The sequence below is a fragment of the Lactuca virosa genome, chromosome 8 (genome assembly GCF_052849685.1).
Source record: "Lactuca virosa cultivar CGN04683 chromosome 8, Lactuca_virosa_CGN04683_v6, whole genome shotgun sequence".
In the NCBI taxonomy this organism is placed as follows: Eukaryota; Viridiplantae; Streptophyta; class Magnoliopsida; order Asterales; family Asteraceae; genus Lactuca; species Lactuca virosa.
In genome coordinates this window covers 222,531,286-222,603,374 of record NC_136433.1, presented here as the reverse complement: position 1 = coordinate 222,603,374, position 72,089 = coordinate 222,531,286, and positions in this window count along the sequence as shown.

Here is a 72,089-nt window from a genome sequence, read left to right as displayed (position 1 = left end):
CTCATCGAGTTGGAGGCTCGACTCGACGAGTAGAGCTGCCAGGGTGAAACCCTAATTTTCAGGGTTTGCGCCCTATTTAAACACCTTAACTGGCCTCAACAACGGCCTCCATCACCTCCAAACCTCATTCACGAAACCCTAGCCCATATTGAGTGTTCTTGAGCCATTGTTGTGTATTTTTGGTGATTTTGAAGCTTGAGAAGGAAGAGGAAGCTTGGGGTGCTAGAAGAAGCAAGTAGATACATAGATTGTGCTACATTTCCAGCTCATTTGAGGTATAAAGTCTATACCTTGTTCATTCATTCATTAGATCTCTTCATGGGTTAGTTAGGTCATTATGGAACATAATATGGAACCATTCATGGGTGCAAGCTTGTTTTGGAGCTATGACTTCGAATCCAGAGCCTTAGAGGAACTCCATGGCATAAAGGTGCCAACTTTATGGCCATGGGAGTCCCATACATCTAATAAACCACTTTTTAGGGCTTTTTGGACTAAATAGCCCATGCATGCATGTAAAGTTTGATCCTAGGAGGCCAGATCTATGTTTTGGATGCATTAAGCCCGACCAAAATCGACTGGATAGACTTGGCCTTTGGGGGACTCGATGATTACCTCATATTACTCGGCGAGTCGGGTCGTGGTTCCCCAACCTTTTCTGTTATTGAGCAATCTTATCGAGTCTAGAAGAGGACTCAGCAATTTAGATGTGTTTAGGGACTTGAAGATCAAAGAACTCGACGAGTTCAAGGATGAACTCGGCGAGTTGATAGCGAATGTCCCGACTGAGACAAAGATGAAATCGACGAGTTCAAGGATGAACTCGGCGATTCATGAGCAAAAGGGCCCGATTCTGTATGAATGAGAACTCGATGAGTTCTTGAAAGACTCGACGAGTAGGATTGAAGTTCCAGGGTTTTGTAGATTTTGGAACTCGGCGAGTTGGTGGACCAACTCGACGAGTTGAGTCAACCAGATGTTGACTTTGACCTAAAGTTGACCTTGACTTTGACTTTGACCTGAGTTGACCCTTGAAAGGGTTATAAGTATGGAAGGATAATTAAGGAAGGTTGTTATGTGTCGGAGTTTGAGATGATTCGATCCCAGCACCGAGGACTGTTCAACTACTATGCGACATTGAGGTGAGTTACCTTCCAGTAGCAGTGGGTCTACGGCCACAATGGCGGCCCAATAGTAAGAGTTATGCGACATTGTTTTTGTGATAATTATCTAGGTTTGCTACCACCTAATATGTTTTATGTGCTAGCATGATATGATGTTATGTGATAGTGGTAGTAGGGGCGATAGTCCCCGGTTACTAGTCGATATGACCGAAGGGGTAATTTAGTACCCAGCTATGCTAGACAGGTTATGTTATATGGTTAAATGTGGTAGTAGTAGGGATGAAATAGTCCCTGGTTACCGGTCGACAGGACCGAAGGTGTAGGCCAACACCCTGATATGCTAGGCAAGGTACCGGTCGAGAGGACCGAAAAGGTAAGCCAGCACCCTGATATGCTAGGCAAAGTACATGTCGACATGACCGAAGGGGTAGGCCAGCACCCTGATATGATAGGCAAGTTACCGATCGATAGGGCCGAAGGGGTAGATAGTACCCAAATATGTTAGATAGTATGTGTTATGTATGGTATGTGGTATGATGGGGGAACTCACTAAGCTTTTTACTTACAATTTTCAGTTTTGTTTCAGGTACCTCTTCATCGAAAGGGAAGGTGCTGACACGGTAGCAGCGCATCACACACATATGATTTCCGCATTATGATATTCTTGAGATTGTACTCTGACATTGTTACTGTTTTATGATATGGTTTGAGACATATGATCTATGGTTTTTATGAAATGAATTAACTGGATGATGTTTTCTTAAAAAAAAATTTATAAAGTCCTATATCAAAAATGAAATTTTTGGTCTTGAAAATTAGGATGTTACAAGTTGGAGGACCCAACTTGACGAGTTGAGGATGGATGAAAAAACCCTAAGTTTTAGGGTTCGCACCTTATTTAAAGGACCTTAAGTCCTCTCCCCAGCCTCCCTTACCACCTTATCATCTAGAGTGAAACCCTAAATGAGCTAACCTTCCATTTTAAGTGTGTGAGGCTAAAATGTTTGTGTTTGGTGCATTCTTGAAGAGGCTTGAAGATTTAGAGTCTTGGAACGAGAATGAGCTTGTAGATCTAGCATCTATTTCGTTTTAGCATCCACTTGGAGGTAAAAATTCTTTACCTTGGCCTTTCAATTCTTAGATCTCTCCTTATGTGAGGATATGAACATTTTGGTACAAAATGGAGTCATTATCGGGGTTAAGCTTGTCATGAGGACATGGTCTCAGATCTGGACTCCTCTAGGCCTCATGAACATAAAGTCATCGACTTTATCAAGCCCTATCCCTTCTTCATGCCCTAAACCTCTTCCTAAGCTTAGTTTTGGGTGTTTTAGCCTCATGAGACCTTGCATGCACGTAAAGTTGGCAAATTTACGTGGTAACTACACCCTAGGAAGCTAGACCTACAGTTTGGAGCCATGGTTTCGCTTAAAAGTGTCTGAATGAGAAAAGGACTGAAGGAACTCGACGAGTTTCATAGCCAACTCGACGAGTTGGATAAGGATTTGCCCGCTTTCTGGATTCTGAGTGAACTCGGTGAGTAGGTGAGATAACTCGACGAGTGGTTAGGGTTTTACCCGATCTTCTGGACACTGTATGGACTCGACGAGTTGCTAGAAGCACTCAACGAGTTGGGTCAACATGGACTGTTGATCTTAACTGTTGACCGCTGACTTTGATTTTGACCAAGGGTTGACCATGTTTGACTTACGAGGGTACTTTGGTAATTTGGGATCTTGATAGAATTAGTCATAAGGTGGTTACAGGCGGTTGAGTTCGTAGCTGTGATTCGGGAGTTGGGTATTGTCACCACAGCACTATTGTGAGGTGAGTTATTGTCACAACTCGAAATTTTAGACCTAGCAAAGCCGAAACCCTAACCTAGTACAAGTGAAACCACAATACAACCCTTGTTGCCTTGTGTTCTCTATATCCTTTAGGGCTTGTTTATAAGCTAGTAACCAAGCTTGGATTGAAACCTAGGTTAATATATGTTAGCATAATACATTATAAATCAAAGGATTAAGGGATTTATCATGAATATTCACCATTAAATGGTGAATTCGGGCAAGAAAACAAAAGCAATTGAGAATTCGGTTTCTAGTCAACATCTAAGGGAGAATTCAGCTTTAGGAATCTAAAACCTTTTGTGTTTTTGTCCATTACTTTCATCAAATGGAGAATTCGGTCTTTCCGTGACCGAATTCACTTAGATCTTGGACCATTAGGACCGAACACACTAGTTACCAAGCCCTTTAAACCGAATTCCCAAGCCTATTTATTTGTGTTCAACCGAAATCAACTCCATTTCTCACATTTCCACCGAATTCATTCCTCATTTTGCTCTCAAAACTCATAAGGTGCTGCCCATTTTCCTTTGAATCCCTTCCCTTTTCACCAAGAACACACCAAGAACAATCTTCAAGTCTTCAAGCCTTGACCGAAAGCGCCCAGAATTCATTTCAGTTAATTCCTACGGCAATTGTAAGTATTTCTAAATTACTTTAGTGTTGTCTAACACTTTAAATTAATATATTATTAATTTAAGTACAATATCGTGTATAAATATTATTAGGATACGACTTCAGTTACGTATTCTAACCCGAGGATCATTCTCAATCACTTCGAGTCCGATTAAGCACACGCACTAGAAGTGAGTTCATACCCTTACGTTTTTAATATTTTTCATTGTTTTAGGGGGGAATACAAGTAAATAAACACAAGGAAATCATGTGTTAACATTCAAATGATGTCAAACAGTTTTAAAACATGTCAAGCTATTTCAACTGATTAAACTATTTTAAAAGAATGTTTCAAACCACTTAAATTGTTTTATACTCTTATTTCTCCAAAACACATGTTTATATATATATATATATATATATATATATATATATATATATATATATATATATATATATATATATATAATTAAGATCCAACAGGCTTAGGACTGGTGTTTTCACCTTAACTCCTGTTCCTTGTCTGATTGTGGCCTAGGGTTGGAATCACTTGGCCGACTGCCTGATTGATCTCAATTATATATGTTTTATATTTATTGATATATATATATATATATATATATATATATATATATATATATATATATATTATAGACCATGAAACGTATTTAAATAAAGCTTTAAAACCTTTTGTAACATGTCGAACAAAAGGTATTTTCCTCAAATTATTTCATTATGTTATACAAACTGTTAAACTGCTAGGATTTTTCATTACTTACAGAACATGCATATAAACTTTAATTGGTATAGTTTAGGGAACTTACATACTACAGTTTTCAACTACGAAAAGGATAATATATACAATATATTATAATAAAAAAGGCTTTTCTTTACATGTAACCGTAAATATAGCTTTGTGAGAGTTACCTTCAAGTACTTATCTAAGTGCCAATGAAAGCCCTGATTTTATAACCAGAGTCTCCTTGAGGGAGAGCGTGATTTTTTGTATAGATCTATACGGGACTGACAATCCTGCGCCCTGACTGTTAGCTACAGTTGGAACGGAAGTTCTGGGGTGACAAATGTCATAACAGTTCGGACTCCTGAAGAACGTCGTATCAGGCCATCCTGGTCTTTAGCATGGTTATAATAGCTCACAATTTGGTATTAACAATACGATTAGTGTATGAATACATAAACAACTTTACATAGTTTTATACAATAACAAAACTACCATCCAATACTCTACAGTATAGCTGGTGGATCCAGGAACATACATACGAACTAGTAAAATAAACATAACATTTTAAAAGGGGCCTATAATGCTAAATCTATGATTCTTTGGTTTATACATCACGGTTATTGTCACAACCCGCTAAAGCGGAAACACGAGGCTTGGCAGTATAAAGGGTTTCATAGCAAAAGTTAAAAGACAACACCAACCATAGTATTAAAAATCATTACAAATTTACAATGAGTTTAAGCAACCTTTTAAAAGAAATTACAATGTAAACTGAAATACAACACATGCGAATGCTCCTAAAAGTGAAGTGTCCCTAAGTGCCACTTACTCGATGATTCCTGAAAAAGCAAGTAAAACGAGCGTCAACTATAAAAATAGTTGGTGAGTACTTACATGTTACAAATAATATTGGTTTCATGAATCGTAATCAAAGTTTTAATAGAAGTTTCCATAAATAAAAGTACATTGCTAAAATGAGTACATAAGTTTCGTTGCAAACTTAAGTATACAAGTTTCATTGATAAAATAAGTATACAAGTTTCATCGTTAAAATGAGTATACAAGTTTCGTTGCTCAAATGAGAATATAAGTTTCGTTGCTCAAATGCGATGTAAGATTCGTATGTGCATCAAGTTTCCATTCATGAGTTCACAACCCAAGCCTAATGACCGAAGGTGCCCTATTGACTACTATGTGTATCGCAAACATAGAGAATAAAATGGTAAAATGCACTCAAGCGAATCGCGCGAGTGAGGAGTTGTCTACCTCCCCATAGCGCTATCCTTAATAACCATAGGCTCAAAAGAGTTAATGAGTTGTGTCTAGAGATTCTAGGGACTTAACCGCGATACAGTCCTCATGAATTAAAGTAACATACACATACATACGAAATATAGCAACCAAATTTCATACTAGTCAAAATAAATGCAACGAACATAAATAGTTTCGAACATGCTTTTCCACCCCAAAACATTTAAAAAACCGAAAATAGTGGAGTGGTGAATACTCACAATGCATTGAGATGATACAAATGGTGCCTTGAACTACGCTCCACTCGTACCACTATCGTTTTCCTACAACGATGTTACATACTAATGAGTCTCTAATTGAAATCTAACACTAGTATACTTACTACTACAATACAATTATGCCAATATTGTGTCAAAATTTAATATGGATAAGTTACAAACATTTTTCTGCGAAAATTAAATTTCAATGAATCAATTGTTATATAACAATTTAAGTGGAAAAAATCCTATTATTGAAATGTTAATATTTAACATTTTTAGAGGTGTTCCAATGATTAAATATTGAAAAACTAAATCAGTTTAGTTCTAAAAATTTCCCAAACTTTTTGTTTTAGTTTCAACTGAAGTCAAGGATGTTAAGATAATTGTTCTTGTATTTTTGATATGTCTAGCTATTTTTCACCATTTTAATTTCTTGAATAACCATAAAATTACGAAAAATATTAATAGTTAATAAAAATTACCAAACTTCAGATTTTGATTCTAACTGCATTAAAAGTCTTCCAGATAAATTTTCATGGATTATAGATATGTATTACCATTTTTCTTATATTTAATTATCTAAATAAATAAAAATTCATGAAAAATAGCAATCAGTTAAAGACAATTCCCCTAACTCTTTATAATACTGCCATTACACATACTTAAGCTGGGAAAAATATAAAAATAGATTTCTTAACTGTTTAACCCAATTTTATGATTTTTGTGCATTTATTCTAATGAAAATGAAGATAAATAGAAAGCAGTTTCCAAATTTACCCAAACTTTTTTTAATAATGTTCTTAAACATTATTAAGCTGGGAAAAATATAAAAATGGATGTATAAACTGTTTAACCCAATTTTATGATTTTTTTTGCATTTATTTGAATAAAAATGGGAATTTGTAGAAAACAGTTTTCAAAATTATCCAAACTTTTGGTAATACTATTATTAAACATTATTATACTGGGAAAAATATAAAAATGGATTTCTAAACTGTTTAACCCAATTTTATGATTTTTGTGGATTTAAGTGTATTAAATCTTGAGAAATTAGAAGAAAAATAGCATACCGAAGAGAAAAATCATCAACATTTTTATGTAGAATCCTAATATTTTATACGAGTTTCTGGTAAATTTTAATGAATTTTGGATGAGTAGAACTATTTTTTTCCATTATTAGTCCATTATAAATACAAAAATCGGGGAAAAATAGGTATGCATAATGAAAAATTCTAAAAATATTTTTATGAGTATTCCACATGCAGTAAGGTCTGTAAAAAATATTATATAGCCTTTTCACATTCCCTAAAATGGTTTTATGATTTATTTGAATTAAAAAAAATTCAAAACCATACAAAACAGAAACTAAAATCGATTAAACTCACTGAGATGTCATCATTTTCTTTGGGGATCATCCACGAATTTACCTAGGATTTTTAGACATAAGAAAGTATTTTATATGAATTATTTCCCTATTTTCTTGCAATAATTATAATAATTCGAGAAAAATAAATTATTTTCTGAAAGTTTGTAGAACATCTCATTTTGTTGGTGGAATACGAGGAAAAATCAGATTTGATCATAAAATTTGTTTTAGATATTTATTTGGGAATAAATCCTTTATAAACCTATTTGAAAGCTTTTTAACAACATACTTTGATCATCAAGCCTCTAAGCTTGAAGATCATGTTGGGTTTTGAGAATAACATCAATCCTATGGTGTTCATGCAACCCTAATTGCTTGGATCTAGTTTTTCTAATTGAACATGCAATAAACTTCCAAGACTTGATAAACCCTAGTTCTAGCATACACTAATCAAACTAATATATGAATAAGGGTTTAGATCTTTACCTTGATTGTTATGTAGCAATAACAATCTCAAATCCTCTTGCAATTGGCTTCAGCAAGCTTAGTGCCTAAGTGTTGCACCTCTAATGGAGTCACAAACACCATAAGCAATAAGGATGAAGAAGGAGAAGAGGAGAGGCACCCAAAAACATCTAAAAACCCTAGAGGAAGTCTTAGCCACGTTTTTGGGAGCCCTAGGGGGTCTTTATATACTTGTGTGGCCTGCTAGGGTTTCAAAAGAAACCCTAATTCTCTGCTTAGGCCTTAAGCAACTCATGGAGTTCCCTTAGAAAGCCCTTGGACGAAAATCATATGGGCTTTCATAGATTTCGTCCAATGCCCTTTCCATTAGGAATCCAATAGCCCAATTGCAACTATCATATAATTACAATTCCAGTCCCCTAAGTTTAAGTAATCTCTTTTAGCCACAAAATTAATTCTTAATTAATTCTTGACTAATATTAATTAAACAATATGATTTCTCCTTTAATATATTATTCTCATAATATATTAATAAATCATAATTAATCCTCTCTCTCCATAATTCATCCTACAAGTTGTTATGGTGAAGGCAACCCAAAAGGACCATGCTCATAATCGGGTCAAGTACATACCAAAATAGTTATGGACTTAGACACTAATCCAACAGTCTCCAACTTGGATAAGTCTAATAACTATTTTTCATGACTTCAGAACCTGATCAGCAATCGTAGCTTTCAAAAGCCGCTGTCAACTCTGATCTTATCAGATAGCATGTCCTTTAGATAAGGGATCATATATTCCTCCATTCTAGATATCGTATAGACTGAGACATGGATTTAAATCATTCTGTCTGTCTATAAGTTGTTTCCCGACTTCCGATTTATGACGACTGACAACAGACTACCATTTAACACATCAACTTAGTCCCGGCTTGGCCAAGCGCTTAGGGTGTCATCACTAAATCATCGAGGGGCCCACGGATATCGCTTTTATCCCACTTTGGGTAAAAGGAATGGATAAACCTCGACTAAAATGCTTGCTTGCACTCACTAATTGAATCACACACAACAATAAGTTTTATAACACCAAGTTACTGGTGCGTTTACTTATTATCAATGTGCAACCGATCAGCAAGTAACAACTCACACGTCTTGGTTTCAAGAATATATAATATTATCGTCTCACTAATCACCCATGATAAATCCATGAAGTGATTCAAGTGATCGTGAGTTTAATCCAATACTCTAATCTTATTAAAGCACTCATGAACTCTGCAGCAAACTTGTGCTATGCCTAAACACTTTAGACAATCTACATACAGATTCATGACAGTCTTGCTTAATACCTACTTCCAACGTATGATCGACTGTGGAGGTTCGAATTACCTAGTTATTATGGAAGTCAAAACATGCAAAATGAAACACAATAATAATACTTAATCCTATATGGCCTCAAAGCTTTTGAGTATAAATAAAACACCTCTTATTTAGTCACCATATTGATTACTCATTATTCATTGTTTAATGTTTCGGATAATCAATTTATTAATTGAATTACAACAACAGCTGTCCCATGCACTAGGTATGCACACTATGTTTCCTATGGTCCATACTTTGTGAAATAGATCGATTGAAAACTTTTCCAACGAAACTCATTTCACAATTCCCAATCCTTCCCATTAGTGTAAGAATATCAAATTCTTGCCACTTTTAGAATATGTTAGATTCTAACATTTTATGCAACGATCCTTCCGTAATATCACAGCACAAAGTCACCAAGACTCGGCCAATGAAATTACAAAGTACTCTATTAGATATTGTTACAAGACAATTCTCTAGACATGAATTCTCACATTCAAAGTACATTACTTTGAACATCTTTCTTGCATAAAAGTTTCTAATCTAGATATAGATTCTTAATATCCAACTCCCATTTATGGAAGCATTTCCATATTTGCCATATGACAACTCATTTTAAATATAATCTTATATACTCAAAATAATGTCAACATGGTCCTTCCTTTACTATACTTCCAACTGCTCATAAGCGACAAACCCTTAGTGAACCTCAGATCCTCCTTTGACAGTTGTTCAATTATTTAGTCAAGACCGGTTCTAGTCCCTTTTTCCCTCTTAATGCCCTAGGCATTTGGAAAATTTTAGAATGGTCAAATACTATAGCATATGCAATCGATCCTATACCCGAAGCGTATGGGACACGATGCATAATGTCTCACATAAAGACATGATACTTTATCAGTCTTCTGCCATAATATTTTATGTTCCATGTTCTCACAATTCGAACTATGAAGAGGGATGCCGTAATCATAATCGAATTTTGAGAATGCACTATGTATCCTTGACTAAATTTTATCAAAATTTCTCGATCTAAGCTTTTATATTTTGAAACGAGGTATTATATTCTCTCCCTTAATTATAGCAAAGCAACTTTTCAACCCCTGCATCTTTGCAAAGTGAAACTTTGTTTTCTATAATTGATATTGCTAACTTGCAATACTTAAAATAATCATGCTCCCACTAACATGATGATTATTACCATACAAGCATAACACTTATGTTCCCACTAGCTTTGACATGTATTCAGAAAACAGTTGAACTTCTAGAAAAACAATGCTTATTGAATTTGTTAAGTTCATATTTCTAATACCTGATGCTTTGATAAGCCTTTATCTAAGCTTCTCAAACTCATACACCTTTCCTTAAATAGCTCACATGTATGTCTAAACTAATTCATGAACTTACAACAATAAGTCTTGAATGTTCAGACCAATTGCCAAATCTCACAATTCGAACTATGAAAAGGGATGTCGTAATCATAATCGAATTTGAGAATACAATTTTTTCACAATTGCTATCTTCTTAAAATCTCTCTTAGTGAAAGCATTTCCTCACAATCAATTTCATGAAAGAGAGAAACCTTATGACACTTAGATTTAATGGTGTATGTGTTCCTGTCCAAACAATATGGACTGAACTTGTTTATTCTTGATTTCTTGCCTCATGATAGCACGAATGCCCACCATTGCTTCCAGGTTGTTAAGCAGCTCACCCTTACCTATCAATGTACTTTCCATTGATCAGGAAGCTTTACCTTTATGCAGTCAGATGAGTACTCATAGAACTCATATGCACAATTGACTTAAAACTGAAATGGCATAGAAACAAAAATACGTCAACACGATAGGTTGCAAACCTCAAGTCGTGTGCTAATAATTAATTTTAGGTTTACTCTTGATTAGCTCTTGAAACTATTCAAGACCATTAAGACTCTCATTGACCTCTTGACATATAATATTCTCTTGTCAAGAAACTTTCCTTGACAAAACAAATATTCAAGAGTTAGTGCGAAATCCTATCAAGATTAGCACTTCTCTTAATTGTTTCTGGTTGGTCTTTGTCTTCTTCAAGACATCACAACTTACCAATTTCAAATGTGCAGGAATAAGAAACTTTTCCTATTCCACATTCGATAAGTGTTACAAACCTACTTCAGATGTGGTAGCTCATGTAGACTTTGACAACTCTCTATAGTCCTAACAACAAAAGCATTGTCGTGTCTAAAACCCTGAGTTACTAGACTATGCTTTTAAAACATTACTCCTAATTTCATAACATTTAGGCAGTATAACAGCTATAGGTTGAGGTAAAACTAGGTTTTATCTTGACATAAAACCAACAATAATAACATACAGGTTTTATCTTGACATAAAACCAACAATAATAACATATAGGTTTTATCTTGACATAAAACCAATAATATCATATAATATACTTAACAAACAATATATATAGCTTCCGAGTATAACTCTAGGTCTATCACACACCATAGTATAAATAGAACCCCAGAGTATAACTTACAAGTTATATCACACACACACACACACACACATATATATATATATATATATATATATATATATATATATATATATATAAAATATTCCCGAGTATAATTCTGGGTATATATTAGTATACTTTTAATATATTCACATGCTAACAAGTTTAATATAGTTGTATGATTTATAAATATCATATATACTTTAGGTATATACGAGACAAAACAACTATATCCCGGTTAATATAACTATATATGTTGATACGAACATAATATTATATAAACATAACATTAACTTTTATTAAATATTTAGCATGCATTTTCCCTCGAAAATATTAGAAAGTGGGGATGTGAAACTCACCTTAATATCGTAAGTTGATCGAATCTAACTGAAAACGTTCAGCGGTTCGCGATCGACGGGCTCGGGAAGCGAAACGGCTTCAGCAAACGAGAAAGAAAGAAAGTAGAAATGGTGTAATGAGCCTTGGGGTCGAAATGGCTATTTATAGGCTGATTTTTTGGCCCTTACGAAGTGAGAATGATAGGCTCACGTCGTGAACTATGGCAAGAGTCATCCCGTAGCTTTAACACGTGTTTTCTAGCCCCGATTAGTGTCCCTGACACGTTTCACATCGTGAACTTCATGTTAATGTCGTGAGGATTGAACACCTCACTCCCATAGACTTCACACGTGTTTTATGGCCTCAATTCATGTCCCGTACTACTTTCATGTCGTGAATCTAAGGTTCACGTCGTGAATCCAGACAACTAGGGTTTTCTGCCACGTGTCATGCTCTAAGACAGCTGTAACTTCGGAAGGTCATAACTTTTGCATACGAACTCCGTTTTCGACGTTCTTTATATCCACGCGTAGGTATTTCCGAGTACTACAAATTTATTTTAGAATCCAATAGTTAATTCTAAGTATATTTTAAATTCCTCTTGTTAAAAGGTTATAGTGATAGAATTTATCATAACTTCTTCATGCAAAGTCAGATTTAGACGTGCTATATATTTTTGGAATCGTGTAGACTTGTAGTGTTGAATGAAAACATCATTGAAGATTCAAGTAAATTGATTATAATATGTGTTTATTATATTTATGGGAACTATCTTTGACCTAATTTTGACGGGTGTTACAGATACCAATTGTTGAGGAGGAAAACTTTGAGTATCACACATGAAAAAACGTTAGAGCAAGTACAATGTGTTGCGGAATAAGTTTTACTCAAGGATCTTTAGAGATCAACAATAATAATAAGTTAGATGTTAAGATTGTTAGGATGTTAGGTGCGGAAAATGTAAGGAAATATAATGACAACAAGTATTATATCAAGTAAACACGTAAGCAGATTCTTAACAAGGATTGCAATCAATCCAAGTTAGTAAGTGTGATCGAACCCAGTATTGAAGTCACGAATGACTTGATCCAATGGAGATGATGAACAGTTGAGTAAGGATATTTGGAGATGAGAGAATAAGAGAGTGAGTAGAGATATGAGATAAGAGATGCGTGTGTTTCATTAGAAAATGAGAGCTCTACTTATAGAGTCTCAGGGATTACACTTTAATCTGTTTCTACAGTGATCATACAAGACTCACTAGATAATACTAAGTAAAGAGAAAAAGACAACAAATTAAAAATAAACTAAGAAAGATAACACCAGCACTCCGGTAGCTACTTTGACTGCGGTAGAAAGATGGTTGCGGATAGGAGGGTAGGCTTCGGATCAGATGAGTTCAAGAGGGTCACTTCCATGTATCAACTCTAAGGAGTACAAGAAACAACCTACGATGCAAGGATAACTCACCAAAAGAGTGTTAGAAGCAAGTTAGGAGGCTGAAGGGATGTTCACGGCCAGAAGGGATGATCACGGCCCAAGAACACATGAGTGTTCACGGCCTAACATGAATGGTTCACGGCCCTGATGAAGGTTCACGGCCCTATGAGTGGTTTACGGCCCAAGAACATGAAGAACACTTGAAGTGTTGGATTAGTGTCTAAGTCCACAACTAAAATTGGTATATACTTGACCCGACCCGACATGGTCCATTTGGGTTGCATGACATCGGAACAAATTAGATAGACCTTTTGTGAGAAGAGGATATTTGTGACATATTAATATATTATAAGTTCTAATATATTAATATGAAATCATATTATTTAATTAGTATTGATCAAGAATTAATTTGGAATTAATATAGTGATCAAAAGAGACTAATTAAATATATAGGGATTGATTGTGTAAATCATTCACTCTTATATATGTGGGCTTTTGATCCATGATTCCTTATGTTGGGTTTAACCCATGTGGTGACCCATGGATACTCCATGGAGGTTAAAACCCATGGAGAATAAGGAATGAGTAAAGTCATGAGTTACATGGTGTAACCCTAATGTGCACACTATATAAAGACCCCATTGGTTGGTGAAATTGGCACTAGTGCATAATAAGGAGGGCAAGCCGATTTCATAGAGTAACAAGACTAGTATCTTCTTCTCATGGTTATTCCAAGTTGTTTTGATGTTGTGTGAACCATTTGAGGTGTCACACTTGAGGCACTAGACTCTTAAGCTCCATGGAATCAAGCTACAACAAAGAGGTATGTCATCCTACTAGATGTTATATTACTTATACTTCATAATATGCTAGTTAGGATAAATACCTTGGAAAATTGACATTTGCATGTATAATAGAGAAAACATAGATCCAAGGTATTTAGGGTTGTATGTACACCTTAGGAGTGTTAGAATGCTCAAAAACCAACAGTGGTATCAGAGCCTAGGGTTGTTTTCAATTATACTTGGTGCTACTTGTTTTATAAGGCTGAAAATCGAAGTTTTTTGCTGTCTGGACAGGTGACTCGACGAGTCCAGGGAGGGACTCGACGATTCCATGCCTAAAAACTTCATAAATTCATCCAACTCGTCGAGTTGGTTCATGCACTCAACGAGTTGGACCCCCAGACAGCATATCTTCGAGTTTTAAGGCTGGAATTAGACTAGAATCATTACCCTAAGTTGTTTTTGAACTTATAAAGTTGTTTTTATGAGTTAATTTAGATTAATGAAAAAATTATGTGTTAGTTGTTTTCAATCCAAATTGATCTAAAAGTTGTTCATGAAATGTGTTTTTGTAACTTGTCCTCAAGTTATATGAAAAGTCACATTTATGAATCTTAAAACTCATAAAATTGTCATAGGTTACAAAAAATGAAGAGTCTTTTTCCTCATAAATAGTTTTATGGACTCCATAACTTGTCCTCAAGTTATGGATGTCCAAGAGTCTCTTCATTAAAGTCTTTAAAACTTTAATTAAACTCATAAGTTATTAAAATCCAAGATTTTTGAAAAGTTTCAATACTTGCCCTCAAGTTTTGGAATTTGTAAAGTTACCCCTCACGAATGCTTTAATTCCAAACCAAACCCTAGAATTTTAAAAGTTTAAAATCCAACCTTATACTATTATAATATTAAAAGTTAATGATTATATATATGTATAAGATAAAGTCAATCTTACCGTTAGTAAGCCTCATTCACGAAGCCAGTCTCTAAGGGGGTATAAGGTTACTGCCTATAAAATGGCAGTTTAATGGGTGTCCACTCTCACCCACCGCTTCCTTGACTGGTGGAGGGTCGTTAACCGAACGGGTAGGATAAGGACTATAATTCTCCCTTCATTAAAAGTATAATGATAAATACTAAGTAACTAAACACTTATAAATTCCCAATCCTACTTACTTAGGAAAATGTGAAATGGTGCTAACCCATGATATTGCACTTTGCACCTTTGTTAAGTCGTTAGTGGAGCGTGTGTGGTTAACCGGCACACTAACATGGGACTGACAATATGTGGCAAAGGGTAACTTAATGTTTATCATAGATTAGTGGAACGCGTGTGGTTACCCGACACATCGATTAGGTGATAAAGTTAAGGGTACCAAGTTAATTTGCATGGTTATTCACACCTTGTTTGTGATCCTCAGCATCCCAGTCACAAACTTGAGAGGGCACAATCGAGATTTAAACATGCCATTGAAAGTTCAATGAATCTCAAAAGATCTAGGAGTTTCAAACCAGTTAAAACTTAATAATTTATTTTGTTTTTCATGGTGGAAATTGGTAAATCGTCATTTACCTACGTTCAAATATTTTATAGCTTGGATTACGGCATCCCTCTTCCGGGTTATAAATAGTTTGTTGGGTCCTAGCCTTAATATTTCATATTGGGTGTTATATTAAGGACTTAAATCAACTAACTTGAATTTCTCCCATTATAGATGTCTAGCTTAGACAACTATGGTCTTCCCAAATCTTTAGGAACAAGCTTCCAAATAAAGATGATATCCAAAATGGCAATCAAGGTGAAAGATCAATCCCTTTGTTGTGCATTAATGGGACTAGAAATCATACTTCATTTCCTCCACCTCCTCCAATAATTCTCCCTCTCCCACAAGTTTCAAGACTTGATCAGTTCTAAGTCACTCAATCCCTATTGGCAAGCAAAGTCTATATGTGCTCGGGTCTTGGAGATCAAGTCACATATTGACAAGCCGGGAGAGTTGGGTGTCAAAGTCTCGAGGTAGCTGGCCGTTGAATTGGTCCTTCAGTCACTTCCTGATGACAGACCACGACATGACCCTTATCGATCTTACCTATTTGCTTGTTGCTGCTAAATCAGCAATGATTTGGAGCACCGGTAAAGCAAATTTGATTGGAAGATCTACTTCCCAAACTTCGATGGACATTGACAATGGTAACATTAGAAGTCCATAAAAGTTTTCTCTTCCCAATGGAAAGGGATCGGCAATGGTCAAGTCATTTGACCCTATGGTAAAGAGAAAGGTTAAGTCTGAGATAGTATTGTGTACCATTTCCAAAGAGTCCATATGTTTATTTTTTCAAAAGAAGGGTCAATGGTTGCGAAGCTGCCGAATTTACCTGAAAGTTCATAAGGATGGTAAAAGTCAAAAAGTTTGACTCTGCTTCAGGTAAAGTCCATTATATAGATTTATTAAGTCTCTTTTGGAGATTCTTAATACATGGTGTAATGTAATTACATTTTTTGATGTTTTGAAGAATCAAAGGAAGCTTAAAGAAAGAGTATGCCGATTCTGATCGCGAAGATGGATTTTGATCGCATGGTTCGGTGATCAGAATTTTGAGCTGCTGCTTTAGAGTTATGATAGATTTCTTAGGAATAGATAACAACAAGTTTTCGCTTGTATTTGTATTGTAAGGATAAGTATGTCCATAATTTTTAAATAAAAGAAAAATTTTGTTTTTATTTGTTTTAAGTATCCTTACAATGACATTTGTGAAAAATTGTTGTTTATATGTTTCCATTGATAAGCAATATTGGAAAATGGATTTGATTCTTTCATTTGTGGTTGTGTCATAATTTACCAAATAAGGAAAGATTCTCATCACCCAAGTTTCAATTAGATAGAAACTTGGAATCATGTAACTTGGGTTGTGTGATGAATGAGAATTTTCATCTTTGGGAAATTAAGATTAAGTCCTTGTTCACATGTATATGTGAGTTAAGTGAAGGACTGAAGGATTGGGTGCACTAGGTTGTGCGCTGGTTAGGTCCACCACAAAGGCAGATAAGATTATTCGTCATGATTTACTAACTATTAGTAAATATGGTTATGCTTACAAGTTTAAGTGTAATTCTGAAACATTTGAAAAGTTTCAATGATTGGCGGAATGAATAAGAAGAATCAACTTAGGCAGAAAGATAAAAGTTTCTCCAAATCTGAAGAGATGGGGGAGTACTTGAGTATCTTGTTTTATGGTTATCTTAGTGATTATGAAACCATATCACAATTGATCCTCTAAGGACACCTTAGTGCATTTGTTTGGCTAAGGAGAGGAATCATGAATTGTTGAAATGGTTAAATCAAAAGATAAATCATACTTCGTTCCAAAAACAAGTCTTAGAGTCATACTCCAAGATTGTAACTTGAGTGACATAATCTTTAGAAAGTTTATAACACTTATCAAATGTAGAGTAAAATGTTTTCTACTTTTGTACATTTGAAATTGGTAAGATGTGATGTCTTAGATAAGACAAAAACCATCTAGGACCAATTGTGTGAAGTGTTTTTCTTGGTAGGAATCCGCACTAACCCTTGAATATTTGTTTGTCAAGGAATGGTTCTTGACAAGAGAATCTTATATGTATAGAGGACAGTGGGAGTCTTAAAAGACCTTAGAAAAGTTTCAAGAACTAATCAAGAATGAAACCTATTGTTTAATCACTAGCACACAACTTGAGGTTTGTTAGCCATTGTGTTGACATATTCTTGTTTCTGTGCCATTTCATAAAGTTGACTATGCTTGTGAGTTCTATGAGTTCTCAATTGTTCGCATAACAACCTGGAAGCAATGGTAGGCCCTTGTGCTGCTAGGTGGCAAGAAATTAAGACTGAATAAGTTCAGTCCATATGAGTTTGGATTTGTCACTAACCTTGTCTTGGGATTATGGCTATGACAAATTCACATGGATAGGAACAAATACACCATAAAATTTAAGTGTCATAAGGTTTCTCTTCGATTCATGAAAATGATGATGAGGAAACGCTTTCACTAAATAGTTTTTAAGTAGATAGCAATTGTGATATTTGCATTCTCATGTTGTTAGTGGAGTGTGTGTGGTTAACCGAAACACTAACTAGTGAGAATGGCAAAAGGTCTAGACAAACATGTGAGCTATCTAAGGAAAGGTGTATGATTTTAATAAAGTCTTATCAAATAAATCTCGTATCAGAAATCTGAACTTTGGTAAGAAAGTCAATAAGTATTGATTTCTAGAAGTCCAGTTGATTTTTGGATACATGTCAAAGCTAGTGGGAGCATAAGTGTTTATGCTAGTAAGATAATAGTCATTATGCTAGTGGGAGCATGATTATTATGTTAAATGTTGCAAGTTAGCAATGTTAATTATAGAAAACAAAAGTTTCAATTCGCATTGAAAAGTTGTTTTGCTATAATTAAGGGAGAGGATTTTATACTTCATTCCAATTCTACAAGCTTAGATTGAGATTTTAATCAATTTTACTCAAGGATATATATGAATGTTATGTTGGAATGGTTCAACACAAGGAAATTATATGTTGCATTCTCAAAATTCGATTATGATTATGGCATACCTCTTCATAGTTCGAATTATGAGAACATGGCAACATAGAATATTTTATAGCAAAAGACTGGTAAAGTGTCATGTCTTTATGTAAGACATCATGAATCATGTCCCATATGCTTCAGGTATAGGATCGATTACATGCGCTATAATATTCATCCGTTCTAAATTTTCCAAATGCCTAGGGCATTAAGAGGGAAAAAGGAATAGAATTGTATATGACTAAAATGATTAACCAATTGTCGAGGACAATCTGAGGTTTACCAAAGATTGGTTGATCATGGACAATTGGAAGTATAGAGTAAGGACCATATTGACATATTCTGGAAATAGGAAACTCTTGTTAAGAAGTGATAACCAAAATGGTAATATGGAATTGTTTCTATAGGTGGAAGTTATTTTAAGATTAGAAAAAGTTAATGCAAAGAAGGATGTTCAAAGGAATGTACTTTGAATGTGAGACTTCGTTTCCATGGAATTGCTCTCCATTGGAATACTTTGTAATGTCTGTTGCCAAGTCTTTGTGAATTTTGTGCATAGTCATTACAAGAGGATCATTGCATATAAGTTTACAATCTAACAGATTACAGTAAATGGCAAGAGTTTGGTATTCTTACATTTACAATAAGGATTAGGATTGTGAAATGAGCATCACTGAAATATTGGCAATCGATCTGTTTCACAAAGTAAGGATCATAAGACAAACATAGTGTGCATACTTGGAGTATGGCATAATTGTTGTTTAGACAAACATAGTGTGCATGCTTGGAGCATGGCATGACTATTGTTTTTAATTCAAGTATTAAGTTGATAAATCGAAACATTATACAATGAATAATGAGTAATCAATATGGTGCTTAGATAAAAGGTGTTTTATTTACACTCAAGGAGTTTTGGGGCCATATAGGATTAGTATTATTCTTGTGTTTCACTTTGCATGTTTTGACTTCCCAAATAACTAGGTTATTCAAACCATCCACAATCGATCATACTTTGGAAGTAGGTATTGAGGCAAGACTGTCATGAATGGGTCTGTAATCTGTTTAGGTGGCTAGACTTAGCTGCAGTATTCATGAGTGCTTCTGGAATAAGATTCGAGTATTGGATTCAACCCATGCTCATTTGAATCACTTCATGGATTTTATCACGAGTGAATCATGAGACGATAATATCTTATATTCTTCAAACCTAGAGATATGAGTTGTTGACTATGAGTTGGTTATACATTGATTGCACGAAAACGCATTGGTATCTCGATGTTATAAAACGTGCCTTTGTGTATGATTCAACAAGTACTTAGTACAAGCATATGAGTCAAAGTTTATCCATTCCTTTTACCCTTAAAGGGATAAAAGCGACATCTGTGGGCCCCTCGATGATTTAGTGATGACACCCCTAAGTGCTTGGCCAAGCCTAGGCTGATTTGATTTGTTCAATTAGTCGGTCGTCATAAATCAGAAATCGGGAAACAACAAATAGACAGAGAGATTGATTATAATCCATGTCTCAGTCCATATGATGTCTAGAATGGAGGAATATATGATCACTTATCTAATGGACGCGTCAGTGATTTGTTTAGAGTTCGGCAGCAACTTTTAAGAGCTACGATTGTTGGTCAGGTTGGAGTCATACTTGCAATAATAGTTATTAGACTTATCCAAGTAGGAGACTGTTGGATTAGTGTCTAAGTCCATAACTATAACTGGTATATACTTGACCTGACCCGACATGGGCCATTTGGGTTGCATGACATCGGAACAATTTGGATAGACCTTTTGTGAGAAGAGGATATTTGTGACATATTAATATATTATAAGTTCTAATATATTAATATGAAATCATATTATTTAATTAGTATTGATAAAAAATAATTTTGAATTAATTTAGTGATCAAAAGAGACTAATTAAATATATGGGGATTGATTGTGTAAATCATTCATTCTTATATATGTGGGCTTATGATCCATGATTCCTTATGTTAGGATTAACCCATGTGGTGACCCATGGATACTCCGTGGAGGTTAAAACCCATGGAGCATAAGGAATGGGTAAAGTCATGAGTTACATGGTGTAACCCTAATGTGCACACTATATAAAGACCCCATTGGTTGGTGAAATTGACACTAGTGCATAATAAGGAGGGCAAGCCGATTTCATAGAGTAAGAAGACTAGTATCTTCTTCTCATGGTTATTCCAAGTTGTTTTGATGTTGTGTGAACCATTTGAGGTTTCACACTTGAGGCACTAGGCTCTTAAGCTCCATGGAATCAAGCTACAACAAAGAGGTATGTCATCCTACTAGATGTTATATTACTTATACTTCATAATATGCTAGTTAGGATAAATACCTTGGAAAATTGATATTTGCATGTATGATAGAGAAAACATAGATCCAAGGTATTTAGGGTTGTATGTATACCTTAGGAGTGTTAGAATGCTCAAAAACCAACATGAAGATCTTGGTGGATTGGTGAGTGTTTGAAGGCCCTTTGATGTATTCCAAGAAGATAGAAGAGAAAAGGGATGAATAAGAGTGAAAGATGGTGATCTTGTGGATGATACTTGAGAGAGTTTTGAGATAGATCACGGCCAGAGATAGAGAAATGAAGGAAAAATGAAGTAATCTTATATATAAAGGGGTTAGTTCACGGCCCAAGAAGGGTTCACGGTCGTGAACAAGGTTTGCGGTCGTGAACCTCACTTGATGAGGTTTTAGGCCCGAACGCAGTACTCCAATCCCGATTCCTTAATAGTTCACTCCCTAACACACAACCCTGACTTATACTAGGCTTATAAACCTATAAGTTTGACCTTTGGTTGCTGTGTTTGTCTTTATAAGCCAGAAACTTAGGGTTGTGACAAATTGTCTGTAGAATGATAATACAAAGTGAAAGCATAGAAGACAAAGATGAAGCTAAACTTTGCCTAATTTATGACAAAGAAGTTGGCAGTTCATGTTATAAAAATGCTACACCTCCCAGTAGAGAACAAAAGTTATTTTATTTATTTATTTTCTTAAAAAGTGGCAACTGAAATAATATGTATGTATCCACAAAGTAATCCTGCACATAAAAGATACTCAGTTAGAGCATATACATAGCAAAAGTTGAGCTTCTGAGAGTTTAATCACTAGCAATAAAAACTCTTTATACAGGAACAATTGCTTTGAAGAACACCTCAATAAAGACAAAGTGATTAATTATTATTATAACCAAAAGATGATCAAAAGAATACATTAAATTAAGCAGATTGAAGTTAAGAGAGCATACCATTTCTTAAAATTGGCGTCATACTCAATCTGACCATCTTCATGATCATCATCAGAGTCTGAATCAGTTTATGTGTCAGTTTCAGTCGGAGGGCAAATATGTCTTCCTTTTGTTTGGATCACCTGATCACGGTTGAAAGAATCATAATGTTGCCCATCCAGTTTCACCTGTTTTACTTTTAGTTGATCCAGGAAGATTCTTCTGCAATGATCATAAGTATATCATAACAGAACCTTTAAAAACCATTAATATCATGCGCTTTATATATAAATTAGATATGGTGAGAAAGCAATTTGTATGTATCTTCATGCCAACTTAAACAAATAACATCTCAATCAACTTAAAACTGGCACAAATTAAGGTTTCGTTTGATCACTGCACCATTATAGAATAAAATTCAATTCCAAATTATGATCAGATTCACGAAATGATTACCTCGATTTTACAGATTATTGCATACACATAATAGGTTACATGACAATCAATTTGTATATCCAAATTACAAAATCAGAAAGGAAGGAAATCAGTCGACATTCAATCATAAAACATCAGTGACAATCCAATGAAAACAATAATTTTCAAAAACTGATCAAATTTGAGAATAGATTTCAGATAAAAAAGATAAACATCAAGGGTAAACAATTGATAAAAACATATGGAGATATTAACGTGAGAAATCAGTCGAGATTCATACATCAAATTGAAGTGACATCATTGACAATCCAATGAAAATAAATAATTATTCTAATTAAAATGGATGAATTTATAGAAAAATAGAGAGGACACGTACCTGTATATTCGATTTTCCAATCGCCATTCTTCTCGTTTTTTGATCCTTGGCAAATATTTTTTCCTCTTTTGTTAATCGACAGATTCTCCTGCATTTTAGGATACAACGACATTGATGATCGACAATATAAAAGCTTTGATCGTTGGACGATTTCAGATTTCATGTCAATTGATGATAATCTGAGATAAAAGTTGGATCGATTGTGGATCCATAAATTTCAATGAAGAGCCTGAGTGATGATGCGACATAATCAGTAGACGAGGCGACGACGGGAGGAAGGAAAGAACGGTAGCGAATATTTCATTATTCACGATCTCAAAGGCCATTGTAGGCGGTGGTCATTGACAGACATACGGTGGTCGTTGGAGGGTAAACCGTGAGAGAGAATGAGAGGGAGAGGGAGAGAGAATGAGATATTTTTCAAGCTCCAGATCTGTGATTTAGGATAATATTAAATTAATTTTTTGCTTCCTATAATACCCTTTCCCTTTTAAGTTTAGATACCCCTTTCCTAATAAGTTTCTATTTATTTAGAAAAACACCACAAGTGATCTTGGTCATCCGTTTATTTGATCTACCGTTCCACCTTTAGTTTTTGGATTGTCGAGAAACTATGAGTTCTCAAATGATCCTTGCTCTCTCTCTCTCTCTCTCTCTCTCTCTCTCTCTATATATATATATATATATATATATATATATATATATATATATATATATATATATATATATATATATATATATATATATATATATATATATATATAGGGCTAGGTTATTTTGTTTCTTACATTTATTGTGTGCTAGAATGCACCAATAGAAATTTAGTAAATTAAATAATTATTTAATTAAATAAATATAGATATTAAATGATTTCCATAATTATATGTATATTAAATGATATACATAGTTATAATTCTTTTTTTATGGAAACTAATTAAATCTGTCATTAATGTCAGCAATAACATTCTTTCAAAATGAATTCGCATCTAGGTTTTATATATGAGTTTGTATTTTGTTTCAGGACGCACTCACTTAAAATACAATAAAGTTGCATGGAATATGAAGAACGAGAGTGTGTTCTACTAGAATACACTTTCATTCTGCTGGAATACACTCTCATTCTTCTACATATGAATTCATTCTGAAAGAATATTATTGTTGACATTAATGACGAATTTAATTAGTTTCCATAAAAATTAGTTATAAGTATGGATAACATTTAATATACATATAATTAATACTAAATTCCTATTGGTGCATTCTAACACACAATAGATGTGAGAAACATTTGAACCTATATATATATATATATATATATATATATATATATATATATATATATATATATATATATATATATATATATATATATATATATATATATATATAGGGCTTAGGGAATATGTGGCTGTCATGTACCTAATGTTAGATATAGAACCATAAAAAAACTACATAGTTTTAACAAAATGCAATCAAATCTTTCTACCATCTTTTTTGCATCCTCTACTAGAGCTTATGCTAAGCTTTGTATATACATTTATGTATATATTTTTATGAAATTTTATAAGTTTAATTATGCACCACAAACCACATGTAAAAATATTTTACCAACTACTTGTAGGTCTCCAAATTGAAATTTAATACAGAAAACTACATTAAAGATTGAAATTGTTCATTAAAAAACTCACTAAACCTATTTCCATAAGGTACGATAGAAAAACCATACAAGTATACATAAGAAAGGTATTGAATGAAATTATGAAACCTACTAAAGGTCTAATAAAAAAACACATTCGAAATAGATAGATATTGGAGATGAATCACGAAATCAAATATAATATGAGTTCAAAGGCAATGGGAAGAAGCTAACAATGAAAGAAAAATGTGTTGTTTAATCAAAATGAAGTCAATTTTGATGGTTCTATACCTAACATTACATACATGACAACCACATATTCACTTTTCCCATATATATATATATATATATATATATATATATATATATATATATATATATATATATATATATATATATATATATATATATATATATATAGGGTGAGGTTCAATAGAGAACCATAATTAACGAAGGAACCAAGGAACCAATCTTTTTTTCAACTTTTAGAACTTATTTTTTATCAAAAAAAAACTAAAAATACAGAAATTTATAACTTTTTATCCTTTTTCCAATAATATCAAATTCGAAAAAAAAATTCCCTCAAATTCATAATGTGAATCTTTGAAAATAAAAATATTTTTCACATTCACAATTTAATATATGAATTTAGATATTTTTAGATTTTTTTCGATAAAGAACAAACTCTAGAACTTGAAAAAAAGATTTGGTTCCTTGAAAAACCAATAATTATGATTCTCTATTTAACTTTTCTATATATATATATATATATATATATATATATATATATATATATATATATATATATATATATATATATATATACTTAAACTACTAAATCAAAATTTTCCATTTAAAACCATTAACAAAACGAGGATTCACAAAGACCAGACGTTATTCACTACTAGAAATCTTGGCATTAGCATCCATCAAAACCCCTCACTAATCCGTCACTAAAACCCTCAACGTGCAACAGATAACATCCGTTGCCAGAAGGCTCTTGGAGGTTTTTAACGATATAATGTTGCTTCACACCATAGTTCAGTCCAGCACATACATCATGTTTATCTCCAACCATTCGTTTGTACAGGTGCACAAGAAAAAGACCTGCTCTCTGAATATGCTTTCTAGTCTTCTGAAGAATTGTGGTCAACTACATTGTCAAACCAACATGTCCCAACAATGCCATCAAGAAGTCCTGATAGTTTCCGGAGGTGTTGCATTTAACTGCATTGTCAAGGCTTGTTTCGTTCATCTCCAAATATGTTTCTCTCACTTTCATCAGATCTATTTCAGCCCGACGCACAATCACTCTTATAAGCGAATCATGATCTATACTAGCAGGACAGGAAAGTGCAGCTCTGATCACCTGCCCACCATACAAACAATAGATGTTAAGCTTTCTAGCCTCGGTGAATTAAAGCAACTTCCAACATATTTGAATCACCTCTGCAAAATATTTCTCTGGGGAAACAATGCATCTAATCATAATTTTTAACAAAGAATCCAACATATCATCCCCAGTATCCTTGATATCCTGTAAAAATAATCAAAATTGATGTAAACCTTCATAAAAGAATCCATTCTTTGACTTTGAGTTATCAAAATCAATCAGCATATTTTTAGATACTCAATTTCCAAAGTGAAAAGGTGATATTCTAATTACGAAGTTAACAAGTTCAACAAAATGGTTGTCAAGAGGTTAAGACACAAAACCTCCGAAATGGGATTTCCATATTTTTGATGGTAAGATTCGAAAATTGCTTTGAGCTCCAAGAAGCTCCTCGAGCTAAACATTGAGCCAAAATCAAGTTCATATATTTCTTTGGACTCAATAGCTCTCCTTAATGTGGTTGCGTCATCATTTACCGAATCCAAATCTACAGTTGGCAAACTTTTCCTGAAAGGCATTATAAACCGAAGTAGATTCTGCATAATGGAAACGAGTTGTTAAAAATGAGAGTTTATCTCATCCAAACAGACACCAAATCAATTCAAATGATCGTGGGACAATATAAGAACTCATGTCTTGATGGAAGTTAGATTCAAATAGGGAATTGTAGCAGTGTTTCATAGCCCTCCAATGGGATGGAGACGATGTAAAACAGATTTCGATGATTATTGCTAATTCATTCATGCCTATTTGCTTTGAATTCAACACTTTGTGGAGTATCCTTGCATCCCTTTCTAGTGGTTCGCATGTCCACAATATCACTGCTCTCTGTTATGCAAATTCAAGAATTCAACTTTACCTAAAATTAATGTGTATTTTCTTTTTCATATATTGAGATGCAAAAAACAACATACACCAAATCACCAGAAAGCTTAGAATTGAGAGAATCAATGAGAGATTGATTGTATAATTCCTGATAAGTGTCTCCAATGTTCTTTCTTTGTGCTGCATTCCTATGACCCAATAATTTAATCACAGCCTTCTCATCGGTTATACATCCTGACATCACTCCCCATCTTGTTAATTAGTTAATATTCTATCATTTTATTAACAAAAACGAAAACTTGACAGAAGTAAAAAATCCACACATTTTCTGGATCTCGACAAAACCCAGATGAGAAATGGAATATGGGATGGTTATCCTAAAACTATCAAAAATAAAAATGTGATGCAAACAATCAAATCAGTGATGGCAGAGAGATGGGACCTTGGAACGCTTTTCTGAGGGTTTCAGAGTCTTGGGCAGGAGAAGGAACTTCTTGTGGTAATTGGAGAGTAGCCATTGGTTTTGTTGCTTTTTTGCTTTTTCCGATTTGTTGCTGCTTGTCTATCAATCCTCTGCATGTATCAATCTATATTGAATGATATTTAGGGCTTCTCCAACCGCCGCTCAACTTCATGTTTAAGCTGATGCAAGTTAGCTTGAAATCTTTATGAAGACGACATCGTTAATGTAAATCCAATAGTTTTTTTATAATAGATTTAAAATTGATGTTGTTGTTTAGTTTCATTAAAGAATCAACTTCTTTTCCTCTCTCGGATGTTGTTGGTTAGTTCGTTGGGCCGTTTCAGTTTATATTTGACTCTGTCTGTATAAAACTGGCCAAAAAAAGCTATTTTGTGTATATTTAAAGTAAAAATATCATATTGTTCTTTATCGTTTTTCTTCTTTAATGAAAATAAGATGCTTTAAACTCGCAGACAGATTAATGAGTAAATTACATGAAAGGTCCCTATGGTTTAGGGTAATTTGCGCGTTTGGTCCCTAACTTATTTTTTTTTAACTCGGAAGGTCCCTATTGTTTGTTTTTGTTACACGTTTGGTCTCTGTCTTACCTAAAAAAACTATTTTGCCCTTGATTTTTTAAAATATTTAAATAAACACACACCCAACCTTAACCCCCCTCACCTTACCTTACCTATCCCATAATTTTTTACTATTTAAATAATAGTCTTTTTAAGTGAGATAGGGACCAATCGTTTAACAAAAACTAACAATATGAACCAAGCGCGTAACAAAAACAAACAGTAGAGACTTTCCGAGTTAAAAAAATAAGTTAGGGACCAAACGCGCAAATTACCCCAAACCATAGGGACCATTCATGTAATTTACTCCAGATTAATACCATACCATTTTATTTTTAAAATACAATCGTTAAAAAGGAAAAAAAAAATTAACTAATGAGGGAGAATTCCTATAATAACTTTTTACATACCGGGCTATTTTTGAAACTTTAATATAATATGGACCATTTATGTATCTATATATTGGACTGTATGTATGTGTTTGACCGTATGTATGTTTTCAACTATATGTATGTATATGTTAACATAATTTACATAAGAAAAATTAAAAAAATAATAATATTAAAAATACTTCTAAATGTATGTTGTGTGTAATATGAAAATTTCGATATCTTTTTAATAGTAAATATACTAATATGATGTATGTCAATACATGGAGTATAACAACATATATAATATATCAATGTATGTATGTATTCTTTTATAAACATTGTATATGGTTTAGTGCATATCCAGACTTCCGGCTCGGTGCAGCCCGCTATCATGCGCCTGATGCTCAGAGATGCCATGCTCCGGCTCCGTAACAATGGCTTCAGCATCCTAGCCCTCGCTATGAAGGTGAAGTAAGCCGAGCTTGTATGTCAATTTATATGTTGCATAATTTGATAACACAAAATTCATACATATAATATTAGGATAATTTTTATGCATATAATATTGCGTAGTTTTATAACATAAAACTTATACATATAATATTGGTTTTGTTTTTCGTTTTTATACCGTTTTTGAGGTTTTTTTTTATTTCATAGATTTCTTCATCAACAAATGTTGTTAAAATTTAACAAAAATACATAATTTGCTAAACCGTAATACAAGAGGAATGTTTGTTCACATTTAATCATTAAACTTTTTTGAGAGGGAAACGAACTTTCAATTTTGTTGACATTTAGTCACTAAACTTTTTTTGTATTATGTATGTCACTGAACTATTGAAACTGTTCACATTTACCCTTATGACCGGCTGTTACCGGTCATAAGGGTAAAATGTGAACAATTTCAATAGTTTAGTGACAAATAGATAATGAAAAAAAAGTTTAGTGACTAAATGTGAACAAAGTCGAAAATTCATTACCCTTTCAAGTCATTATCCCTCCATGATTTTAATTTTGATTTATTTAACATTTAATTTGAAAACAACTTCTTCATTTTGCTTTCATAAAGCGACTACCCTTAAATCTTAATCGGTTTTACTTTTACTTTTAACTTTCTTTCATTTATTTTAACTACGTTTTTATTTATATATTATTAAATAAAATAAAATAAAATTACATATGAAATAGGTTTACATTCTTTTTGTTCCATACCAAATATTTCCTGATAGGGCTCCTTTTTACAGATTGTGAACGGGCTTTACATTATAATAATAGGCCGACAAATTATTTTTCCCATTATACTAATTTAATTATGGGTCGACTTGGATCGAGCCCAAAGAAGTCCGACAAATTTTGATTCGTTTGAAATCTGTAAGCCGAATTATGTACATACATACTACGGTACTACCACTTTTATAATAGGCCCACAAATTTTGAGTTGTTTGAATTTTGTAAGCCAAATTTGTAAGACAGATTTTTGATTCATTTGAAATTTGTAAACCAAATTGTGCATGTTATGTGGTTAAAATTTTAAAAAATAAGCATGGTTGAAAATGATTATGTTATATATTACTTATATAACAAACATTCTTAAATTAAGTTCATAGATAAAATTATAACTTTTTTTTAACAATATGATTGGATTAAATAGACATATATTAAAATCATTTTTTACAAATAGCATCTACCTACATTTTACGCATTAATAAAATTAAATATAACTATTGATTTAATGTTAGTTTTAACAATTGTTATTATTAATTAATTTAAAAACTATGAATTTTATTGAGTATTATGTTTATTGTTAATTAGTTTTAAGAGTAATTTATTTGATTAATATTAAAATCTATTGAAACACATTTACATGAATTACCTCAAAATCTAAATTGTAAAAAAAAACATAATAATTACAAAATGTTATTTGTTTAAAATATGTCGTTCGAACCTTAGTTTTTCACAACTTTCAACAGAAAGCATATCATATGCATTACTCGTGGCTTAGACATAACATCAACACGTTTATAATTAGTATTTAATTATTCATTATATATTACTCATGTCATACACAACATCTTAACAAACTTTTTGATTATTTAAATAAAAATAAGGTGTGCCACATGTCATTTTTCTAGAGTATTAATTCAAAATTTTACCTTTTATTCTCATGTTGACACATAATAGCCTCATATATTTTTCTCTATTAATTTAGTTTTTAAATTTAAATAAATCAAAATATGTATTGAATTTGAAATTTGAAATTTGAATTAAGCTATGAGATTTCCTAATTTTTTTTGGAACAAGATGAGATTTCCTAATATATATACAAAATCCAACAATATTTCCCAATATATACAAAAGCCACCTATACAACTATTTAGAATATTTATTTTCTTATTATATCTATAATTTATAAACTTTCTTTTATTGACAATATTATGAGAAAATATAAATAATCTTAAATCTATTCTAATAAATATATTTTTTTTACCACTCATTCATTTTGTCATATGTAATTTTGTAGCTATAAAATTATTATTTTTATAAACCCATGATTTCCACGGATCTCTAACCTTGTGTGTGTGTGTGTGTGTGTGTATATATATATATATATATATATATATATATATATATATATATATATATATATATATATATATATATATATATATAAAACCTAAACTACGAAATTCAAAATTTTCCATTTAAAACCATTAACAAAACGAGGATTCACAAAGACCAGACGTTATTCACTACTAGAAATCTTGGCATTAGCATCCATCAAAACCCCTCACTAATCTGTCACTAAAACCCTCAACGTGCAACAGATAACATCCGTTGCCAGAAGGCTCTTGGAGGTTTTTAACGATATAATGTTGCTTCACACCATAGTTCAGTCCAGCACATACATCATGTTTATCTCCAAGCATTCGTTTGTACAGGTACACAAGAAAAAGACCTGCTCTCTGAATATGCTTTCTAGTCTTCTGAAGAATTGTGGTCAACTGCATTGTCAAACCAACATGTCCCAACAATGCCATCAAGAAGTCCTGATAGTTTCCGGAGGTATTGCATTTAACTGCATTGTCAAGGCTTGTTTCGTTCATCTCCAAATATGCTTCTCTCACTTTCATCAGATCTATTTCAGCCCGACGCACAATCACTCTTATAAGCGAATCATGATCTATACCGGCAGGACAGGAAAGTGCAGCTCTGATCACCTGCCCACCATCCAAACAATAGATGTTAAGCTTTCTAGCCTCGGTGAATATTTAAAGCAACTTCCAACATATTTGAATCACCTCTGCCAAATATTTCTCAGGGGAAACAATGCATCTAATCATAATTTTCAACAAAGATTCCAACATCTCATCCCCAATATCCTTGATATCCTGTAAAAATAATCAAAATTGATGTAAACCTTTATAAAAGAATCCATTCTTTGACTTTGAGTTATCTAAATCAATCAGCATATTTTTGGATACTCAATTTCCAAAGTGAAAAGGTGATATTCTAATTACGAAGTTAAGAAGTTCAACAAAATGGTTGTCAAGAGGTTAAGACACAAAACCTCCGAAATGGGATTTCCATATTTTTGATGGTAAGATTCGAAAATTGCTTTGAGCTCCAAGAAGCTCCTTGAGCTAAATATTGAGCCAAATTCAAGTTCATATATGTCTTTGGACTCAATAGCTCTCCTTAATTCGGTTGCGTCATCATTTACCGAATCCAAATCTACAGTTGGCAAACTTTTCCTGAAAGGCATTATAAACCGAAGTAGATTCTGCATAATGGAAACGAGTTGTTAAAAATGAGAGTTTATCTCATCCAAACAGACACCAAATCAAGAACTCGTGAGTACCAATACAAATGATCGTGGGACAATATCAGAACTCATGTCTTGATGGAAGTTAGATTCAAATAGGGAATTGTAGCAGTCTCTTATAGCCCACCAATGGGATGGAGACGATGTAACACAGATTTCGATGATTATTGCTAATTCATTCATGCCTATTTGCTTTGAATTCAACACTTTGTGGAGTATCCTTGCATCCCTTTCTAGTGGTTCGCATGTCCACAACATCACTGCTCTCTGTTATGCAAATTCAAGAATTCAACTTTACCTAAAATTAATGTGTATTTTCTTTTTCATATATTGAGATGCAAAAAACAACATACACCAAAATCACCAGAAAGCTTAGAATTGAGAGAATCAATGAGAGATTGATTGTATAATTCCTGATAAGTGTCTCCAATGTTCTTTCTTTGTGCTGCATTCCTATGACCCAATACTTTAATCACAGCCTTCTCATCGGTTATACATCCTGACACTCCCATCTTGTTAGTTAATATTCTATCAAATTTTATTAAGAAAAACGAAAACTTGACAGAAGTAAAAAATCCACACATTTTCTGGATCTCGACAAAACCCAGATGAGAAATGGAATATGGGATAGTTATCCTAAAACTATCAAAAATAAAAATGTGATGCAAACAATCAAATCAATGATGGCAGAGAGATGGTACCTTGGAACGCTTTTCTGAGGGTTTCAGAGTCTTGGGCAGGAGAAGGAACTTGTTGCGGTAATTGGAGAGTAGCCATTGGTTTTGTTGCTTTTTTGCTTTTTCCGATTTGTTGCTGCTTGTCTATCAATCCTCTGCATGTATCAATATATATTGACTGATACATACCATGCAGATATTTCTTGAAAAACTAATTCAACCAAATACTATGGCTATTATTCATCACCATATGTGATATCTATACACTCTTATATCTATATACTATACTAGCGTTTACCAAGCGAGCGAATAATTTCTTTTGAAAATTAGTTTTAGGGATAATGACTTAAAAGGGTAATATATTTTTCGATTTGTACACATTTGGTCACTGAGTTTTTTTTCCGTCCATATTTACCCCTTCAACTTGTTAAACTGTATACATTCAGTCTTTATGACCGGCTACTCCAGGTTACCCGGTAAAACTGACTTAATAGGGTAATATATTTCTCACTTTGTACACATTTAGTCCTTAATATTTTTGTACACATTTAGTCTTTTTTTTTTTTTTGCAAAATAAGTCATTTTTTTGTACTCATTCAATACTTATGAATGATTTTTTAGTTTTTTCTCACGAAATCTTACGTTGGACATTCATTAATGAGATGTATGGGGCTTTTGATGCTTATATCGATCGCGATCTCGACTACTTGGTTGCTTAGGTCATGTGTTCTGAACGTAATAACTTCTTCATATGGTCTCGGATTTTAACGATCTTTATATCCACGCGTTCGTATTTTAACGATTTTTTAGTACAAAAAAAAGGACTTATTTTGAAACAAAAAAGATGTTAAGGACTAAATATGTACAAAAATATTAAGGACTAAATGTGTACAAAATGAAATATATATTACCCTATCAAGTCATTTTTCCCGGCTTACTTATGAATGATTTTTTAGTTTTTTCTCACGAAATCTTACGTTGGACATTCATTAATGAGGTGTATGGGGCTTTTGATGCTTATATCGATCGCGATCTCGACTACTTGGTTGCTTAGGTCATGTGTTCTGAACGTAATAACTTCTTCATATGGTCTCGGATTTTAACGATCTTTATATCCACGCGTTCGTATTTTAACGATTTTTTAGTACAAAAAAAAGGACTTATTTTGAAACAAAAAAGATGTTAAGGACTAAATATGTACAAAAATATTAAGGACTAAATGTGTACAAAATGAAATATATATTACCCTATCAAGTCATTTTTCCCGGCTTACCTGGAGTAACAGGTCATAAGGACTGAATGTGTACAGTTTAACAAGTTTAAGGGGTAAATGTGGACGAAAAAAAAACTCAGTGACCAAATGTGTACAAATCGAATAATATGTTACCCTTTTAAGTCATTATCCCTTAGTTTTAAAAAGTGATTAGTATTTTTGCGCAAATAGATTATTACATCTATACATTTAGAACGAAGCGTTATTTTCGATACAAAAAGGATTATATGATAAAACATGGAATTTTAATACCTATCTATTTTCATTTTATTTTTTGCATTTTCCAATAGTTTAGTGCAAATAATTAAATTTTCATAAATATTTATTTAAGGAAACAAAATCCATAATTTTTCCTTAAGTTAAATATGTTGAGTGATTTCATTAAATGATGCTCATCTAACAAGATTTGAAAGATTTAGTCTCCATCCAATCTTATATCTTATAAGTGACGTTGATCATCTAAGGCTAATTAATGGGAGTGGAGGTGTTAAGAACCCTCGCTAAATGCGCTAAGCCCAAATGCACACCACCCACTAGCACTCGCTAGGGGAGATGCTAAGATCAATTCGTCAAAACTTTAACGAGAGAGAGAGAGAGAGAGAGAGAGAGAGAGAGAGAGAGAGAGAGAGAGAGAGAGAGAGAGAGAGAGAGAGAGAGAGAGAGAGTGTGTGTGTGCTTGTTTCTGATTGGTGAAAATTCATTCAAGTGGATTTACAATTCAAACAAAATTCAATTCCCCCCTCCCTTTTTATTAATAAATCCGATTTTTACCCCAATTTAATTAAAAATTCAACTTTTTACTAACTTTTTTTATTAATAGATTTGATTTTTACCCCAATATAACTTATATTATATTAATTGTTTGTGGTTTTAAAAAATAAAATGTGTTTAAGATTTGTGCACAAAAAGTGTTTGTATATTTAAATAAAGTAATTTAATTTAAAAAAATATATTTTATTTAATATTAAATAAAAAATGTTTGTTTATTAAAATAAAGTAATTAAATTAAATTAGAAAAAAAAAATGGAGTGCTAGGAGTGTTACCAATCCCTACCAAATGTTAAGTTTAGGTGTTAAAAAGAGAAAAATGAAGTGACACTCAAAAAGTTGACGTGACAAAGTGCTAGGAGTGTTACCACTCCCCTTAACCTAATAATGAACATTAAAATGGAAATGTATTATACATATATTATAGTAATATGCAAACCACGTATATTAAAGAAAATCAAATCACCCATATTAACTTAACCCCAAACGTCCAACCTTTATAATATAATCTTCCAGACATGAAATCTAGTATATTTGTAAAAAAAAAACAAAAAAACAAAAAAAAAACCTACAAGATAAGCAACTATCACTACAAGAAAAATGACTTACAGTCACACCAAAAAAGTGTGACTATATGCGTATAGTGACATTTTATATTTTCACTTAAAGTGTGACGGAAGGTGACGCCATTGTATGGGTCTTATGGTCACTTTAAAATGTAGTGTCTGTATGCTATGAAAACATGTGGCCGTAGTATAAAAGTGTGGCAAATGTGTACGGAATTTTGTTCCTTAAATATCCAATATTGTAGCGTTAAACAGTTAGTAGTCACACATATTTAGTTAACGTGGTGACTGTATATCACCATCATGCGACATTCATGTTGTTTTAGTGTAGTTGTTTTGTTACATATAGTCACAATTTAAATTTTATTAAGACTATTGTTTATCTTTTGTAAACTTGTAATTACGGTGAGTGTGACCATGTTTGCTAAATGGCGACAAGTACTTTACTTTCATATGTGACGAATTGCTAATTATTAGTCACAAAAAACAATCAACGTTTGTGACTATAACCTAACGTATATTGACAAACAATTAAGTGAATTAAAATCATAAGTATTATAAAGTCACACATTTTGTTAAAATTAAGGATAATTCGGTATCGTATTAAGACTATTAGGTATATTTTAGACACATATAATTTATGGTGAACATGTCCGTGTTCGGTAAATGGACACATATAATCAATGATATATGTGACGATTTACTAGTATTTAGTCTCAACAACAATCAATTATGGTATTTATTTGCCACATAAATTGTTTTTCATGTTCTTATTGTTTAACTTAGTGACAAAAAAAATAGTAATAAACATCATTTTAAATCAATTGTAGTCTCATAATTCTTGTATATTATGACTATTGTTAATCATTTAGCCACACGTTACAAATTGATGTAAAGTAACCATTGTATATTTTTAGAGACATTAAAAACGTATAAAACATGGCAAAAATCATACTACAGCCACTATAACTTACTATTTACTGTTACTTTTTATACATTTTAGACACATCAAAATAATTTAAATTAAAGTAACGAAACACAACAATATGAAACACAAACAAAAATCATAATTTGATATTAATAATAATTGAAATCGAAATCCATATATATACATTACATTCCTAATTAAAATATCAAAGAAAGGAAAATTGTCCTACTTTAAAGAATTTAAATAATGGTTAAAAAATCAAACACATCATAAACCAAAACCTAAACATAACTAGCTAGACATTCATTTTGTTTGTATTGCTCCTTGTCTTCTTGAGAAGGGAATCAGATGATATGTAAGTTGGTTTCCTTTTCGTTGAGTTTTGATGTGATATAATTTTTGGTACCTATAACAACAACATTGAAACCAAAAAAATTAGTTCATCATAAACTTAGTATAGTACTTTATGAAGCAAATAAAGTTTAATGCACAAAGTAGTGAACATATTGAAACAAACCTTTGACTCGGTTTGCACAAGGTATTTTGGCCATGGAACAAAACTTTTATATGCATCCTCAACTAATGTGAATTCTCCAGTTTTATGGGGTAGAAATGCATTTTTTACAACCACTTCATCAATGGAAACTTTATAGCAATCATCTTGTAGAGGAACTCCATGAAGGAATTGTCTTTCTGATGATAAGTGAATGGTACCACGAGCAACGATGTTCCTTTTATACGGATATGATAGACTACACTTGATTGGCTACAATGACAAGTAATATTATAATCTGAAAAAAAAGACAGATATGTATATTGATCATGTAAAAAAACACTGACCTGGTGAATGGGTTTATTTTGTGAAACTGTTGGTATGTCATGATTGATAGTGGCAGTCTTAGACTCAACAGCTTTTCTGGTGGTTTTTGTATTAGCCTAATATAAAGATTTAAGACATATATAAAATTATATTTTAATATAAAAGATTAAATAAAAGTATTGAAAACTGTAAGGTTAGTATATACTACTGTTGTAGATTTCATGGAAATCAATTCTGCATCGGGAGTTGCAGTTGCAGATTTCATTTGAACAGGTTTTTGGTGGGTTTTGGAATAACCTACATAATTTAAAGTCCAACATGAAAAATCAGAAATTAGTACCAATATATATATATATATATATATATATATATATATATATATATATATATATATATATATATATATATATATATATATATATCAACGATGATCTAATAAGATGATAACATACTGGTGTTACAGGTTCTGAAGGTTCATTGGTTTTGAGACTAATAGGAGACGTTTCATTACTTTGTACAATCTTCTCACTTGAAATACCCTAGAAAATATAAAGAAACAGGGAAAATGTGTAAAAGAAATGTGATTTACAGCTAACATTGACAACAAATATTTTCAATAAGATTACTTACAATTGTATGAGACAGATTTAGAAAGTCAGCTCCTTTTGCATTAAGATGAGCCAAAACTAGCTTTAGTGTTTGATCTTGTTCATTAACCTTTGTAGACAAAGCCTTGAGTTCAGCATCTTTTTTCTCAAGCTCAAGTTTTCCATTATGCAGTGCAACTTTAAGATCCTTAATTTCTTCCTTAGATGACCCTTTGCTGCGAGGAACATTGAAATATCTGTTGTAAGTGACTCCCGTGCCGACACCCTTTAAAAATCCGCCCTTTTCCTTGCCAAAAACTAAGGTCATGGCATTCGTTCCTGGTTCAACATTTACTTGTCCTTCTTTTATCTACTTCTCATGTTCCATCTACCAAACAAAAAATTAATAATTATTGTCTTAATAACAATGATTAAAATATTTAAAGTAAAAGAAAACGAAAAGTGTAGTGAAGTTACTAGTCTATCATCCATGATTTTAACATCTTCATCCTTAAATTCTCCTTTACTTTCACGCCCTTTACACCACATAACTGACCTTGGGGGCATTTCCTCCTTTGAAATCACATTCTCTTCAATCTTGATAAAAAAAATTAAATTAAAAAGAATATGAAACAAAAGCATGTTAAATAAAATTCTATGAAGTTAATATAGCTAAAGACCAAGCTTACCAACTTCCTCCTAAGAGTAGTATACCCCCTTCGTCCCATCCGATGAGCATACTTTGACATCTTTCTCGCTTTGATAGTCCTTTGTGACACATTCTGTGAAACAAAAGTAAAATATTTGTCACGCACTTTTATAACCCAGTTTATGATAAATAAATGAATAAGTTTTGAAAAAATATTTTAACATTAAACTCTTGAGATTGCGTATAAGTCACAAATTTGTTCCAATCATCTTGTTCAGTGATTAGTGCACGATAACGAACGGGAATTTTTTCAAGCTTTTTGGGATTGCCTAGATGTGGCTTGATGTAATCTGCATGCAACTTTCTTCTGAAGTTCCGTAGAAGAATACCAAGTCTATTCATCACAAATTGTTTTCCACTTTCATGAACCTCAAAATAGCGCTAAAACAAAAAACACAATGAAAATGTTAGTATTTAATACTTGATTTTTACATATAATATGTTATACAGATTAAAAAATTGAAGAAAATATTTACTGTAATCTCTTCCCATAGTTTGTCCTTCATTTCCGGTTTAACTTTTTTCCAGCAAAGAGCACTTAATCCCACCTTCTCGCGGAAAAGATCACCCAAATAGCTAACAAAGACTGCATTATTCTTCCCTGTAAACTTACCGAATTCATCAAACCTGACACGTTTTTTTTACCACCAGAATTAACATATTCAGTCTTCAGTTTTGGCAATCGAGTCATGCCCCTCTTCCTATTTGACCTTGTAGGAACTGTTTTATGGATTTCTTCTTCCGAATCTGATTGGCTATTGTAGTGAATGTCTTTATTTTCACCATCCTCTGTCTCCGAATCATATTCTTGGTTTCCATCATCTAGCTCATCTTCTATATTATAGTCAGGGATATCCTCATGTTGTTCCTTGTCAACCTCCATGATTCTTCTGTTGACAAAACAGATTGAAAATAACTTTGATTGTTTATAAGTTTAATGATAATGTAAAAAATCCACACATTTTCAGGATCTCGATGAAACCCAGATGAGAAATGGAATATGATGTGATGCAAACAATCAAATCAGTGATGGCAGAGAGATGGTACCTTGGAACGCTTTTCTTAGGGTTTCAGAGTCTTGGGTAGGAGAAGGAACTTGTTGTGGTAATTGGAGAGTAGCCATTGGTTTTGTTGCTTTTTTGCTTTTTCCGATTTGTTGCTACTCCAACAGCATGTATCAATATATATTGAATGATATTAGGGCTTCTCCAACCGCCTCTATACATACCATGCAAATATTTCGTGAAAAACTAATTCAACCAAATATTATAGCTATTATTCATCACCATATATATATATACATATATATATATATATATATATATATATATATATATATATATATATATATATATATATATATATATATATATATATATATATATATATATATATATATATGAGAGCGTTCAATCGAGAACATTTTTTATCGCGAGAACATTTGAGAAGAAATTTGGACCACACAATTTTTTTTAATTAAAATTATAAAATAATACTCATATAAATTAAAAAATAGTTACAAACAATTAAAAAAACTCACTAATACCACCCAACACCACCCACCACCACTACTTACCACCCATCACCATCACCTGCCACCACCACCCACCATTACAACCTACTACCACCAACCACCAACCACCACCCACCACCCACCACCAATCGCCGCCACCACCACCCACCCACCACAACCACCACCCACTACCCACACCCACCATCGTCACCACCCAACCACTACTACCCGCCACCACCACCCACCTCCACCACCCATCACCACCACCCACCAAAACCACCACTCGCAACCACCCATCATCACCACCCGCCGCCACCGGCCCCACCCCACCTATAAAAACCACCACCCATCACCACCAACACCACCCATTACCACCCGCCTACACCACCCATTACCACCACCTGTCACAACCACCCGCACCCACCACCCACCAAGATCACCACCACCTACCACCATCTTCACTACCCTCCTTCATCACCCATCACCACCACCTGTCACCACCACCCCCAAAACCACCACCCACCACCCGTCACTGCCACCCACCTCCACCACCCATCAACACCACCCGAAACCAACACCAACACTCCCACCCATCACCACCACATGTGATTATATGTATACATATGATTTATATGGATACGATTCGTTTTTGTCTAAATAAATCATATGTGATTAGATACCTGTGATCATATATGATTAAATACATGAGAATAACAAAAATGTATATTATCTACATAAATCACATGTGATTAGAAATATATAATTACATCTGATTATATGTTTTAATCACATATGATTTATGTGAACAACATGCATTTTCGCGTTGTTGATTCGTTAGTTGTTCTCTTATATTCAATCACATGTGATTAAATGTATGATGTATCTAATCACATATGATTTATATTGACAAGATTCATTTTCACATTTTCTCTTCAACAAAATTTTGTAAGTATTTAATCACATGTGATTTATGTGGACAATATTTATTTTTGCGTCGATTCAATAATTTTTCTCATGTATTTAATCATACATGATTAATGTGGACAAGATTCGTTTTTGTTCATATAAATCATATGCGATTAAATACATATAATCACATGTGATTATACAAAAAAAAACAAAAAACTATGAATTGAGAAAGCGAGAACGAATTTTTTCCACATAAATCTTTTGTGATTAGATACGTATAATCACATATGATTTATGTGGACAATATTCATTTCTCATTTTCAATTCAATAGTTGGTCTTGTGTATTTAATCACATGTGATTATATGTATTTAATCACATATGATTTATATAAACAATATTCATTTTTACGTTTTCGACTCAATATTTAGTCTCATGTATTTAATCACATGTGATTATATGTATTTAATCACATATGATTTATGTAGGGAAAAAAATATTTTCGCGTTCTTGATTCAATAATTGTTCACATGTATATAATCACATATGATTAAATGTATCTAATCACATTGGATTTATATGGACAAAAGTCACTTTCGAGTTTTATATTCAATAATTTTCTCACGTATTTTATCACATGTGATTATAAGTATCTAATCATATGTGATTTATATGGACATAATTGAATTGATCTTGTCTATATAAATCATATGTGATTAGATACATATAATAACATATTATTAAGTATACGAGAACAACTATTGAGTCGAGAACACGAAAATGAATATTGTCCACACAAATCATATATAATTAGATACATATAATCATATTTGATTATATCTATTTAATCACATATGATTAATGTGGTAAAAGAACAACTATTGAATCAAGAATACAAAAATAAATCATGTCTACATAAATCATATGTGATTAGATACATATAAGCACATGTGTATTTAGTCACAGGTGATTATATGTATTTAATCACATGTGATTTATGTGGACAAGATTCGTTTTCGCGTTAAAATGAACAATAAACAATTATTGAGTTGAGAACGTTAAAATGAATCTTTTCCACATAAATCATATGTGATTAGATACATATAATCACATGTGATTAAATGTTATTAGATATATTTAATCGTATATGTCATTATCGCGTTCTCCAATCAATAATTATTTTTTGAACAAATTACTGAAATCGTCCATGTGGTTTTACGAAAATTGCGTGTTTGGTCCCTAACGTTTTTTTTGAACTCGGACATCCCTACAGTTTTATTTTGTTGCGTTCTTCGTGCCTGACCAAAGTGAAAAGACTCTTTTGCCCTTTCTAATATATTTTTCACTTATTATTATTATTGTTGTTGTTGTTGTTATTATTATTATTATTATTATTATTATTATTATTGATTTTATGTTTATTAATAAGAAATAATTAGGCCCACTTTACACCTACCCCCCCCCCCCACCCACTTCTTTCATCACCGGCAACCATTCCCGACGGCCTCCAATCACCGGACACCATTTCCGACCTCCTCCTCTTTCCGGTCACCACCATCATTCTCACCCTCACCGATCAGACATGAAGATGAACAACTTCAATCACAAAAAAAAACAAACCCATAAAAGTACCAACCCTTGCACCACCCATTCATAACCAAAACCTGCAACTCTTTTGGACTCCATTTATCAAGAAATAGAATCCATATACAGATAGAAGAAATTGATTGCATAAAGAGTATCTAGAGACGTGAAACTGTAAGGGAAGAAAAAATGGAAAGGGTGTGTGGGGGTTGGTGGCGGTAGTGTTAACTCTGGTGGATAACGACATAGATGGGTGAGATCACCGACGAAGGGAAACGAGAGGAACGATGTTGCATATGGAGGGGCGATGAGGGAGCAGATGCAATCGATGGCCAGACCTCTCGGTGGACCAGATGGGGGCGACGAGAAGAAAACAGATTGCTGAACCCTACGTCCTTCCGTCTTCAGCCCTAAACCTCTGTAACTCATCTTCTTCCATCTACCCCGTCTTCTTCACCCACTTCCTGAAATAACCTATCTATCTCTCTCCACCACAAATCCGTCGGAGCTGCAACTATCGTCGACCATGTCACACCGCCGCCACTTACACCTACCTCTCCACTGCCTACTTCTTCTCCTTACCCACTTACTTTAAGAAACATTTCCTTCAGGCATATCTATGCCATCTCCACCATTTCCATGAAATGCTTCAGATCTGCTTGTTCTCTGAACCAGAACAACAATGGTGGTGACTGGTGAGGGATGCAAACTGGTGGAGAGTACCAGATCCAGATCAAGATATGAGTCCCGGTGGTTGCTGGTGGTCTCCGGTGGCTGCTGGTGGTGTCGAGTGGCATTCATTATGGTGGGAGTGAGAGTGAGAATAGGTCCCACATATTTATAAATTGTTTAATTAGTTTTTTTAATTTATAATTGACAAACAAAAAATTAATTTAAAAAAATACAAAGGGCAATATAGTCTTTTTATTTCTATGAAGGACAAAAAACGCAATAAAATCAAAACTTAGGGACGGTCCGAGTGCAAAAAAACTTAAGGACCAAACTAGTAGTTTTGACCAAACCATAGGGACGATTTCAGTAATTTGTTCTTATTTTTTTGTCAACTTTAATCATATGTTATTAGATACTAGTAGTTTTGAGTTTTTGTTTTAATAATTTTTCTCATATATTTAATCATATGTGATTATAAATATTTAATTACACGTCCACCACCCACCAACCACACAACCATCACCCACTAACCACCACTCACCACCCTTCACCAATACTACCACCTACTATCCTTCACCAACCACCACCACTCAAACACTTATCACCCACGACACTTATCACCCACGACACTTATCACCCACCACCCACCACCACCCACCCCACCTCCACCACCACCACCACTACACATCCCCATCACCACCCATCTCCACCACCACCACCATATGTGATTAAATTAATATAATCACATATATCATATATGATTATATGTATTTATGTTGGGTCTTATTATGTTGCGTCATGGGCTTATGTTTTGTATCCGGATTGGGCCTGTCCATCCGTGATTGTCTAGTAGGGTTTTACTATAAATAATGCATGCATGTATGCATTAGATAAGGTAATCGTGATTATTGATTATTATTCTGTAACCCTAAACACCTCTACAGTCGAAGTTCTTAATCGAGCTCTTCTGAGGTGTTGAAGTTTTAATCATACGACATATTCAAAGCCATTCTTGTGTTCATAAATACGTTCTTAATTATTTGCCTGCATAGAATCTATCGATCCTAATAGAACTTTGTTCTAACAATTGGTATCAGAGCAGGAGACTGTGTGATCAATACACATTCCTTCTGTGTTAAGAATTCTTTAGGGTTTCCGCTTTTATCGAATATAAAAGAAGTCGTCTTCTTCCTATCGACGGTAACTCTGTTTCTGATAAAACCCTAATCTCAAGTTTACAGGTTTGATTCTAGCAGCTCACCATGTCTCACGAAGATTCTCAAACAAATCCCATCAACATCTCTAACAGCATTGGACCCACTACCAGGATTCCCATTCTTTACACTCAGGACTATGAAGTATGGGCGCATCACTTTGAAGATTATGTGGTCGGATCTGAAGATAACAGTTATCTCATCTGGGAAGCCATCACGCTTGGGCCGTTTGTTCATTCTGGAACGAACACGACTGTTAAGACCCAAAAAGAATATAACAAGCTAGTGGCGGATGTAGACAAGATGCCACAGGATGAGAAGGACAAGTTGCTGTGTAATGTGAAGGTCATGAGATTGATCAGATTCGCCTTGCAATCTGATACTTTTTGGTTAGTTGGTTCATGCATGACGGCCAAAGAAATCTGGGATAGGCTGAAAGAACTTTACTCAACCGATGAAGATCTTGAACACTCAATTCAAACCTTGCTGCTCTCAGAATTTGGAGTTTTCGAACAGAAACTAGAAGAAAAGCTGATACAGACTTTCGATCGGTTCAATCATCTCCTAAGTAAGATGATCAAGCATGTAATAGAAAGAAAGTTGATCGAGCAGAAGGTAACCTTCATGAATGGTCTGAGACCGGAATGGATGGCTGTGGTTTCAACGGTGAAAGCACATGAACAGTTTAAAACTTATTCACTAGCGAAACTTGTGGGAATACTTAAGTCCCATGAGAGTGTGGTAACCAAGGAGGCGAAGGTGGTTTCGGGTGTGGGATCGTTGGCCCTTGTCTCAAAAGGAAAAAGTATTGCAGAGGAAGAAGAGGAGTCGGATATGTCTGAGTGTGACCTTACAAGCGAAGAGTATGCTATGATGGTCACCAATCCAAAGAAGTTTGCTAGAAGAAAATTTCCTGCCAACAAGAACCGAAACTGGCAGGGGAGTTACAGTTCTGAGAAGGTGAAGGATGAAGCGAAAAATGCTTCTCAAAAGGATGAAGACAAGAAGGAGAGCAAGCTTACAGGAGACTCCGGGTTCGACTGCAATTACTGTCACGGCAAGAACCACTTTGCCAAAGACTGCATGCTGAGGAAAATGGCTGAGAAAAGAGATGGTGAAGATGATGAGGCATACTACATGCGCAAGTTGGAAGAGATCAAGAAAAAGAAGGCAACTAACAGTTCTATGAATGCCTTGATTGTGCAGGAGAATGCGGATGAAGATGAGTTCGGTGGCATGGAAGTTTGGTCAACCGATTCTGAAGATGAAGAGGTGAGAAAGCCCACTCATGGAAGAGCTTATGTGGCAAAGGATGCAGGTTCGGCTGGAAGATGTTTGATGGTCACAGATGCTGTATCAACCGAAAGTGCCAGTGAGGAACCGAACCTAATTGAGGACAAGTGCTTTGCAGCCAAGCCCGTGAGCGAGAAGATCAATGACTGTGATCGGCTGATGAAAAAGGTACAATCCATCCTTGAATCACTTAAAGTTCCAGTAACAGAATATGAAGAAGAATTAAATGAATTAAAATTTAAATTTTCTAACTTAAGTGGTAGTCTCATGCAAACTCGCTTAGCGAATTCTAACCTAACTGACCAACTCAGCAGGGTGTCTTCAAAAAGTGAGGAGAGGAGGATGTGGATTGAGCTGAAGGAGGCGGAATTAAATAGGGCTAGGGATGAAAGTATTTATTTAAAAAGAGACAATTTAAAGTTTTTAAAACAAAGGAATGTTTTTTGTTTAATTGCTAAGCGCTTATATACTAATATTGTTCAATTGCATTTAAGTTGTGAAATAGGGAAAAAGATTCATGAGATGATCTTACCCTTCCTTGAATTTAAGGAGGATGAGGTCATTGCTGAGTGTGAATCAATAGTGTCCTCAGAAGAGACATCCATCTCATACAAAATTGGACTGGACAAGATAGAGACCTTCATTGACTCTAAGGAACATAAATGTATGCTCAAAAATCTTTTAGATGAAAATGATAGGTTAAAAATTAAGTCTGAAACCATTCAATCATTTGACTCGTCTAACGCCAAATTGATTTCAGAAAATAAAATAAACTTAGAAAATACGTCTGAATTTGATGAGGAAAGTGAGATGAGCGAAATCTCAGTAGAAGACGTAGTTGATTGCTCTGAGTTTATGAAGAGCGAAACCGAGAATGAGAAACCCCTCATATCTGAAAATTCGGTTGAATTCGCTCGCCTGTCAAAAGACAAGCCACAGAAACTCAAAGAAAAGGCTATGGTTTATCAAAAGGTTCAGACTGTGCCAAATCAGGTCTATGCAGTTACAAGGGTCACTGAAAAACACACGGCAGAGTTAAAAATCTTGGTCGACAGAGACAATGCTGAAGGGTGCGACGATTACTTCTGGTCAGCCCCTATTGACAACACAGACGAAACCGTAGGCTTATCTGAGGAAACTTCATGGAGGGTTAAAGGAAGATATGTTTCTGAACCCATCAACAAACCCTCGAGTTTCGACAAACCAAGCACAAGTGGAACAAAAAAAATCCCGGAAGAACCAATGAAAGAACCGATTGTTCCAACTAAGACAACCGAAACTCAAAAGGAGAAGCCAAAGGCTAGCTTCAATATCCACAAATCTCAGAAGGAGTTAGCTGAACAGAAACGCCAAAGAAATCAAAGATACATGAAAAATCTGAATGAGCGAAAACGTCATTGGCAATCTCAAGATCCCAACTACGTACCTCATAAGAGAGAATCAATTGACAAAGGAAAGGAAAAGCTGAAAGGAAAAGAAAATTTCAGTCCAAATTCCTACTATTCCAAATCCGAGAACCGAACATCTTCTTTAGGTTCCAAAACTAGCGCACAGAACCGAAAGTCTAGTTTCGGTCCAAAACGTCAAGGCTAACAACCAAAATTCTACTTTCGGTCCCAACACCGTCAATCAGAACCGAAAGTCAAGTTTCGGCTCCCAGTCTAGTTTCGGTTCTTCCAACTCCCAACTCAAATCAAGTTCAGTGAAGGACATCAAAGGAAAGGGAAAGCTTGATTCTGCTACTAATGATAAGAAAAATTCAATTAACCCTAGGATTCAAAAGAAAACACCAAAACCATCTATCAACACACCATCGAGTACACCAAAATTTAAACAAGATAAAAATAAAATCAAGGTGTACACCATCAAAAGCAAAGATCAATCCAATCTAATAAAAAGAACTTATTTGGTTGATATTTCTACTGCAATTCCTTTTTCTGTGAAAGACTCACCAGGACCCAAGAAACTTTGGGTTCCTAAATCTGCTTGAATCTGCAGGTGATAAGTAACGAGCAGTTCGATGATGAATGGTATATAGACAGTGGCTGCTCGCGTCACATGACAGGAAGGAAAGAAGAGCTGAGGGAGTTTCGGTCCCCAAAGGATGGTGGATGTGTGAAGTATGGTAATAACTCGTATGGAACAATTAAAGGATATGGTATGATAACCAACGGAGACTTCTCGATTCGAAAAGTTGCGTATATGGAAGGATTGCAGCATAACCTTATCAGTGTGTCACAATTAGTTGTGGGAACAGGTTTGAAGGTTTCATTTGATGATGAAGGCTCTGAAATAATTGAGAAGCAGTCCAAAAAGGTTCTGTTGAAGTCTGAACGGAAGGGAGAGATGTATCCTTTGAATCTAAACCCAATTCGAGGAAAACCAGCAATATGTCTGCTATCAAAGGCGAACACTAATGAAAGCTGGTTGTGGCATCGACGACTATCGCACCTGAACTTCAAAGACATTAATAAGTTGGTGCTCGGTGATCATGTTCGAGGCCTTCCTCTTCTCAAGTTTGACAAGGAACATCTGTGTGCAGCATGTGAGATGGGCAAACAAAGCAGAAAGAGCCATCCTACACGAATAAATACAAAGATTGTTGAAGCTCTTGAACTTCTGCACATTGACTTATGTGGACCTTCGGCTATCGAAAGCTTCGGTGGTAGTAAGTTCATTCTTGTCATAGTATATGATTTTTCTTGCTTCACCTGGGTTTTCTTTCTTAAACAGAAATCAGATGCTACTCCTAAGCTGAAGACGTTCATAAAGCAAGTGGAAGTACAACTGCGAAAGCTGGTGAGAAACATTAGGAGCGACAACGTGCTGGAATTCAAGAATAAAGATTTTGAGGATTTTCTGGCTGACAAGGGGATATCTCACAACTTCTCGGCTCCTTATACTCCACAACAGAATGGGATTGTTGAAAGACGAAACCGTTCTTTATGTGAGGCTGCCAGAACCATGCTGAGCTTTGCTTCTCTACCACTATACTTTTGGGCTGATGCCGTTGCAACCGCATGTTACACTCAGAACCGATCTTTACTCAACAAAAGATTCTCAATCACTCCATATGAGATCTTAAACAATCGAAAGCCCAATGTCAAATTTTTCCACGTGTTCGGTTCAAGGTGTTTCATCTTTAATTCAAAGGAGAACCGAAATAAGTTTGACGTCAAAGCAGATGAGGGAATTTTTCTTGGTTACTCACTCACTTCAAAAGCATATAGAGTTTTGAACAAATGCTCCAAACAAATTGAAGAAACATATTACGTTACCTTTAACGATAATTACATGAAGAAAGTTCAAAGGAGTGAAAGTGACTTAGGGGAAATATTTCTTGAATCAGGACAAGTCTCGGTTCCAATATCCAACTTGTTTGAAGAGTACATTCGGCTATTTGATGAACCAGAGAAAGCAGCACACTCAGAAGCTAAAGCAGCAGACAACAAGATCGACAATCTCAAAAAGATAATAAATGAAGCTGCCAAAGAAATGGAAAGTGAACTTCTTAAACCGACAGGTGGTCAACCCTCCACTGACTCTCCAAACAATGGCTCAATGTTCAAGGGGGAGAGCTCATCAGCACCAAAGACAACCGAAATGTCTTTCGAGGGGGAGAATCTAATTCCATCCCCAACTCATAAAGGTCCAGGCGAGGGGAAGCATACAACTCCAAACCCACCCAATGACAGTCCTATCGAGGGGGAGAAACCGACTCCCACAAAGGATGGAAACTCTGATCCTGACAAAGGTTACACTTCGCCAGTCGAGGGGGAGAAAGAGAATACAACTGACGAAGGTGATCAATCAGAACTTGAAGAGGAAGTAAATTCAGAGTTGGATCCAGCCTATGACCCAAATTATCCTCCTTTAGTGAAATGGACCAAGGATCATCCCAAAGCACAAATCATTGGTGAATCATCTGAGAAAGTTCTCACTCGTTCTCAATTGAAAGCGAAACAAACTGCATTATTATCTAAAGTTGAACTCTGTATGTTTAATTCGTTTATCTCCAAAGTTGAACCAAAAACAGTTAATGCTACACTTGATCATTCTGATTGGGTTCAAGCAATGCAAGATGAGCTCCATGAGTTCGAACGCAATCGAGTTTGGAGGCTGATTCCCACACCAAAGGATGCTTCAGTGGTTGGCTTGAAATGGGTCTTCAGGAACAAATTGGACAAAGAGGGGAACGTCATTAGAAACAAGGCTCGGTTGGTGGTAAAAGGATATTGCCAAGAGGAAGGGATAGATTATGAGGAAACCTTCGCTCCAGTGGCAAGGTTGGAATCAGTTAGAATTTTTCTGGCATATGCTGCTCATAAAAACTTCGAAGTTTTCCAAATGGATGTTAAATGCGCTTTCTTGAATGGAGAACTAGAAGAAACAGTGTATGTTGAGCAACCTCCTGGGTTCGTGAACGAGAAATTCCCTGATTATTGCTATGTGCTGGATAAAGCTGTATATGGTTTAAAGCAAGCACCGAGGGCCTGGTATGAAACTTTAACTCGCTTTCTGAAAATGTCAAAATTTAAGCAAGGTTCGGTTGACCCAACCTTCTTCCGAAAGAAAGAAGGCGAACATCTAATGATAGTTCAGATTTATGTCGATGACATCATCTTCGGCTCCATGAATCCTAGCTTAACAGCTGAATTCAGGAAGTTGATGGAGACTAAATTTGAAATGAGCGCAATGGGTCCGATTAACTTTTTCCTTGGTTTGAATATTAGACAGGGACCAGAAGGTATCTTTATCAACCAGGAGGCCTACACAAAGAACTTGCTGACAAAATTTGGTATGACGGGAGATTCGAAAGTGAAGGTTCCTATGGCATTTGGCACTAAACTAACACCTTCTCTGGAAAAACCTGCTGTTGACATAACACTATATCGACAAATGATAGGGTCCCTTATGTATCTAACAGCTAGTAGACCGGACATTATGTTTTCTGTTTGTTATTGTGCCAGGTTTCAAGCTAATCCAAGAGAACCTCACATGGTGGCAGTGAAAAATATTTTTCGTTACCTAAAGCGAACCTCATCTCTTGGTCTTTGGTACCCTGCTAGATCCGGATTCTTCATTCAAGCTTTTTCTGATGCTGATCTTGGAGGATGTGGTCTGGACCGAAAGAGCACAACTGGTGGATGCCAATTCCTTGACGGCAAACTTGTTAGCTGGCAGTCCAAAAAGCAAACCTGTGTGTCACTTTCAATAGCCGAAGCTAAGTATATTGTAGCAGCATCCTGTACTTCTCAATTAATATGGATTCAAAGTCAACTAAGGGATTATGGGCTGAGTATGAAGAAGATTCCTCTCTATTGTGACTCAGAAAGTGCAATAAGAATATGTCACAATCCAGTGCAACACTCAAAGACTAAGCATATTGCACTTAGATATCATTTTATCAAGGACCATGTAGAAGATGGGCACGTGGAAGTACATTTCGTTCGGTCCTCTGATCAACTAGCTGACATATTCACTAAAGCCTTACCTGAAGCAAGCTTCAACAAAATTTTACAAGGGCTGGGAATGATGGAAGCAGAGTTGGTACCAAATCCTCAAATCTCTCACTAAAAATTAGACAAGCGAAATAGAGCGAACGCTCAGTCTATTTCGGCTCCATAATTTTCGGGAACCGAAATGAACCGAACGCTCGGTCTATTTCGGCTCTGGAATTTTAAGAAACCGAAATGAACCAAACGCTCGGTCTATTTTGGCTCCATAATTTTCGGGAATCGAAATGAACCGAACGCTCGGTCTATTTCGGCTCTGGAATTTTAAGGAACCGAAATGAACCGAACGCTCGGCTTATTTCGTTTCATTCTTTTGAGATAAGGTTTCGGTTGTACATTTTGTTTATTCCTTTAACTCTATTTTTTTAAGTATATTTTGTGCTACTTTATTTCTCTTTCTGTTTTTATTATTTTTCAGAAACCTTCAAAAATCCAAAAATATTTTCTCTTTCTGTTTTTATTATTTTTCAGAAACCTTCAAAAATCCAAAAATATTTTCTCTTTCTGTTTTTATTACTTTTCAGAAAATCTCAAAACTTCAAAAATATTTTTCTCAAATTTTTTTTTTTTGGTTTGCTTGTTTGTTTTGTTTGTGTGGTGTGTTTCTTTGCTTGTTCTTTTAATTAGGTCCCAAGTATACCAATACAACAGAATTTGGAGCTAAGGAAGGTACGATTATTTCCATCCGGACTAGTTAAGGGTCCCTAGAAGCATGTTGCTGCATGTTGACCGAAGCCTCTACGACTAAGAGCAAGGCCTTAATGATTCGATCTATACCTATCGTTTCTTCCCAATCAGGCTATTAAAATCAACTCAAGTCCAGAGCTACCTTACTCTTCTCAAATGAGTTAAGAGTTTTCTGCTTTGTCATGTTAATATAGCAGAGGTACTTTTGGTTCTTTAACCACCCTCCTCATATTCTCCATCAACTTTAGGTTCACCACTGTAATCCTTGAGACTCTCGGTCTTTACCACTGAGGTTTATGGTTGCATAAAATCTGTGTTTGTGATCTTAGATACGTACACCACGTGCTGAGTGAAACCCATAATCCAACACCTACAATGAATTGACGGAGAATTATTATATTCAAGATCTTACTGGTTACCTAATGAAATCTCCTTTTTCTTTTTGAGTGGTCTTTTATGAAATTGTCTAACACCAAGGCTTTTCTTCCCAAAAAGATCCAGTTTGTTTTTGTTTTTGAGATTTCTACTACTTCTTTAGTTACTATACATTATATTCAACCTACTTGTTCAACAGACCACATCGGTCTCACAAATACTTCTTCCAACGTTCGGTCTTATGTTAAGAATCAACGTTCGGTTGAAGATAAGCTACCCTTAGCCTATAAATTAAAAGAAGCCTTTCGGTGTTTCTTTACAAACACTCAATCGTAATTTCTCGGGAAACCACACAAGCACTTCAAGTCTCTCTTGACTTTGAAGGAAGCGATTCTTGCCCGGAATCCTCTGCTTTATGTCTTATAATAGACATCACTCACATCCCATATACATTTTGTTTTATTTCTTTATCTTTTGTCACTCTATTGCACGAAATTTTTTATTTTCCAACACTCTGGTTGCTGTTGGTTCGATTTTTGTTCTGTTTTTTAGAGAAACAGGGGTTATCGTAAATCTTGGAGCGAAGCTGAATTTCAAATGACGAATTGAGGATAAGATTTTGGGCGCGTGAATTTGAAAAGTCCCTAAACCCACGCGTGCTGACGTATACATGGGAGTAACCAACCTGTCACATCGCGCTTTTTCAGGCGACATATTCGTGACCGCGTCATTATTATGGAGATTACTTCTCTCTCCTGGCAACGATATATAAAGGGTTTCTAATCTTATTTGTCTTTTACCAGCAACAAACTCTCTCTATATACACGACGATTTACAACTGTTCATCTTCTTCCTTCGATCAACAATGGCGACTTCTTCATCGGCTCTCGATCAAACTGCTTCGTCAACATTGCTCTCGATCAAACCAAATCAGAATATGATCATTGAACTCAATCCTTTTTTGTACGATTCGTATATGCTACAGGTCGTTGAGTGTTTGAAGTATTCACCTCTTGTTCTAGCCCTAACACAGGTGGAATCCGTTCCGATGTCACTCTTATCGCAAGTCTACTCTACCGCTTCATACGACAAGAACAAAGAGCGGATCTACTTCCAAATCTTTTCTCACAAGACTTCTATTTCAAAAGGGAGATTTTGTTCACTACTGCATCTTGCTGTGGACTCGTCTGTGATATCACCGGACTTCATCACCACTACTCAACTATTCTCGATGCTTTACGAGATGGGCTACACTGATGTGCTGACTACGGTTACGAAGGTTAAGAAGTCATGCTTACCGTCCCAATGGAATGGATTGCTTACTCTTCTCATCAAGAGTTTGGCGGAGAGGAGTGGTGGGTCTGATGGCACCAGCAAGGGTTTTCTGACCCTTCTATACGGTCTTTACAATGGTATAAATCTCGACTACGGGTCGATTATCTGGTCACAGGTGGTGCAGAGCCTCAACACTTCAACGAGGCACTCTGAAATTTCGTGTGGTCAATTCTAGACTCTCATTACACGAAGGGCGATTGATACTTTGCAGATTCCGGTCATTAAGGATGCCCTAGTCGCGTCTATCGCTACTTTTCACAACAAGAAAATCATCATTTCTGATCCTACCAAGTTCCCTCATCATGGCTCTATCCCTGAGACAATGTACAGGTGTGTCTCAGCTGAGGGTAAGGTTATGGCAGATTATCGCAAAATTCCTCCTAAGGAACCGAGAGTCTTATCTCCTGAACATCAGGCTGCATTGGATGCTGTGGAGAAGCCTGGAAACCGAGGAAGAAGGGTTACTAAGAAAGGAACAACCGAGGACGATAAGTCTAAATCTACCAAGTCAAGGAAGCGAAAGTCTGAGAAAGGGGATTCTTCTAAGCCGAAGAAGATTAAGAAAATGGCAAAGAAATCCAAGAGTCCCACTCCTTCCAGCTCAGAAAATGATGAGGAAGATAAAGAAGAGGAAATTCATCATGAATCACCGAGAGGCAACACTCCTCCTCGATCCCCTACTCCAACCGAACCTCTTCATGACAGACTTCCAACACCACCTTCATCACCGAAACAGACGGTTCCAATCTCGGTTCCTCCTGTTCCCCCACCTACCACATCTCAAACAACTACTTCAATTCCACCACCACCACCAGTTACTACAATTCCTATTTCTACAACTCCAATCCCTCCTCCTATTATTTCCCAATCAACTTCTACTACTATCCCAGAACCGACAGTAAGAGTCAACGTATCTGATACGGGGGAGACTACTGAAACCGAACCTTCAGTTACTTCTATACCAATTTCACCCTCACCCTCAACCGATTCCGGTGCCACTCTCGGTGGTGCTAATGATGAGTTTGATTCAACATACTACAGTCCCTATCGGCTTCCTACAGACGATGATGATGAAGCTCCAGTCATGAGACAACAATTGCAGAGCATTAATGAGAAACTTGATAAATTGCTCGATGACAACAAGTCATACAGTGGAGTTGTGCTCAAAGCTTTCATGGATATTGCTCTTGAGCAATATACTGAGTCAATTGACAAATCCAACAAGGCTGTTAACAAGTCTACTTCTTCTTGCAAAAAGGCCACTTCTGATGTTACAAAAATTGTTCACAGTACTCAGATCTTTCTTGAGTCACTCAAAGGGCATGTTGATTGTTGAATCATAAAAGTGACCCTCTTGAACTCAGCTACCGCAACCATCTCTCTACCGCAACGGTTCAGCACCCGGAGTCAATCTTGTTCATCAGCAACCGCATCAGCAACCGGAGTCAGCTACCGCAGTCAACTTAGCTAGATTACTTTATTTGTCTTTTATGTAATACACTCTATTATCCAGTATGCCTTGCACGGCTGCTTATAGAGTTGTAATCTAGTGTAGTTTCTAAGTCTCTATAAATAGAGACTTACTCTCTTTGTATTCAATACCGATAACTTATGCATTCTATCTGAATACACATTCTGAAGTTATCTCTCTATCTTTCTTCACTCATCTCTTCTTACTTAAATCATATCATAACTCTGCTGATCATAATCCCTCCTCGGAGCAAGTCTGTAAGACTTAATCACTAAGCTTGATCTTCCTTATTAACTTGGAGTGAATGCATTCCTTGTTATGAATCAGCTTAAGTGTCTTCTTGATATAACAATTGCAGTCATTTCTATTCCTTTACATTTCCGCAACTAACTCTCTAACTATCTAACTATATTATTGTTGAGCTTTTAGATTCTTTGAGATTAACTATTCCGCATTATAATTGTTCTAACTTTTGTTCAAGTGTGTCTCCAAGTTTTTCTCTCAACAATTGGTATCAGAGGAATCTGCGGTTGGAGATGGCAGTTCCCCCTGGACTTGAGAACATCCTGCTGAGTCATCTTGATCTATTGGAACGGAATTTTCTTGAGCAGTTGGGAGAGGTTCCCCCTGGGTTGCAGATGGGAGTTCCTCTGAAACCTGAGAAGGTTCCCCCTGGACTGCGGATGGGAGAGTGACAATCCTTGGATCGGTTCTAGTGTCGATATTTTCTATGAGTTCATCATCCGAATCCGAAGATACGTTTGATGGTAATGCTTCTCTGCGGGCAGGAATTTGAACAACATCAAGTACTGGAACCTCGACAGTTGCGGCTAGATCCGGAGTAGAGCTTTCCCCCTCAACCGGAGAGGTGGAAGTATTGAGAGATGCTACTTCAGATAGAGATGGTCCAGAAACATCAGCATGTTGTTGTTGAGCTGCGGGTGACACAAGAACTTCGGATAGTTTCGCCGTTTCAACAGGGTCGAAAAGATCGTCATAATTGACTTCAACTAGATTTAACGGACCTGAAGATGCAGGAATATCACTTTCCATGATTGCGGTGGTTTCAGTGGATGGAGGGGCGTCGCGGATGTGAGAATCATCAAATTTCACATCAAAGCTTTCAATGATTAGCCTTGTACGCCTGATGAGCACTCGATAAACAACCTTGTTAGTGGAATAACCAAGGAATATGCCTTCGTCAGACTTCGGTGCAAATTTGTTAAGCTGGTCTCGGTTGTTGATCACAAAACATCTACACCCAAAGATATGAAAGAAGCGAACATTGGGCTTGCGGTTGTTAAGACCTTCATATGGAGTTTTATATAGACGTTTGCACACAATGCTTCGATTTTGTACAAAGCATGCGGTTGCTATAGCTTCAACCCAAAAGTAGAGAGGAAGGTGGGCGAAGTTAAGCATGGATCTTGCTGCTTTTACGAGTGTGCGGTTCCTTCTTTCTACTACACCATTCTGTTGCGGTGTGTAGGGTGCTGAGAAGTTGTGAGAGATGCCCTTGGACACTAAGAAACTGCTGACAAGATGATTAGTGAACTCGGTTCCATTATCACTGCGGATGCGTCTAAATGGAAGCTTGATCTAAAATTTGATTTCTTTGATGAAGTTGATGAAGATCTGCGGTGTCTCTGATTTGAGTCTGAGGAAGAAGACCCATGTGAAGCGTGTATAGTCATCAACAATAACCAGTATATACTTCTTGTGGTGGAGACTGGCTACGGTTGATGGACCGCAGAGATCAATGTGCAATAGCTCCAGTGGTTCAGAAATAGAAGAGTACATTAATAGAGGGTGACTTGCTTTAGACTGCTTACCACATTCACAAGCCGGACAGAGAGTATCGTTGCTGAATTTAAGAATAGGGAGACCGCGGACTAGTTCTCCAGTGACTAAGTTGTTGATGTACCGGAAGTTGAGATGAGCTAGCTTACGGTGCCATAGCCAGCTGACTTCAGATACAGCTTTGGACAAGAAACACAACTGCGGTCTACCAATGATTAGAGAAACATACAAAGGGTACATGGTACCTTCGGATCGAGATTTGATCAGGCAGGAGTTTCTATCACTCGTCATTACGTAGCAAAACTAATCATCAAATTCAACACGATGTCCTGCTTTCATTAGTTGGCCAACACTGATGAGATTTTGTTTAAGGCTTTCTACATAAGCAACCTTCTGAATGGAAAAGTTCTCCGTAGTGAGAAGATCGTAACCTCGGATGACACCATTTGCATTGTTACCAAACGTGACATTTCCACCATTGCATATAGGCCTGAAATCCCGAAGGTACTCTAACCTTCCGGTCATGTGCAAGGAGCAGACACTGTCAATTAACCACTCTTCTTCTTGTTCCTCCTTGCACAAAGCCTGAGAATTACACGGTTAGTTTAGGCATCCAAACAAGTTTGGAGCCAGGGACAATTGATGTGTTTCTGAATGATGCATGGTCCGAGGTTGCAGGGACAGGTTTCTTGTCAACTTTTAGGCCTGGTCCTGGTTGTTTGAGCAGATTTGGATTGTTGTATTTTTTGAAAAAATGCGAGGTTTCGTGTTGTGGTTTTGAGAAAAGATACGACGTTTCTGACTTTGACTCGATTTGATGTAAGATGAGTCCTTCTGACAATTACACTGATATTCACATAAAGAAATTTTGTCTTTTGATCTGACAATGTGATTGGTCAGCGGTTTGAAGGATGTTTTGGATCTGTTACCGGTCCGAGATGGGTAATTCCTGACATGAGTGTTTTTAGGTTTTGAAAAAGTCTGTTTTTGAAAGGTTTTAGCACGTGCAGATCTTTGAGTTCTTTTTGATGGATTTGGTAAGATACCCTTCCATTTGAAAATTTGACGTGACTTTAAAAGTGTTGGAGTGGGTAAAATACCTTTCCATTTAGGATCATTTGAGGAATAGACCTGAAAAACATAGTTTCGAAAAGAATGAACACCCTTTTGGGTTGTGTCAGAAGAAGTAGGAATGACTTTTGAAATTGGACTTTCCTTTTTGTTTGTTTTCTTGAAAGAAGAGTTTTTTGAAATGTAGTGTGAGAAAACAAATTTTTCAGGACTTTTGGATTTAGGAAATCTGACTTGCTTCTTGTTTTTTGAAAAGGTTTGTCTATTAGTACCACGAGATCTGATTTCTTCTTTAAAAGCCTTTTTTGCCAAAGATTTTAGTGAACCGTAGTCATTGTTGTTCAACTGCGCTTTCCTGGAATTCTTAGAATGATTTTGAAAACGCGGACTTGAGTCACGGAACTTGAGGATTCAGGAATTTGGGAACATTGACCTACTTCAAAATTTTATATAGGTAGTTCATGAAATATTGGCTGAAGAGTTACAGTTCCTTGAACTGATGACTGCGGTAGGGATGACTTGACTACCGCTGAGTAAGTCTTAGATGGGACTTCGGTGGGACATTTGTGGGACATTTGACTACAGTGAGAGACACTGTGGTCTGAGGACATAGATGGAAAGTCTTTTGAGACTTCGGGGCCCTCAACAACAATCTCTTCATCAACTACGGATGAAGTTTGAGAATTTGGATAGACGGTGCCACAGATAGGAATTTGATCACATGTGTGACCCGAAACCTCCGGCACAATTTCCTCAATGACACAATTATTGCTTAAATTGTGCAGTCTACCGAAGTGAGTTTTAATATCTTCGGGAAAAGTCTTGTCATTGACAGAGAAATGAAATTCTCGGTCTGGAGGGACATACAGTCTGTCTTTGTTGAACCGGGGTGAGGAATCCATTGCGGTAGGATATCCATTTGACCAACCCCAATGGTATGTATTGTCCACGGTTCCATTGTTTACCAAATTTTCAATAGCTTCACTTTCATTAAACAATTTTTCAATTAAGAGATTTAAGCGTACAATTTCTCTCTGAGCTAAATCTCTCTGGTTCAAAGCTATCTCTAATTGGGTTTCACTTAACATTCTTGCATCCTTTTCTAACTCTAGGTCCTTCTCTAACATAGCCATCTTAAGTCTTTTGTTATCCAGTCGTCCTCTCACGTGTCATTAAGATCATCTATGTAAGGCTTTATTATAGTCTGTAAGGACGACATCACAAGTGTCATTAAGATCATCTATGTAAGGCTGACAGTCATGCATGCTATAGTTTAGAGTTTGGATCATGAGTTTTACCTGTTCGACAATGCTTAGTGTTCCATCCTTTGCCATGTAGCAGTAGTTCTTGTTCAACATTGTAGACCCATCATCATCTGCAGTGGCCAACATGCAGATTTTTCCTTTTCCTTTGACACTGCTGATGGCCTCATCTTCGTCTCCGGATGACCAGACTTGATGGTCTCTTTTGACATGGGCCACGTATGCCCTTGCCTTTTCAGCTTTTTCTTTGTCTTCCAGTTCTTGAGCCATTCTAAGGTAGAATGCTCTGTCTTTCACTACATTGGCCTTACAATCTCGTGCAAAGTGATTCTCTTTGTTGCATTTGTGACAAATTACAACATCAGTCTTGTCTTCTGAAGGAGTACCGGAGTCAGTGATTTGAGGAGACAGCGGTACCTCCTTTGGTTGAATATTCTAAGATTGCGGTGGAGGATGAGAACTTTTGGGATATCGAGAGTGGTTATTCTGGGAACCGAAGTTACGGTTGAATTGTTGATTCTTGCGGAAGGAAGGAGGTGGTAGACGGTTGAACTGTTGGCTAACCAAAGCAATAGCCTTCTGAAAGTCTTCTTCATCATCATACTCAGAATCCGCTTCGTATGACTGCGGTGGAGTGTCATACGAGGAAGAGTAAGGTGACTACGGTGGAGCTTGTGCTATAAGATCAAGTGGTCCTCCGAAGTCAGCACAATCTTTGAGTACGGTGGATTCTTGAGCTTGCAGCTCTCCATAGAGCTTGTAAAGTGACAAAGAGTGAATCTTCCTGTCGCCTTGGACTATCATTTTGGCCGTAGTCCAATGTCTTCCTAAACCATTCAAAAACTGAAGATTGGTTTCATGGTTACTGCGGATGGTGCCCGCATTGGATAACTTGGTGACTATCAGGTTGAACCTTTTGAAGGAGTCTTCCAAACTTTCCCCATTATGAGCTTTGAAGTTGTTGAACTCGTTGAGTATGGTAGTAAGCTTGTTATCTTGTGCTTGTTCTGAGCCTTCGTACAGGTTCTTGAGAACATCCCAGATCTCTTTTGCTGATTTGCAATTTATGATAATATCGAAGTTGTCAGGAGAAACTCCGCAGGAGATTTCATAAAAGGCAACACCATCATTTTCCATTTTATCGAGATCATCCTTGGTGGGACGGCTCATGGCTGGTTGACCTCCTCCTAGCCTGGTTGCAGCGCCGTCAGTTTGTACTGGTGTAAGGACTGGAACATGTGGTCCTTCTTCTACGGATCGCCATACATCTCTACCCAGTCTTCTCAAGTACCTTTCCATTCTTTGTGACCAGTGATGATATTCATTTGCGACTAGTATTGGGGCTCGGTTAGAACCACCAACACTGTTGGAAACATTCAGAGATAATGATTGTGCCATTTGAAATTGTTTTTTTTTTGTTTGAAGAAATGAGCTTTAGTGGTATAGAAGGCTCTTTGAAAAATCAGAGTTCCGTTTTCAAAAAGCAACCACTTTGGCTCTGATACCAATTGTAGAGACCCATTTTTATAACGAACGGTGAGTGCGGAAGAAATATATCTAGAGATTAATCGTGTTTTTGGAAGTATGAACACGAAGAACATATTATGAGTTCATAAAAAGAGACCAAGAACAAAGAGAGAATATTCATATTACATGAAGAACATGGTGGGAGAGAAACTCTCCCTGGGTGGGAGAACCCACCAAATTTCTCTCTCTAGAGATTACATTGTAAGAAGTGTATCCCTAACTAAAGAAAAGATAAGCTAGCTATAGTAATAAATGACCAACTCTCCCTTTATATAGGAGGGAGAGTTTTTACACCATAAATACAATAAAGGGAAAATACAACCTAATAAACACTCATTATTTGTGGAGCATTTCCATGCACCAACATTCTCTCCCTAAATGCTTACAAATGATGAGAGATCCAATAAGTGATACAAGGCTATAATACAGTAATCCGACTAGCAAGTGTGGTAATAAAATGAAATCAAGTGCTGAAATGTCTCTGAAACTCTGAAGTGTCTGTGAAGTCTGAAACTGGCCATGAATCTCTAACAATGAAGGTCTTCGGCTTCAAAGCACAACCAATGAAGCAGAAAAAATATAAGATCCAAATCTTCAAACCAGTCATAATCACCCGAAGAAGGAGGTCACCATGAGCAAGTAGAATATCCAATAAAAGAAGCACTTTGGCTTCAAAAGTCTGAAAAACATCTCGAGTTCTCGAATCATAATACACCGAATTTCTTCAAAGAATAACCTGCTAAAAATGTGAAGCATCCATAAAATGAAGTCCGGATAAAAATAATGTGAGTCCAAAAACATGGTCTAGCAATGCCGAAAATTTGATCCAAGGACCAAAAATAAGTGCCACGTCACATTGCCAAAATAATCTTCGTCTTCAACATATCACAAATCCAAACTCGTGAAACCATAAGATCTGAACCAGATGCGAACACAAAAACATCCTGTGGTAGAGTTCGAATAATAAATAATCTGAATCGGAAAACATCGAGTAATGCCAAAAATTTGATCCGTAAAGACCAAAAATAAGTGCCACATCGCATCACTAAATAAATAATCGTCTTCAGAAGTCTTCAACATCCAAACTCAAACAATCATAATAACCAAATCCGGATGATATTCTCTCCCTATTTCTGATAACCAATGACCGGATATCAAAAATCAACAAATCATCGGATGGAGAGTGTCGGATACCAAGAGCTAATAGAAAAGCTCTCCCTAGATGTATGAAGGGTCTCGATAAGAAACGAGACAAAGTAAAAGAGATACTCTTGCGGTCATGAGGAGGCGGGTGACATAGTTGCTGAAGCTGTGCTGAGAATAATCTGTTGTGCCAAAAATATATCCAAATATCCAAACTACGGTGCCGGAACACTTGAAGTGGTCTTCAATAGAGAATAAAGTCCACATGCTCAAGATACATGATTCGTCAACCAAAAATCAAGAGCGACAAGTCATAAAATCCCATAAAGTGAAGAATGCGAAACAACTTTGTTGATCAATCGCCGTTGCGGTGCAAGCATCACAAAAATAATATGAAGTCCGACTGCGGTAGGAGTATTCTTCCAATAATAATAACCGGCATGAAATGAACCAATGTGACAATCCAAGGGTGCGGTTGTGGCAAAAATTGGTGTTAAATAAAATAATTGGTGTAAAAAAAAAAATTGGTATTAATAAAAAAAATGGCTAAATAAAAAAAAATGGCTAAAATAAAAAAATTGGTGTTAAAAAAAATAAATGGATAAATAAAAAAAATTGGCTGAAAAAAAAATTTAATTAAAAAAAAATAATGCAGAAAAAAAAATCTGAATAATAAAAAAATAATTCTAAAAAAAAAGGGGTTTAAAAAAAAGGAAAAAAGTTATCTTGATCTATTGGTGGGTTCTCCCACCCAGGGAGAGTTTCTCTCCCACCATGTTCTTCATGTAATATGAATATTCCCTCTTTGTTCTTGGTCTCTTTTTATGAACTCATAATATGTTCTTCGTGTTCATACTTCCAAAAACACGATTAATCTCGAGATATCTTTCTTCCCCACTCACCGTTCGTTACAACCGTCGAGGTTCCAGTACTTGATGTTGTTCAAATTCCTGCCCGCAGAGAAGCATTACCATCAAACGTATCTTCGGATTCGGATGATGAACTCATAGAAAATATCGACACTAGAACCGATCCAAGGATTGTCACTCTCCCATCCGCAGTCCAGGGGGAACCTTCTCAGGTTTCAGAGGAACTCCCATCTGCAACCCAGGGGGAACCTCTCCCAACTGCTCAAGAAAATTCCGTTCCAATAGATCAAGATGACTCAGCAGGATGTTCTCAAGTCCAGGGGGAACTGCCATCTCCAACCGCAGATTCCTCTGACATTCAAGATATTCCCTCTACCGCAGCTGCTGATCATCTGCTGCCACGTCTTCATGTATGGACGAAAGACCACCCACCAGGTCAAATCATTGGGAACCCATCCGCAGGCATCCAGACTCGATTTTCCAACGACCTATCTGATCACTGCCACTATCCAGCATTTATGTCCTCGATAGAACCCAGAACGATCAAAGAACCATTGCTTGAACCTGACTGGATAGCCGCAATGAAAGAAGAGCTTGAAGAATTTCAAAGAAATAAAGTTTGGCAGCTCGTTCCGAAGCCACGTGGTCACTCCATTGTTGGCACTAGATGGGTGTTCAAAAATAAGTTGGATGAATCTGGTGCGGTAGTCAGAAACAAGGCAAGGCTAGTTGCAAAGGGGTATAGTCAACTTGAAGGCATTGACTACGATGAAACGTATGCTCCGGTAGCACGCATGGAAGCTATCCGGATCTTTCTAGCATACGTAGCCCACAAAAACGTCAAGGTACACCAAATGGACGTTAAGAGTGCCTTTCTCAATGGGGAACTAAAAGAAGAGGTTTATCTTCAGCAACCTCCAGGCTTTGAAAATGTTGAATTCCTAGACCACTGCTACAAGCTTGAAAAGGCAGTCTACAGTCTGAAGCAAGCCCCAAGAGCATGGTATGAGACTCTTTCTGAATTCCTTGTCTCATCCGGGTACAAGAGAGGAGTGATTGATCCCACACTATTCAGAAAAGCAAATGGCGACCACCTTATGATGGTACAGATATATGTGGATGATATCATCTTCAGTTCGACTGATCAAGTCATGGTGGATGAATTTGCTAAGCTCTTGACCAACAAGTTCAAAATGAGCATGAATAGAGAGATTAATTTCTTTCTAGGTCTTCAAGTGAAACAAGTACCGCAAGGCATATTCATTCATCAAGAGAAATACACCAATGAACTATTGAAGAAATATTCTATGGACAACTGTTCATCTGCTAAGGTCCCCATGGCCTTCGGTTATAAGATCTCTGCTGATCCCTCAGGCGAATCTGTGGATCACAAGACTTATAGAGGCATCATCGGCTCTTTGATGTACCTCACCGCAAGCAGGCCAGACATTGTCTTTGCAACTGGTGTATGTGCAAGGTATCAGGCTGACCCAAAAGTCTCACATATGACCGCAGCCAAACAGATACTACGGTACCTGAAAGGAAGCAAATCTCTTGGTCTATGGTACCCCGCAGGCAATGACTTCAGCCTGCAAGCTTTCACAGATGCGGATCATTCCGGATGCAAGCTCGATCGAAAAAGCACTTCAGGAGGATGTCAATTTCTGCGTGAACGACTCGTCAGCTGGTCCTCAAGAAAACAAAGATGTGTCTCTCTATCAACTGCAGAAGCCGAGTATGTGGCCGCAGCCAGCTGTTGCTCTCAAGTCCTTTGGATGAAAACTCAACTAATGGACTACGGGTATAGAATGCTACGGATACCGATCTATTGTGACTCTGAAAGTGCTATTGCTATTTCTCACAATCCAATTCAGCACTCCAAGACTAAGCACATTGAACTACGGTATCATTTCATCAAAGACCACATCTTAAAAGGTAATATTGAACTCATCTTTGTCCCTTCTCATGAAGAGATTGCTGATGTGTTCACAAAAGCGCTCGATTCAACAAAGCTTAACACCTTCCTGCAAATGTTAGGAATGATGAATCCAGACCCGCAATTCTTTTTGAATTGTTAGCTACCGCAGACCATCCTTGGTCTCCGTTGCGGTTCTAACTGAGAATTACATGTGATAGATGGTTTTGGTACCGCAGTCTAGGTACCGCAACCATATATCATACATATCTCTCATGGGTCTTTATGGTCTGTTATTACTAATCTTTGTACAAGTGTTTTTCTCTCAGTTCCTCACTGCAGTCTCTCCTTGTTCATCCGCGATGAAGTGCTCAACCACAATGAAAGTTCCATCCTCAATGACGTTTCTCAACTGCAATGAAATTTCCATCCGCAATCATCGTGATAATTTCTCAACTGTTTTATCAACTCTTGAATCTTTGTGTGTTATTTAATGATCCTTCATTAAATAAAATAAAACATTCTCTTTAGAAACTGTCACATTCTCTTTCTGAATAATCCTTGTATCAGACCTATTTTAGGGATGATGACAAAAAGAATGTTTTTCCAATAAACTCATCCTTAGTTTGTCCTTTCCTCTCCCTAATACGTCCCATCCGTTACAACTTCCTCTCCCATCACCCCCACGATCACCTGATGTATTGACATGCGTCTGACCTTACATTAAATGCAAAACCCCTTTTGGAAATCTCCCAAAATCTTTTCAAACCCGTTTTAATTATGTGTGGCTGAGATTTAATCCAAAATTCATAGATTCCCCCCAAAACCCCAATCGACGTTTTACCCTTTGCTTACCATTTACCTAGGGTTAAACATTTTTTACCCCCCTTTATAAACCCATCTTCTTTCCCAACAATACTTTACATTTTCTGAATATCGATTATTTCTCCCAAATCCTTCAAAACCTTCAAAACTCTCAAGAACTCTGTTTTCTTCTCTCAAATCTTCAATAATGGTGAAATAAGGTGTATCAAAGAAGCAATCCAAGGCTTCAGGTTCTGTGAATCCAACAGGTTCCGATTCTCCAACAATCGCTTCAAGTAATTTCAGAGCAATATTGGAAGATCATCCCTCATATAATGCTCCCATCAAGCTTATGATCAAGTTTCTCAAGAACCACCCTCTGTTTGGTCCATTCGATGCATTTACAGACGTTGTTCCAGTTTCTACTCTATTCAAATGTGCGTTCTCTGCATATCGCCCAATGGAAAACCCCCAAGAAGTTCACCTCAACCTCATGAACGATTCTTTGGTCATCTTGTCCAAAGAAAAGTTCTTAAATGCCATTAATCTTCTGGTTCACCCTTCCATCAAGATTTTCTCACCTTCAATGGCAGACGTTACATCCGCACTCTACCAGATGGGGTATCAGAAACCAATTCGAGGGATTGGTGAGTTCAAAAAGAATCAGCTGCCTGCGGTATGGCATTTTGTGTGTCACTTTGTCATCCGCTGCCTATCCGGCAGAACCGGAGGCATCGACAACATGGGACTGAAGCTACTGGAATTGGTATGGAGCATCTACTCAGTCCACGACGTAAACTATGGACAAATCCTTTGGGACGACTTCCTCCAATACATTCCCAAAGAGCACCCAAGGGAGAACCCAACCGAGCTCACATTTTCACGGTTCTGGTCACTTTGCATCTCAGACTTACATGCGGATGCTGGAATAGACATGGGAAGTGACATCAACTTTTTTGTCACTAAGGATCTTAAAAGGTACAACCCTTCTTCTGATCAAACTGTATTTGGACCGATCCGCAGACTCCCTACTCATATCCTTTCTTCTCTTGGTCTTGAGACTGCTGATGTCTCAGACCACATTGAGGCTACGGAGGGTATTGCCCCATACCCTTCTACCCCGCCTCTTCCATCCGCAGTCATTATCCCTGAGGGTACCGCAGTCCCCTCTTCCACTACACTATCCAATCTTTCTCAAAGAAGAAAGCAGTTGGCAACCAAGAAGCAGATAACTCCAAAGAAAAACGCTCCAAAACCAACCGCACCCTCCAAGAAAAGAAAAACCAAACCAGTCACACCTCCATCTGATAGTGACTCTGAGGATAGGCAACCAATTTCTATCCTCAAGAAAAGGAAAACAACCGATACCACTATCCATATGCGTGACCGGACTGATGCTGAAGCCTCTCAACAGGCTCCAGTAGTCCTTGGGGTGCCCGCACACCCATTCAACACCACCATCATTTTCCAGTCAAACTCAGAAAGTGAGTCTGATTCTCAACTACGTGGAGACTCCCCCCCAGTGCACTCCCAAGAGGATGACACTGGTTCACGCCCTAAGGTCTCCAGGGCTTCCCGACTGCATTTCTTTTCACCAGAGGACTTGCGCTCCATCTTTCTTTCTGTCACCCAAACACTACAAACACCTTCCCACCCGCAGGGCACCTCCTTCACCCATGCCAGAAGTGAGCAGAGGCCACACTTGACCACGGGTCAAGGAGACCAAGGAAGCTCAGGAAATCCTACTCTGCTTTCATCTTTTACAGGTGGTTTAGGCACGGTGAGCACAAATGTGCAAGGATCCGTGGACCCGAAGGACACTTCGGTGCGCTTTGAAGGATTTGACGGTGATGCATCGAATGACTCTTGGTTACAGTACAATCCGGTAAATGAGTCAGACAAGAAGAAGTATGCTGCGTTCAAAAGGGATTTCCAAGCCCGCAAGGAACAACAAATCAAGCAGCAACAACAGATAGAATAGGAGATCCAGTCCGTGGCTAGGTATTAGGCAAATGCCATCAGCAATGCCAGTACCGTAGCCACCATTCAAAAAGTTCAGAACTAGATGGATCAGATGGCTGAAACAATTTTAAAATCTCAAGCTTCAGGTGCAGCCGCAGGTACCTCCAAAGTTCCTCCTACTCCAACTCCCATTCCATCTCCTACTCCTACAGTCAATCCATCACAAGACAAAGAACCTGCAATCGAACTCAGTTCAGCTCCCACCTTCGGTCTTGATGATGAAGACATCCAAGAGGTAAACAAGCCAAGCCCTTCTGATGATGACCTCATGATGTTTGAAGAAGAAGAGGAGTCCAACGGTTCTCAACATTCGACTTCCAAGACTAAAGAGAAGAAGAAAAAGAAGAAGAATGTTGTCACCCGGAAGGAGTTCATGAGCCTTCAAGCCAAAATCGATCAGATCTTGGCTGCGGTCAAGCCTACTCAACCGCAACCTGAAGACACTCCAGGACCGCAGTCACTGATTGAAAGAATAGAGCGTCTGGAAACAAGGGAACGCTTGGCTGCTGAACGAATCTCTCTCAAAGTAGAGATGGGGATCCGGTCCCTTGACAATAACCGCAAGGCTGACCACAAGGACTTCATGGCTGCAGCGGAACGCCTCATCACTGAGGTGACCGCAATCAAAACGGATCTTCAAGCGGCCATCACGGATCAAGCCTCTCAGTCTCAGAAATTGATAGATGAGACTCATACTGCTTATGAGTCCACTATCTCTGTTCTTCAAGCAACCATCAACAGACTGCAGAAATCCCTTTCCTCCAACTTCCATGGCCCTGAGATCTTCCAGCTCACCAAAGAAATCCACAAGTTGCTTTTAAGCTCCTCCACTCCAAACAACCAACAATTGGCAGAAGCTCTCAAAGCTCAGTTCCAAGAAGTCTTCAACAAGGTGGATGGACTTAAGCAATGGCTTGAGGAAGCACCGGGGTTGCATCCCTCAAGAGGGGGAAGTGAAGAAGAAGAAGAAGTCCATCACTCTGATACTTCCATCCATCAGAGTCCCCCCATCACCACTGAAAAAATTCCCACCCCGCAGCCTTCACCGCAACCATCTCAACATACTCCATCTCCTCACACTTCACCTTCAAAGGATACTCCCAAAAAGCCAGAGACTCCTCCGCACTTCAAGAACTTGGCTGAAAACATGTCTTCTCCAAGCACCACAGACTCCTCTGCCACCGCTCAAAGGAAGCATGATTGGAAAGCAGCCAAGCTGGCATAATTAATTTGGAGAGAATGCGGGTTTGACACCATGATGGATGAGTCCTTGATCAATTCTTGGATCAATCCGCACCGCAGGCTCCTAGACGAAGATTACAGACCGCACCTCACTTATGTTGAACCCCCTGCTGATGGATACTGGGATATACCAATTTCTCCAAATGCCAAGTACTTCACTGTATTTGAGCAGTTTGACCAAAGCCTTCCAGATCACAAGAGACTGCCAATGGAGTTTGAGAGACTTAGTCTTTTTCACGCTAAACATGTCTCCTCCATCGAAAACATATGGTCTAAGGATAGACCATCCGCAGTCAAGAACTACAAAGTCCGGAAGTTCATGAAGGTTGACTACATCCAGTATACCCTCACCAGAAGGGAGCACGACTACATCCACACCCAGGCAGACTTTCCTTGTATGAATCCGGAAGAAATCTTCCTTATTGCCAGGGTGTTCCAAAACAAGTCAGAAAAGCACCCTAAAATGCAGATAGCGCTTGAAAAAGCCAACTCTTTTCTGAGGGATACGGTCTGTGACTTTGCCAAGATAGATGCGGATATCTACCCCACCATCCTCAAGAAGTTTGATCTCCCACCGCTTGAACCAGTGCCAATGCCTACCGAAGGCTTCCAAGAAAGATCTCTAGGCGCAACAAACTACCCTGAACTTGGAGTCATATTCAAAAGGAAGACTGACAACGTCAAATATTTCATTCCTATGACTGCCATGCACCACCTAACCAAGAAACAACTTGACATCTGCCGGACCGCAATTGAAAGATCGAAGCATACTACCGCAGAAGTTAAGTTCGAGATCACAAGAAGAATCACATGGTTGGAAAACGTCAGGAAGTTCTGGTGGATTTTGATCAAGTTCCTCAAACTTGATAGCTGAACCGGAGTTAAAGAGGTCACTTAGGGGAAATTGTTGAATCATAAAAGTGACCCTCTTGAACTCAGCTACCGCAACCATCTCTCTACCGTAACGGTTCAGCACCCGGAGTCAATCTTGTTCATCAACAACCGCATCAGCAACCGGAGTCAGCTACCGCAGTCAACTTAGCTAGATTACTTTATTTGTCTTTTATGTAATACACTCTATTATCCAGTATGCCTTGCACGGCTGCTTATAGAGTTGTAATCTAGTGTAGTTTCTAAGTCTCTATAAATAGAGACTTACTCTCTTTGTATTCAATACCGATAACTTATGCATTCTATCTGAATACACATTCTGAAGTTATCTCTCTATCTTTCTTCACTCATCTCTTCTTACTTAAATCATATCATAACTCTGCTGATCATAATCCCTCCTCGGAGTAAGTCTGTAAGACTTAATCACTAAGCTTGATCTTCCTTATTAACTTGGAGTGAATGCATTCCTTGTTATGAATCAGCTTAAGTGTCTTCTTGATATAACAATTGCAGTCATTTCTATTCCTTTACATTTCTGCAACTAACTCTCTAACTATCTAACTATATTATTGTTGAGCTTTTAGATCATTTGAGATTAACTATTCCGCATTATACTTGTTCTAACTTTTGTTCAAGTGTGTCTCCAAGTTTTTCTCTCAACACTGATACCAATGCAGCTAAGGTAAATGCTTCTGTGGATTCCTTATCCAAGTCCCTTCAAGAGGAGCAAACAAAGTTTGAGGCTGTTCGTTCTTCCATACAAGCAGAGAACACTTCACTTATAAGTTCTGTGAATTCTCGACTTGAATCTCTTCACGCTGATTTAGCAAAGGAGAGTGCTCTAAAGGAAGATCTTGCACGCCAAGCCTCGACTATTGAAGTTCAGAAGGTGCAGCTTGCTCACGCTGAAAAGGAAATTTCTTTGTTAAAGACTGAAAGAGCTGTTTTTCGTAGCTGTGTTGGAGATGTTAAGGATATGCTGACCAACATCCTTGGTGCTCATGATCCTATCCTTACTTTGACTATAAGGAATCATCTCACTTCAAAACTTCTTCCTGCCCTTGCATTGTTACACGAGATGAAGGGTGTTTCGGAGCGATTCATCCCTCCAAAACAAGGGGGAGACGGTGCTCAACTGAAGGTTACTGTGAAAACCGAAACTGAATCTGCCCAACCGAAAGTCAAAGTTACAACTGAACCGAAGGGTAATGAAGCTTCGGGTTCTGGTTCTCAAGCTAAGAAAAAGGGGATTGATGATGATAGTGATGACGATGTTGATGAGACTATTGCTGAGGCCCTTAAAAGAAAGAAGAGGGATAGAGAGTTGGATGAAACCTTGAGGGTTGCGAGGGAGGCTGAGGAAAGGGAAAGGAGGAACAAGGACGAAGAAGAAGCCTTAAACTGCAAGAAGGCCTTGTTTCCCCTATGGACAAGAGAAACACTTATCAATGAGGCAATAGAGTTTCCAAGCGTTTACTGGCTGGAACCTGTCGCTTCGTTTGATTGTGACAATTCTAAGGACTCACAGTTCGACATGCCAATAACACGAAAGGCATTCACGTTTCATTGTTTTGATTCGACTGTTGAAGTTCCTTTCCCTCATCCAAAAGTTGATCGTGAGCTTATCGACTTTTATCTAAAGTATGGTCAACCGCAGTACTTGACATGGAGTGCACAGAATATAGTTACTGTCAAGGTACTAAAGCCTTCGCCTGCAGGGAAATTCGTAAATGTTAATTTCAAAATCACCCGAGGGACAGCAAACTCGGTGTCGGTTATTTCCCTGGAAGACCTTCCAAATTTGAATCCTCATGATTGGATCCTGCTGTTTAACATTCTTCTCACCAATCCAAAAGAATATGAGCCGATACTGGATGATATGAAGAGGATGTTGGCCTCTTACATCCATGAGGTTGCTGTTATGGATCAGGAGATAACGAAAGTAATGAACAAGAAACCGACTGTTAAGCCAACACCGAAACCAGGCGATGTGAACAAAATGAGAATAAGTCAAATCGATTCTACACATCTGACTGTGATGTTCACAAGAGGCAAAGCCAATCGTTTTCTGTTCGCTCTTGTTGATAAACATTTATTCTCAACTGACTGCTTGGAGCACATTATCAATATTATCCATCGGTGCAAGCAGAATTCAGAAGCAGACAAGAAGAACTTCACGGACATGCTTCGATGGTACATTACGTTTCGTCATCATCTATTGGCCATCATACCGAAGGTGTTCAAGACAATCAAGAAGTCTTCTGCAGCTCAACCGAAGTAAGCTTTCGGCTCCATTGACGCAAAGGGGGAGATTGTTGGGTCTTATTATGTTGCGTCATGGGCTTTTGTTTTGTATCCGGATTGGGCCTGTCCATCCGTGATTGTCTAGTAGGGTTTTACTATAAATAATGCATGCATGTATGCATTAGATAAGGTAATCGTGATTATTGATTATTATTATGTAACCCTAAACACCTCTACAGTCGAAGTTCTTAATCGAACTCTTCTGAGGTGTTGAAGTTTTAATCATACGACATATTCAAAGCCATTCTTGTGTTCATAAATACGTTCTTAATTATTTTCCTGCATAGAATCTATCGATCCTAATAGAACTTTGTTCTAACAATTTAGTCACATAAATTACATATGATTAAATAAATATAATCACGTATGATTATATGTATATAATCACATATGATTTATATAGACAAGATTCGTTTTTGTCTAAATAAATCATATATGATTAGATAATATAACCAGATGTGATTAAATAAACGATAATAACGAAAATGAATCTTATCTGCATAAGCCATAAGTGATTAGGC